The 60948-nt window shown below is 39.5% G+C and overlaps 1 protein-coding gene, 1 long non-coding RNA gene and 1 pseudogene across 10 annotated transcripts; 1 reads left to right on the top strand and 2 right to left on the bottom strand.

Moving 5' to 3' along the window:
* Positions 1-246: 246 nt before the first annotated feature.
* LOC105474066 (uncharacterized) lies at positions 247-5285 on the bottom strand. 4 transcript variants are annotated; one of them, XR_011609094.1, is made up of 4 exons: positions 4591-5285; positions 4054-4313; positions 1261-1369; positions 247-488 (listed from the first exon to the last, which is right to left on the bottom strand). It is a non-coding gene; the product is annotated as an uncharacterized lncRNA (long non-coding RNA). The 4 variants fall into 4 exon arrangements; XR_011609093.1 differs by having other exon boundaries at positions 247-460; XR_011609092.1 differs by lacking the exon at positions 1261-1369 and having other exon boundaries at positions 247-460.
* Positions 5286-5421: 136 nt separating this feature from the next.
* Positions 5422-24172, top strand: LOC105474068 (ATP23 metallopeptidase and ATP synthase assembly factor homolog). 6 transcript variants are annotated; one of them, XM_024790453.2, is made up of 7 exons: positions 10179-10314; positions 10406-10514; positions 14611-14656; positions 15675-15756; positions 18827-18964; positions 20640-20723; positions 23721-24172. In XM_024790453.2, exons 3-7 carry the CDS (start codon positions 14640-14642, stop codon positions 23922-23924), a joined length of 525 nt encoding a protein of 174 aa, XP_024646221.1. In that variant the 5' UTR covers positions 10179-10314; positions 10406-10514; positions 14611-14639; the 3' UTR covers positions 23925-24172. The 6 variants fall into 6 exon arrangements, with proteins under 6 accessions (XP_070927634.1, XP_011726677.1, XP_024646221.1 ...); XM_071071533.1 differs by lacking the exons at positions 10179-10314; positions 10406-10514 and adding an exon at positions 5422-5439; XM_011728375.2 differs by having other exon boundaries at positions 10168-10514.
* A 29300-nt stretch (positions 24173-53472) lies between these two features.
* Positions 53473-60948, bottom strand: part of LOC105474373 (hsc70-interacting protein pseudogene) — a 15599-nt pseudogene continuing 8123 nt past the window's right edge.

The raw sequence follows: 60948 nt of genomic DNA, 5'->3' as shown, positions 1-60948 counted from the left end.
GTTTAGTCCCAAACAAGCAAACAAACAACAAAAACAGGCTCTTAAAATACTTTTGGGATTAATATTGGAATTTTACCAAATTTGTGAATTAACTTAGTGAGGCTGTAGAATGCTTTTAGAGTACATTACAGAGTTACATTTAAAATAAGACAGAGAAAAAAAGAAATAATGTTGATTTAATGATGTATACTTCTATATTAGAATACTTTGAGCTGTAAATGACAAAAATCCAGGTAAAACCCAAGGTTAAGTATAAAAGAGAGTTTATTGGCTCATTTAACAGATAAGTCCAGTGGTAAAACTAGTCTTCAGGCATGTCCGGATCTCTGGGTTCAAACAATGTCATCAGGATTTGGTCTCTCTGTCTTCCAGCTCAGCTTCTTTAGCCTCAATATTAGACAAACCTCCATGTGGTAGCAAAGGTGGCCTGTCTGCTCTGTGTCTGTATGGTCTTTAGCACCTGCAGTATAACATCAGAGGGAGAGAAGCTTTTTTTTTTTTAAAATAGTGTCAGCGGGCCGGGTGCGGTGGCTCACTCCTGTAATCCCAGCACTTTGGGAGGCTGAGGTGGGTGGATCACCTGAGGTCGGGAGTTCCAGACCAGCCTGACCAACATGGATTAACCCCGTCTTTACTAAAAATAAAAAACTAGCTGGGTGTGGTGGCACATGCCTATAATCTCAGCTACTTGGGAGGCTGAGGCAGGAGAATCACTTGAACCTGGGAGGCGGAGGTTGCAGTGACCTGAGATTGCGGTGAGCCGAGATTGCGCCATTGCACTCCAGCCTCGGCAACAAGAGTGAAACTCCGTCTCAAACAAAACAAAACAAAACAAAACAAAAATTAAATAAATAGTGCCAGCAAAAGTACCAATGATGTTTCTCATTGGTCAGGTCTGAATCAAGTGTAGGAATGGGGGCAGGGTGGGTAGTTGGGAATCAGTCCCACTTGAACCAGCTAAGGTTGGTGAGTGGTGGTTTCCTGAAAGGGACATGGAGCAACCAAAAAATCAGGAATTATACACCATAATACCTATTTATTTATTTATTATACATCATAATACCTATTTATTTATTTATTAGATGGAGTCTCGCTCTGTCGCCCAGGCTGGAGTACAGAGGTGCGATCTTGGCTTACTGCAACCTCTGCCTCCTGGGTTCAAGCAATTCTCCTGCCTCAGCCTCCTGAGTAGCTGAGATTACAGGCGCCCATCATCACACTCAGCTAATTTTTGTATTTTTAGTAGAGACAGGGTTTTACCATGTTGGCCAGGCTGGTCTTGAACTCCTGACCTAAGCTGATCTGCCTGCCTTGGCCTCCCAAAGTGCTGGGATTACAGGTGTGAGCCACCACGCCCTGCTGATAATACCTGTTTAGAAAAAGAGGATTTAAAAGCAACATTAGGAAATATTACTAAGTTGAAGTTCTAATACTATTTTTTAGATTATGAATTTATTTTAGGGCTAAAGGTGAAAAGAAACCAGGCCACTGGGCAGGAAAACATGATGATAGACATTAAAAAGTTACTTGTAATTGAACAATATTTGTTAGAATTATAATGCTTATTCTTGATGTTACTCTTCCTTCATTTCTTGATCTCATTACTACTTAGATTTTCCAAAACCTTGCTTCATAAATTTGTCCTGTTTTGCAGCTTAATCTTGCCTATTTTTTCCCCCTGCTCCTAAGGAACCCAGTTCCCTACCTCCCTAAACAAATCAACAAGCCTCTCAATTCTGCTGCTTTTTAAAGCTCCTCTTCTTATATTCATTGGCCAGTTGTTTAAAGTCATCAGTGATTTCCTTAATCATCAAATCCAATGGCCTTTACCCTCCTTGATGGCTTGCTGTCTCTGTAGTATTTGACAATATTGACTGAACGTTCCTTCTTGAAACCTGGAATCTTAGTTCCTGTGAAACCCACTCTCCTGATGTTTCTCTTAGCTTTCTGATGACTTTTTCTCTGTTTACTTTGTTGGTTTTTCTTCCTCACCTTCTTTATAAGTGGGTGATTCTCAAGGTTCTGGCTTCAAACTGTTTCACTATTCACTCTTTTTTTTTTGGCAGTTTCAAATACTTACTTTCAAAAGAAGGGTATACATCTTCTTCTTCTTCTTTTTTTTTTTTTTTTTTTTTTAGATGGAGTCTTACTCTGCCCCCCAGGCTGGAGGGCAGTGGCTGCTTCCCCTGCTCAAGTGATTCTCTTGCCTCAGCCTCCCATGTAGCTGGGATTACAGGTGTGCACCACCACACCCGGCTAATTTTTGTATTTTTGGTACAGACGGAGTTTTGTCATGTTGGCCAGGCTGGTCTCGAATTCCTGACCTCAAGTGATCCATGTACCTCAGCCTCCCAAAGTGCTGGGATTACAGGTGTGAGCCACCGCACCCGGCCTACATCTTCTATTTAACTGCTTCTGACCAGTTCCTCTCCTAACACCTGTGTGATCTAATCTTAACTTGCCACTATCTAGAAAGATGGAGCTTAACTTCTTAACTTCCTCTAAAAAGATCTTTCCCTTCTGAATCCCATGGTACTTTTTTGTTTTTAAATGGCACTACTTTAAAACTTGCATTAGCTGCTTATGTGTAAGACTTGTCTTACTTTCTGACCTATAAACTCGCTTTTTCTTTTCTTTTTTTTTTTAAGGAGATGGGGCCCCTGCTCTATAAACTTCTTTAAGAAGATTTTCTTCTTTTAAAACTTTTATTTTAGGTTTGGGGGTACGCATGAAGGTTTGTTGTAAAGATTATTTCATCACCCACGTATTAAGCCTAGTACCCCATATTTTTTCTGCTCCTCTCCATGCTCCCACCCTCCACCCTCAAGTAGACCCCAGTGTTTCTTGTTCCCTTAAGATTTTCTAATTCAACTCTGCATCTTCTATACTGTAAAGCATTGTGTTTTGTATTTTTTCATTTGTTTATTCAACATACATAAGCACTGACTCTGTATTGTGCTAGGAGCTGGGTAAGTGGTTAAAAAAAACCGTGGTTTCTGCCCTCAGACAGTTTAGAGTCTCATGAAAATACATATTGTGATATATAATTAATAAAACTTTATTGAAAGAATGAATCTTACATCTTAAACTCCTTTTTCATCTTCTTTCCCCAAACTCCTGACCTACATTCCTGCACCCTTTTCCCTGATAAATCCCACAGATTTCTCAAACCCAACAGCTGAACTGGATTCATGTGCTATGGATACATATGAATAAGTTTGCCCCATGTTCAAGAAACTCACAATCAAGCACCTTCTCTCCCCAAACCTTCTGCTGATTTTAGTATCAATGTTACTACCTCCTCCTTATTACCAAGGGGAAATCTTGGTATTCTTTTTGACTTCTTCCTCTTTTTTCATACTTAATTCTTTAATTCAAACAATTATCCCTCTTGTTGAGGTCCTTTCACCTATAGCAGAGGTTGAAAATTAGTGACTCATGAATTGTATCTAGCCAGTAGAGGTGTTTTGTTTTGTATAATATTATCGCAAATATGATTTTTCTGTTTCTCCTGAAAAATCAGAATATCTGGCAACACTGAATCCTTATTCTTGCAAGAACTGGCTGGAGTTTTAGATGGGACAGCTCAATCAAGTCTACCATTCTAATCTCTATCACTCCTTGCTTTTGTCACATTCAGTCCATTTCCTCACTTATGAAACTTTCTTAGTCCCTAATTTAGGCATTTGAGTTTGCCATCTCTGGCCTGTGTGATCATAGACTGTCAGTGGTGGAAGAGATATTAAAATATCAACTCGTCTAACGGTCTTCTTCTTCCTCTCCCCACTCTTTAAGAGATGGAGAAAAGAGGTCTAAAGAGCTTACATTACCCAATCAATTTCATACAGCTAATGTGTAACAGGATTCTATAATATGCCATTAGACCCCCCCCATATGGATCATGTGAAAGTTATAACTATATTTTCCCTTTGGTTTAGTTGCTAGGAACCTCAGAGCCCAATCTGTGGCACCCCTCTAGTAATTACATGGACCTTTTGGTATGAAGTTTTGGGGTATTAACATACTCCTGGCTTTATTTTGTTTTCCATTTACCTTTGCCTCAGTTTCTCTTCCAATCATTTTCTCCTATGATAGTGTGTAGTTTTTCCCCAAGCATACTCAATCTTTTGTGAAAAAGGTGGGACATCAATACAGGTGTAAACTGTCCGGCTGTATTGTCTGGCTCCCAATTTCTTTCTTTCGCCTGTCATTCTCCTTCGGCTACTCACATTCTCTATTTTCCTTGACAGCCAAACTTCTTGAAAGAATTGTCTTCACATGCTGTGTCCACTTCATCCTGTCTTCTCAATTCACTGTAAACAGATTTAAAGTCTTCAATGCCTTCTTTGTTGCTATGATATTGATACCAAAATTATATTGTATTCGCTCATATATGCAGGACACAAAATGGTTTCCCTAAATTATCTCAACTATGAAAAAATATGCAGAAAAAAATTAATAGGTAATGCATGAAAATTTTGTTACTTCTGATGACTGGTGAGATTTATTTTCTTTTAAAAAGTTTTCCACAATTTTAAAAACAAGCGCATTAGAACACATCTCGATGTAAATTAGAAATTCTCAACTTACATTTTCTAAAAGGAGGCAGAAAACTAGAGAAGCGACAATGAGGAGCCACTGGGCCACACTTCATTTCACCTTAAGACAGACTCAGAGAAAAACAAAGAGGGTGCGACTCAGATCCCCGGGGCCAGCGGCTGGGCCAAGGGGCACGACTGGATAACCTATTGTGAGGAAAATCTTGAGAGAGCCCTCACGACCCTTTAGCACATCCTAAAAGACCTCTGAACTTCTCTGCCTCTCCCGCTAACGGCTGCAAACCGCAGATAACGGTCAATCACCTCCGGTTGTCCTGGTAACAGCCAGCAACGACAATCCCGCCTCCCTAACTCCTCCCAGAATACTGTGCGTCTTCTGCTTCACTTCCAGGTTCGGAGGACCGACTTCTTCCGGAAGTATCTGCCTGCCAGTCACCTGGCGTGTTCTGGCTGGGTGGCTTTGGCAGACAGAGTGTGGCGTATCGTTGGGCAGGGTCCTGGGGACCCTTTTGTTCTTTTCGCCGTTTAACGGGACTGGAAAGCTAAGCAAAGGCTTTACTCTCAGGGAATTTATTGTTGGTCGTTGATAGATGAATTGGACGTTAGTTTTTAAAATGTTTTGGTGGGGTTGGCAAATTTTGATTGCTGAGTGACAGTGGTGGGTAAAATTCATCTTAGAATTGTAGCAGGCTGTCTTAGTAGCCTTTAGATTAAATTGGTTTTAAGTGTTAGCAGGCAGTTTCAGCAGCCAGGCCTGTAGAGAATTATATTTTTCAAGTGATATTTGTGACCTGAATGTTTTCTCCCTCTGGCCTCTCCACTTTTTAATAGGTATGACAAAAATGGCCCGATTTATATGATCAACTTTCACAGCTGAAAGGTGGTAAACTCTTTACAATTATATGTAATTTATTTTTTACTGTGATAGATTTATAAAATTGTAAATAATTTAGTTCCCATGAAAAAGCAATTATTTTTGCTTTAGAAAATGAAGGCTGAAAAAACCCCCAAAACACAAAACCTCCAAATCCTACCCATTTAAAGACAACCAGTGTGAATACTTTGTAGGAATCTTCCAGACCCTTTCTATGAATTATAGTAAGTACAAATTCAAAATGGAATCATACTGTATATGCTACTTTGGAACTTAAAAAACTTTTTTTTTTTTCCAGACAAAGTTTCACTGTGTTGCCCAGGCTGGAGTGTAGTGGCCTGATCTTGGCTTACAGCAGCCTCTCTGCCTCCTGGGCTCAAGCAATTCTCCTGCCTCACTCTCCTGAGTAGCTGGGATTATAGGCGGTGCCACCACACTCAGCTAATTTTTCTATTTTTAGTAGAGATGAGGTTTCACCATGTTGGTCAGGCTAGTCTCAAACTCCTGATCCCAAGTGATCTGCCCGCTTCAGTCTCCCAAAGTGCTGGGATTACAGGCATGAGCCACCTGTGCCCGGCCTGAAATTTTTTTTTTTTTTTTTTTTTTTTCCCCGAGCTGCTGTCTCGCTCTGTCGCCCAGGCTGGAGTGCAGTGGCACAATCCCAGCTCACTGAGGCAGGAGAATCACTTGAACCTGGGAGGCGGAGGTTGCAGTGAGCCGGGATGGCGCCACTGCACTCCAGCCTGGGCAACAGAGCAAGACTCCGGTTCCAAAAAACCCAAAAAATTTTAATGAACATATTTTGTTTAAAAGAGACACTTAACGTGGTCATATATGTTCCATTATACCTCTTGTTGGATATTTAAACAATTGATGTCTTCCCCCACTCCTTTTTTTTTTTTTTTTTTTGAGGAGGAGGAGGTGTCTTGCTGTATCACACAGGCTGGTCTTGAACTTCTGGGCTCAGGCAGTCCTCCTGCCTCAGCCTCCCAAATAGCTATGATTACATGCCACTGGCCTGGCCATTTTTGCTCTCAATTAGTGCTACAATGGAGAAATGAAAATCCTTATAGCTAAATCTTTGCCCTTGCTCTAATTTCTTTGTGGTAATTCTTTTTCTTTTTAAAACTCATTTGTATTTGCACTTCATTATCTCTTCCTTAATGCCTTTTTATTCCATACTTTATACTGTATACAGATGAAGTTACACATGACATCCAAAGCCCACTTTATTTTTTAAAGTTGATTTTTCTGATTATAAAGGTAATATATGCTTATTGAGGAACATTAGAAAATTTCAGAAGAATGTAACGAGAAAATTCCAATACCTAGACCGCCATTGATACTGTGATATGATTTTTTTCCCTCTGTTTCTTCAACAATCAGTATTGAAAGAGTGTTAGCTGATTTAGTAAGGAAATGTTGCAGCTTTTGGTTTGTACTTTTTTACTTATTCCTGTAGCTGAAGGGTGTTGCAAATAGTATCCAGAAATAAAGCCACATACCTACAACCAACTGATCTTAGACAATGACAACAAAAATAAATAATGAGAAAAAGACACTCTTTAATAAATGGTGCTAGACAAAGTGGATAGACATGCAGAGGAAGAAATTGGACCGCTTTCTTTCACCATATACCAAACTTAACTCAAAATGGATTAGAGTTAAATTTAAGACCTGAAACAATAAAAACCCTAGAAGGAAACCTAGGAAAAAGTCTTGTGGACACTGACCTAGGCAAAGAATTTATGAGCAAGTCTTCAAAAGCAATGCAACAAAAACAAAAACAGACAAATGAGTTTCATTGTGCTAAAAAGCTTCTGCATAGTAAGATAAATAAATAATCAAATAACCTACAGAATGGACGAACATATTTACAAACTATGCATTCAACAAAGGACTAATATCCAGAATCTACAAGGAACTCAACCAGAAAAAACCAAATAATCCTATTCAAAAGTAGGCAAAGGACAGGAATAGACATTTCTCAAAAGAAGACATACAAGTGGCTAATAAACATGATAAAATTCTCAGCATCACTAATCATCAGAGAAATGCAGATTAAAACCACGGTGAGATACCATCTCGCACCAGTCTGAATGACTATTATTAAAAAGTCAAAAAAACCTGATATTGATGAGAATTCAGAAAAAAGGGATTGCTTATACACTGTTGGTGGGAATGTAAATTAGTACAACCTCTGTGGAAACTCGTATGGAGATTTCTCAACTAAAAATAGAACTACCATTTGACCCACCCAGCAATCTCACTACTGACTACCCAAGGGAAAACAAATTATCACTGGGTGTGGTGGCTCGTGCTTGTAATCCTAGAGCTTTGGGAGGCTGAGGCAGGAGGATCACTTGATGACAGGAGTTTGAGACCAGCCTGAGCAATATAGCAAAAAACCTCCATCTCTGCAAAAAATTAAAAAGTTAACCAGACATGATGGTGCATGCCAGTGGTTCTAGCTACTCGAGAGACTGAGGTGGTAGGGTTGCTTGAGCCCAAGAGTTCAAGGCTGTGGTGAGCTATGATTACACCACTGCACACCAGCCTGGGTGACAGAGCAAGAACCTGTCTCTGAAAAAGAAAAAAAAAAAAAAAAAAAAAAAGAAATTGTATGACAAAAAGACAAAGACATAGAACCAACCATCAACCTAAGTGTCCACCAACAGATGGTTAAATAAAATGTGGTATGCATACACCGTGGAATACTATGCAGCCATAAAAATAATGAAATGTATTTTGCAGCAACATGGATGGAGCTGGGGGCCATTATCCTAAGTGAAATAACTCAGAAGCAGAAAATCAAATACCACATGTTCTCACTTATAAGTGGAAGCTAAAGATTGGGTGCACGTGGACATACAGAGGGGAATAATAGACACTGGGGATTCCAAAAGTGGGGAGAGTGGGAGGGAAAGGGTGAGGGTTGAAAAACTAACTATTGGTTACAATGTTGACTGTTTGGGTGATGGGTACACTAGAAGCCCAGACCTCACCACTACATAATATATCTGAATAATAAACCTACACATAAACCACCTGAATCTATGTATAAAAAAAGAAACCATGAAAAAAAAATCCAAATAGTATTTCAAATGTGTGTAGGCTATGGTCCATTTCTAGGCATATCTAGCCTTCCTTCAGTATTCCACACTAATCACACTGAATTGTAATGGCTTAGTTTTCCATATGTGTATGTTTTAGTTCTATAACTGGATTGAAAGCTAGTTGTGTGGTCCTAGATAAATTATTGAATTTTGCTGAGCCCACTTTCTTTATCTGCAAATTAGAGATAATACTTTGCAGGGTTGTAGTGAGGATTAGAAATAATGTATCCAAGGTGAGTTTAATTAAAAAGTAGTTACTTTGTTTTTGACTTCTGGCTTTAGCAGTCTATGTACATAGGAGGTGTTTGTATTTTTATAATATTCCAAATGAATGACTATACTAGCATCCCACCCAGTTTAGATATTTACTGAGCATATATGACACATAAAGCACTGTTCATAACTGTAAAGGCCTGGTGAGCCTATATTATTCAGATATGTTTCTTACATAAACCACATGCTGCTTTTCATCTTTAGCAATTTTCTTAGTCATCTGTTTCCTCAGTCTCTTAACACCTTGCCTGACCCATTAGTAGGTGCTGAATAAATGTGTGAGCTGAGTGGAATAATTTAGTAGGAAAAGAGAAACACAAATTGGATAAAACCTGGCAGGCCACGATGAAAATGATTAACAGGTATAAAGTACTTTGTACATTGGGAGATCAGGAGACATTAATTTTGATTAAGGTATCTGGGAATGCCCTGTGGAGTAGGCAGATTTGACCTGGGCCCCAATAATAGGGGCTGAGGCAAGGAGCTTAAAGATGGAAATAACAATGTGAGTTAAGGCTGAGAGGTAGAAGTAAACACGGTGCGCTTTGTTATCAGGGAGTTATTGGTCGGGGGGAGTGCAGAAGAGTAGGGTAAGTGAATGGGTACAGATGGGAAGAAAAAATGTCGTTGATCCTACATTTTGAGGATTTTGATGTGACTCGTCACTCTTTATAGTTTTAAAATGTTTCTGAAAAATACTGCTTTCAATATGGCCTGAGACATCCTTGGGCTGAGTGGATCTGAGGGATGGCAGGGGTCGGGAAAGTGGCGGGCCAGCGATGACAACTAGCCTGTCCCTGAAGAAGGCCGGGAGTGGCAGGATGGCCGAGACCTTCGGCGGCACAAGAGCACTTAGTGGCCAATGTTTGCCCCGAGGTGAGGAAGGAGTGTCTGCGAGGAGGCGGGACATCCTTAGCAGCTCAGCAGGCAGCAGGAAGCGGCAGAACAACGCTTGTAAAGGCCTGTCACCCACACTGGGTGGGCAGCAGCGAAATCCTCGGCAGCCCGGGTGTTGCCTTTGAGGGAAGTCGCAAGACGCAGCTCCGCCCAACAGCATCTGTCCCCGCGCCCCTCTCCCCGCCCCTCCCCCTACCCCCTCGCCCCGCCCCTCCCCCTCCCCCCTCTCCCCGCCCCTCCCCCTCCCCCCTCTCCCCGCCCCTCCCCCTCCCCCCTCTCCCCGCCCCCTCTCCCCGCCCCTCCCCCCACCCCCTCTCCCCGCCCCTCGCCCCTCTCCCCGCCCCTCGCCCCTCTCCCCGCCCCTCGCCCCTCTCCCCGCCCCTCGCCCCTCTCCCCGCCCCTCGCCACTCGCCACTCGCCCTGTGCCCCGTGCTCCCGGTCTGGTTCAAAGCTCTCTCCCGCCTAACGTCTTCAGCCCAGCCTGGCTGCCCTTCTTCCCTGCGGAGGGAGGGCCTGGGCGGTCGGGTTGGCGGGAGGGAGGTTACCTTTCCCGGTCTCGCTCCGGCCGCCCGAGCCGCAGAGAAGCAGCGGCGAGGTCTGCGGGCAGCATGGCGGGAGCTCCGTACGAGCGCGGGAGGGGCCCCGCGGCAGGGGAGCAGCTGCAGCAGCAACACGTCTCTTGCCAGGTCTTCCCCGAGCGTGTGGCCCAGGGGAATCCCCAGCAAGGGTTCTTCTCCAGCTTCTTCACCAGCAACCAGAAGTGCCAGCTTAGGCTCCTGAAGACGCTGGAGACAAGTAGGAGCCATGACCTGGAGGCTGGGGTTCGGCCGAATGGGTCTGAGACCGGGTGGGCGAGGAAGGGCCTGGGCAACACCTGGCCAGCGGCTGCAGTTTCAGCCTCGGGGCTGAGTGAACCAGATTCAGCACAGAGTGTAGGCAGACAGGGCATCATGGGGGCTGGGTTGGGCGCCTGGGGCTCAGTTTTCCCACCAGAGGAGGCGCTGAGACCCTTTTCGTCGCTGTTTTTGGCTTGGGGAATGAGTTTGTCTGCCCTTTTTTGTCACTCACTGTTGTGACACATCCTCCGATTTCTTACATAAGTTATGCAGCCACATTGTGACTTCAGTGTAAGGGTGAGGCCGAGTTTTAAAGAGCCAACGAGGTTAATTAAGGCATACAAAGTCTGTAAAAATGTAATTAAAACATACAAAGGCTGTAAAAATGTAAAAATAGTTTTGCAAACCTATCCTTCCTTGGAAGGGGTTCTTAGCCTTCATGCATGAATGGGCTTCAGAGCGTAGAAATCCCTGAAATGGTCTGTGAAATCGTGCGTGTGTGTGTGTGTGTGTGTATGTGCCTAAGTGCATTTCTTTTTCTTTCTTTTTTTTTTTCGAGACGGAGTCTTGCTCTGTCGCCCAGGCTGGAGTGCAGTGGCGCGATCTCGGCTCACTGCAAGCTCCGCCTCCCAGGTTCACGCCATTCTCCTGCCTCAGCCTCCTGAGTAGCTGGGACTACAGGAGCTCGCCACCACGCCCTGCTAATTTTTTGTATTTTTAGTAGAGCCGGGGTTTCACCGTGTTAGCCAAGATGATCTCGATCTCCTGACCTCGTGATCCATCCGCCTTGGCCTCCCAAAGTGCGGGATTACAGGCGTGAGTCACTGCGACCAGCCCTAAGTACATTTTTTTTTGTGGGAGAGAGAGTTTATAGCTTCATTATATTCTCAAAGAGGCCAACGACCACACAGAGGTTAAGAACTGCTGTGGGTTAAACAGGAACACAACTGCCCATTGACAAATTTCTCTCCAGTAGCAGAGACATTGCACTAGAGAAGATTTCTTAATTCCTTTACATTGACATAGACTTAGTGTACTTTCAGATACATTTGGAAAATTAGTCTTAAACGTACTTGTCCCAAAGCAAGGTTACTATTTTATAGTTGGTCAGTCACAGTTCAAAAGTCAACCACGGAAAGATTTTCCAACCTTCTTGGGATTACCTGCTTGTAGAGACTCAGGGAGGTAGGAGGGGGAAGGGGAGGCCAGGGTAAAAGGGGAGAGAATGATGATATTGTATTTACTATACAAATATGTATTGAGTGCCTCCCAGGTTTTGGTGGGGGAAGTAGAAAGATAGCACCTTGCCTGGAAGGTGCTTCAAAGTGGAATAGAGTGGAAGGAGTGTGGGTTGCAGAGTTAGATGTGGGTTCAAATGCGGATCCCTTTCCTCAGATGTGGAAGAGTGACTTCTCTGATCCTCATTATTCTTATTGTAAAAAAAGAGAAGGGGAAAAATACCTCTTTTAGGGTTGTTGTGAAAAATAGATTTTATGGGGCTGGGTACGGTGGCTCATGCCTGTAATCTCAGCACTTTGGGGAGCCAAGGCAGGGGGATCGCTTGAACTCAGATGTTTAAGACCAGCCTGGGCAATATAGGGAGACCCTGTCTCTACAACAAATAAAAAAATTAGCTGATGTGGTGGCTCGTGCCTGTAGTCCCAGCTATTTAGGAGGCTGAGGCAGGAGATTTGCTTGAACCCAGGAGGCTGAGGCTGCAGTGAGCTATGATTGCATCACTGCACTCCAACCTGGGCAACAGAGCAAGACCCTGTCTAAAAAAAAAAAGTATTGATTTTATGAATGTAAAGTACCAGCATATCAGGAGCTGAGCTGAATAAATGGTAGCTGTTTTTATAGTGGAAGGGCCACACAGTGGAGGAAGAGTAGAAATAGATAGGATGTGAGGAAGGTGGGGTGCTGAACATGAGCCCCAGTAGGAATCAATGGACCTCAATCTTCCAAGGGCAGGGTGGCTGGGAGGGCCTGTTGGTGGTATTAAAGTGTCAACCTGCAGCTTTAAAATCCTGTCCCTGCGTGGGGCATGGTGGCGGAAACCAGTCCTCATGGGAGACTTTTTTTTTTTTTTTCACCAAAACAATTTTATTCTAAATATTGCTGCAGGTCCTTTTTGAAGTACTAAACCAAGGTGCTGCCTGCATTTGTTTTTTTTTTTTTTTTTAAGTATGAGGACTATAGACTTTTGAAATTGTTTTAACTTTGTAAAATTCTCCTAGTTGCATGAATAATAATGTGCTTAATATGGTACCTGCTACCTGGTATTCACTCAATTAATAATACTTATTGTTAACAATAATTATTCTACTGTGAACACTCTTGCAAGGGGCAGGTTGGTAAAGCAGTAACCTATACCTGACTTTCTCATCTCACATTTCTTTCGCCTATTTTTGTCTTCAACCTTTTTTTTAAACATTAGTTTCTTTTTCACTTTTTTTTGGGTTACGTCATATAATTGGCTGTGCATTTATACTCTCAGACAAGATGCCTATGGGAAAAGTTAATATCAGAGGCATTTGGGTTCCTTGTACTTTCCTGTAGTAGTCACGGGCCCATAGAGTCTTAGATGTGGAAGGGCCCTGAGGAATCGTCTAGGCCTCCCTGTCCCCTTACAAGGAAACCTCTGTGCCATTGCTGGCCAGATACTCCACAGACCTCTACTGGAACACAGTTACCTGTTCCCTGAGGCTCTTTCAATCTACTGTCTATTGTTTCACCAGCTTTAATTGTTGGAGAAAAATCCTTTCTCTTACTGAGCTGGAATCTGCTGCGTGTAACTTCCATACTTTGGTCCTTGTTCTGCCCTTTGAAGAAATATTAACTGAATCTAGTCCCACATGGCACCCCTTCAATACTTGAAGCTACTGTGGTCCTAGTTAAGTCTTCTGTCTCCTTTCCAATCCCCTAAATCCTTTCTTGCTTCTTACTGGGAAGTAGTCCTGTAGTACCCTAGTCACTATCCCCTGTGGAAGAGCTTCAGTGGCAGGTCCCGTTTAGAACGTGGTAGTACTCAGCATGGGACATGGTGTTGCCAGTATGGTCTGACCAGGACAGAACAGTGTGGCTACTGGCTTCCCCAAATCTAGGTACTGTGCTGTTGTTCACTTTTTTTTTTTTTTTTTTTTTGAGACGGAGTCTTGCTCTGTCGCCCAGGCTGGAGTGCAGTGGTGTGATCTGGGCTCACCGCAAGCTCCATCTCCCGGGTTCACACCATTCTTCTGCCTCAGCCTCCTGAGTAGCTGGGACTACAGGCGCCCGCCACCACGCCCGGCTAATTTTTTGTATTTTGGTAGAGACAGGGTTTCACTGTGTTAGCCAGGATGGTCTCAATCTCCTGACCTCGTGATCCGCCTGCCTCGGCCTTGCAAAGTGCTGGGATTACAGGCGTGAGCCACCGCGCCCAGCACTGTTGTTCACTTCTAAGGAATGTGGCCGTAGATTCCCTCAGTCTTTTGGTATATATCGTAATACAACGTGTTTGATCATTTAACTAAACATGAACTTTAAAAGCATAGTTGATACTGTCTAAGATGCTTAGTAGTACCATCTTTGTATTTGTGTTAGTGTTTTTTTTCAGTACAAACTTGCTTTGATGTTAATTTAAACTTGGCCTCTCATGTCAATTTTTACCAATTTTAAGATAAGATTACTTTTTTTTGAGACAGTCACTCTATCTTCCAGGCAGGAGTGCAGTGGTGTGATCTCAGCTCACTGTAACGTCTGTCTCCCTGGTTCAAGCGATTCTCATGCCTCAGCTTCCCAAGTAGCTGAGACTACAGGCATGTGCCACCATGCCCAGCTAATTTTTGTATTTTTAGTAGAGATGGGGTTTTGCCATGTTGGTCAGGCTGGGCTTGAACTCCTGGCCTCAAATGATCCACCTGCCTCAACCTCCTAAAGTGCTGGGATTACAGGCATGAGCCACTGCATCTGGCCTGTGAGTTACTTTTTGATAATATCTTACACTGCTATTTGGGTAGTTTAATTGGTGCTACTTTTCCAGTTAGCTTACTTAATTAAATCAATATCTTTTTTAGATCCGTATGTCAAACTTCTGCTTGATGCTATGAAACACTCAGGTTGGTAAGTAACTCTTTTTGAACTGCCGCTCTGAGATCTGGCTGCTGAAAACAAAAACCAAGTTCTCTTCTTAAGAGAACTGCTTAGGATTTCTCTGAGGTCACGAAGTCTTTTCCATAGGGTAAATAGAGGTAATTGGCTGCATTGTTTCCAGGCAGGCCTTGTTCTCTTTGGACATCTTCTGCCCTAACTAATGTTCTTTTTTTTTTTTTGAGACAGAGTCTCGCTCTTGTTGTCCAGGCGGGAGTGGGCAGTGGCGCTGTCTTGGCTCACTGCAACCTCCCTCTCCCAGGTTCAAGCAATTCTTCTGCCTCAGCCTCCCGAGTGGCTGGGTTTACAGGCGCACATCACCATGCCCGGCTAATTTTTGTATTTTTAGTAGAAATGGGGTCTCACCACATTGACCAGACTGGTCTCAAGCTCCTGTCCGCAAGTGATCCACCAACCTTGGCCTCCCAAAGTGCTGGGATTACAGGCGTGAGCCACTGCTCCAGCCCAGCTCATTTTCTAGCTCTTACCATTCACCTTGGGTGATTAGTAAAGACAGTACTCAAATTTTTCTTGTAAGTAATTACCAATCCTGGCCTTTCTGCTACACCAGCCTGAGCATTGTTTTTAATGGAAAAGAACTCTCAGCTTGTTATCTAGGAACCTTGCAGATGTTGTATAACTTTGAGGGGTTTAAAGGAAGTGACTTCTGACATCTAGTTCTTAACATTCTGGCCCAAGGGCAGGAACTCCAGCATACTGGCAATATGGCCATAATCAGTTGAACAAATGTTTTGTGGAATTATATCTATAGAATTTGAACTAGGATGCATTTTGCGTACAACCTCCTTATTTTACAGGTGAGATAACTGAGTCTTGAAGATGTTAAGTTTCTTTCCCAAGGTTTCCTATGTGTTAGTAGTAGAGGGGATTTACTGTATGGTGGAGGGTCTCTTGAGTCCTGGCCCAGAGCTGTTTGCCACATACACACTGTTTCTGGACATTGTCTCTTTAATCTGTTCTTGCCTTTTAGTGCTGTTAACAAAGATAGACACTTTTCTTGCGAAGACTGTAATGGAAATGTCAGTGGAGGTTTTGATGCTTCAACATCTCAGGTAGGCATTATTGCCAAATTGTTTCCTTCCCTTTAATCCTCTCTCTTGATATTTTTTGAGCATCTTCCACATGCTTGGCATTCTGTTTGGTAGACTTTGTGTAGGACTAAAAAAGTGAATTAGTTATCCTTACTCTAAGGAGTTTACTCTTAAAATCTCTTAAGGAGTTTATAACCTTACAGGAAAGATAAGACATGAACACAGATAATTATAAAATGAGGCAGGCTAAACCATTTTAGATGGGCTTGGTTACCACAGTGGGACAGTGATGTGATTGATTGAAAGATGCCAGCAGATTCAACTAGAGGATATAAAGCCTCCTTAGGGGCAGAGCAGGGGCAGCATGAGCAAAAGTGCATGCTAGGAAACTGCATGGCATGTGTAGGGAATGGCATATTGTCTAGTTTATCTCGAGGGGAGGAACACGTGGGGAATAAGGGAAAATAGGATTGGAAAGAAATGTAAGCCATATTTTGGGAGGCCTTGAATGCTAAACAAAAGGGTTTTACCTTTACATGGTGAGAAGTGATACTGCCTGTGAAAATCTTTCATTAGGGGAGTTTTCTTATCTGTACAGTATGGACAATGATTTTATGAAATGATTATTTTATGGAATGATTATGAGAATTAAATGAGATATTTCTTATAGAGTTGCTTATCTTAGTACCTGGCCCATAGTAAGCATGCAATAAATTTTATTATTAGTTTTAAGTCATCAGAGGGTTTCGACAGAGTCTTGGAGGTGGTAGATAATGTCATGTGATGAGGGTAAATGATGGTGTTATAAGTAACTGTTTCCCACCTGAATGTATAATTCATATTTAACTACACTTAACTGTTTCCTGCTGGATAATTTTATATGTATTTAGGTTATTTATAGCATTTTTACAGTAATCATGGGAAGTGGCAATATAGAACAAGGGTAAGAAGTTTAGATTTTGGAGTCAGACTTGAGTTCAAATCTTAGTTTCCCTGCTTATTATCCGTGGGGCTTGGGCAAGTATTTTTCTTCTTCTCAGTTTCCTCATTTGTAAACTGGTAGTCACAATACCTATAGCTCTCAAAATGGCTCTGCATAAGTTCACCCCCTTCCCGGTCCCCCCAGGGTTAAATAGAGTGCACATCTTGAACTTTCATCCTAATTCTCAGCAGTGTTGAACACAGTTGGGCACCGTCTCCTTTTATTTTGTTATTATTATTATTTTTAATTATTATTATTTTTGAGACAGAGTCTCACTCTGTCGCCCAGGCTGGAATGCAGTGACGCAATATGGGCTCACTGCAACCTCCGCCTCCTGGGTTCAAGTGATTCTCCTGCCTCAGCCTCCTGAGTAGCTGGGATTGCAGGCATGTGCCACCACGCCCAGCTAATTTTTGTATTTTTGGTAGAGACAGGGTTTCGCCATATTGGCCAGCCTGGTCTTGAACCCCTAACCTCAGGTGATTCCCCCACCTTGGCCTCCCAAACTGCTAGGATTATAGGTGTGAGCCACCATGCCTGGCCTTTTTTTTTAAGTGAAAATTTTTATTATGAAGTATCTCATTCATACAGAAGAGTAAAAAACCTGTATGTCCGCTTTCAGTAATAATAAAGTGCACACCTACGTAACCGCCACCCAGACTAAAGAAAAAGAACATTACTAGGACTTCAGAAACCTGTGTGGTCCTCTTGAATCAGGTCCTTTTCCCTTCCTTAACCTGATTTTTGTAGTAACCATTCCCTGCTTTTCTGAATGACTTTACCATCTACATATACAGTCCAACAGTGTGTTATTTAGTTGACTGCTTTTGAGCTTCATACATGATATACTTTGAGTTTTATGTAGTATTTTGTAGTATTATGAAATTGTGTAGTAGATAGTCTCCAACTTACTTCCCACGTTCAACATTAGTGAGATTCTTTCTTGTCATTGTGTGTACCTCTCTGGTTTATTCAGTTTCCCTGTTATATAGTATTTATGCTGTTGTGTGTTTGTACTACAGTTTACTTTAATATTGATTGTTTCCAACTTTATTATTATGAACAATGCTGCTATAAATATTCTTGACCTTCACTAGTGGTACACATTGCAAGAGTTTCTCTAAGTATATGCTCAAGAGCAGAATTACTGGGTCTTATAGTTTGTGTACACTTGACTTCAGCTGTTAATGCCAAACACTTTCTTTGGTTTCTAGTATGCAGCATTCTTCTGGTTGCTCCTTTGCTAGCTTACTTTCCTCTGCCAGCATTTAAATGTTGAAGTCCCTCAATCCTTGGTCATAGAGCCCCTTCTTTTCTTACTCTGTACTCTGCCAAGGAGGTCTCATCAGTTTTCTGGGGTCAAAGTTCATTTTTAAGAACTCCACATTCCATATATGCAAGTGCCCATTTAACATCTCTACTTGAGCATCTTTTTATTTATTTATTTATTTATTTTTATTTTTAGTGAAAATAAATTTTTTTGGGGACAGGGTCTTGCTCTGTTGCCTAGGCTGGAGTGCAGTGGCGCAATCATGGCTTACTACAGCCTTGAACTCCTGGGCTCAAGCGATCCTCCCATCTCAGCCTCCTGAGTAGTTGGGACTACAGGTATGCATCACTGGATCCAGCTAACTTTTAAAATTTTTTGTAGAGATGAGGCCTCATTATGTTGCCCAGGCTGGTCTTAAACTCCTGGCCTCAAATGATCCTTCTGCCTTAGCCTCCCAAAGTGCTGGGATTACAAGCGAGAGCCACGGTTCCCCGCCTACTTAAGTGTCTTGAAGACACTTTAGACTTGAAATGTGTGAGTCCAAATTCATGATTCCCCAGTGAGGATGGTGCATGAATACATCCTTAATCTACGTACTGCTATAGTCCAGAGAGAAGAGAAGGGAGAAGTTAGTCACTGGGCGAGGCAATTGGAGCATGTACACTTAGGACTGGGACTTGTCCCATGGGTAGATGTGCGGCCAGTGGAGAAGAGTGGGTAGAGATATTCCAGGCAGGTGAGCTTGTCGGGGAGAGGTGAGGTCATGTGGGAGAGAAGATCGAGTCTATGAAAGGAAATTTTAGAAATCACTGAACTTCTTTTATTTTGGTGTCTCCTAGATAGTTTTGTGCCAGAATAACATCCATAATCAGGCCCATATGAACAGAGTGGTCACCCACGAGCTCATTCATGCATTTGATCATTGTCGTGCCCATGTCGACTGGTTCACCAACATCAGACATTTGGCGTGCTCAGAGGTGAGTTTTATTGTATTTTTCTCCAGAACACTCTATGCTTGAATATTTTATTCAAGTGTAATTTATTTAAATGTATTCCTTTTCCTACTGTCATAGCTCTACCTTAGTCTTGAATTTCTGTTTTTAACTAACATTGAATACCATTTTTGATATACAGCTAGAGAAATTTAAACTATATTTTTAGAAGTCTGTTAACTATATCCTGTAAGTCCTAATAATAGTGATGACTGACTTTAATAAGCTATTAGTTTTTTCCTGTGGGATACATTTTATAATGTGAAAAAATAATAATTAACATTTACTGAGGGCTATATTCCAAACACTGTTCTGTTTGCACAGATTCTTATTTAATCTTCACAATAACCCACTGAGGTAGATATACTATTATTGTCCCTGTTTTATGTATGTGGAAAGTGAGACAGTTGTTTAGATTCCAAAGTTAGTAAGTGGCAGAGGCAGGATTACAACCAGTATTTTTAACTAGCTTGCCCAGCTGCCTTCCATAGAGTTCCTTGCTTGCTCTAGAGTAAAACATGCTCGTTTCAAAAATACAACATGAAAAGATATTTATTACTAAGCACGTTGGATTGCTCGGAATATGCTCCTAGAGAGAGCGTATTCTGCATATGCATATACTTGGGTGTCATTAATTGAAGAGTTGATTAAAATAATCTAAATCTCAAGCCTATACTTCATAACTTAGATTATTTTCCCTTTCTCTTGAAATTAATATGTAGCCCCCCTGCATCTAATTAGAATTCCAATTATTTGGAGAATAGACTGAAACCTGAGTTTTTAAATAGGTCTCTCTCTTGGGTGCTGTGAGAATTAATGCCTTGTAGCTAAAGTGTGTTAAGTACTTTGAGCTCCTCAGAGGAATGAGGCCATAATATTGTAGAAGGAACACGAAGTGGACCATTCTGTTAGCAATGAATTAGCAAAAATGTGGTCAGGCTGCCTGTAGAATCTATGTGGGTTGTTCTAAGACTTTTTCGTTCATTAAAGTATAGTAAATCTGAAAATATGTCCTAATTTCAGGCTGTCATGCTCATAGCATGACCGGTTTGGAATGTTCTTGATTCTTTGTATTTTGTATGGCTTCATTTTTCATAGGACAATCAAGTCCCTAGAGGAAGGTCCTGAACTTATACAGGTTTGAGGGAAGCTGCAAGAGAGATTCGGGCTAGGGTTGGGAGGGTCATATCCTCAAAGTGTCTCAGATATTAATGCATTCCATTTTAAGCTCACTTTGAAACTCAGTTTATTTCAAGAATGCTTTCTTGAAGTACTTTTTAGTAATTTCTACAAGTATTTGTATCTTATAGAGTGTGTAATTTAACTCTGAGGTCTAGCTCTCTGACCTTTGGTTCCAAAAAGAAATTAGTTCTGTCAGTAAAGCTACAGCATAAAGTTTAGAAAATTTCCTTTGGTAGGCGACTGAACTTTTCCCCATCTCTCCAGTGTATTTGGCATTGTCTAGCATAGCTCATAGATACTTGCTTTTGTCGTCAATAGAGTTTAAAAAGTCCTTTAAGAAGAAGTAGTACAAATACTCTTTTCTCAGACAAAGATGCTAATTTTATATTCTTTTCTAATTTTAAAAAATTGGTTGATATCATAAAGATATATAGAGCATGAGCGTTTATTTTCTTTTTGTCTGTCTTCTGTGTGATAGGTTCGAGCTGCTAACCTTAGTGGAGACTGCTCACTTGTCAATGAAATATTCAGGTTACATTTTGGATTGAAACAACACCACCAGGTAAAAGCTAACATGCAATCACTTCCCCTCCAGAGTGTTATGAGTGGAAATAATGAATAAAGAAATGAAAAGTACATTCAGTATTTGAAATTTGAAAGAACTTCCTATGTGAAAAGAATACAAAGTATGTGCCATTTAAACAAAGTAGATGGAATTTAGTTCTACTTTATAATTATGGGCAAGCTATGTGACTCAATGAGTGTGTGAGATATTTTAATAATGAAAGGAGGCCTGGCACAGTGGCTTGTGCCTCCCAGCACTTTGGGAGGCTGAGGCGGGCAGATCACAAGGTCAGGAGATCGAGACCAGAGTGGCCAACATGGTGAAACCCTGTGTCTACTAAACATACAAAAAAATTAGCTGGGCGTGGTGGCGCATGTCTATAGTCCCAGCTACTCTGGAGGCTGAGGCAGGAGAATCGCTTGAACCTGGGAGATGGAAGTTGCAGTGAGCCGAGGTCGTGCCACTGCACTCCAGCCTGGGCCACAGAGTGAGACTCCTTCTGAAAAAAAGAAAGAAAGGAGCTAAGATCTTGCACCTGGGATACTTTTCGATGAGGGTGGATAAGGAATGGAAGTGAAATCACAGCATGTCTTACTGTTATTCTAACAATTCTTGACTTCTGTTTTGAATCTACCATAGCATTCTGGAAACAAAAAATGTAATCCCTTTCAGAACAGAGAGTGCGTTGCTCCACAAGTTATGGCTATGTCTCAGTGTACCTGTAAAGGCTGTATAATGTGATAGAAAACCTTTGGCTTAGCACAGACTTGAGTATGATGAGCTTAGCTGAGAGGGATTTGTGTTAACAAAACAAAAAGAAAAAACAAAAGAGATAGCTATAAGGCAAGATTATCCTGCTGGAAAGGCTTTGAGATCTGTATTAGATGGATGTGGGGAAAGGAAGTATAGAACTCATGGATTGATAATGAATGTGAGCAGTTCTGCTCACAGCCACCCCGGGCCTCTGTCCACATTTAGGAGAAAGGGTGGTCAGTCATTTTCTACAGTAAAAGCCTGCTGAGCCAGTTTGTGAAGTATGTGAGCATCAGGATATCAGTTCCAACTAGATGAAAAAAGATACGCTAAGGACAACAGGAAGCCCTTGGTTTTCTGGAGAAGAGAGTAACTCAGCTCTGGGGTGGAGGGTGGAGTCACAGTGAGCTACTCAGAGAAACTGTGAACTGAGTGAATCGGAGCGAGAAGAAAAGCCTGCTGCCTGGAAAGGGTGATTACTTTGGACAGTGAGGTGTTCAGCCTGTGCCAGGTCAGCTTATTGATATGCCACTGACTTGTCTTGTGCTGCATGTTTTCTGTGCCCTTGAGTCCCTGCTTCTCTGGTGAATTCTGTGTGTTCTGACTGTCAGTGGAGAGGGGTGGAAGCAGGGTCCACATCAGCACACCCCTAGGGAAGAGGATAATGTGGTTAAAGCATGTGCTGGCATAGCTCATGGATATCTGCTCTTGTCAATAGAGTTTGAAAAATTCCTTAAAAAAAAAACTGTTACATATACTCTGTTTTTAGAAAAAGATGCTAATTTTTATATTCTTTTCCAATTAAAAAAATAAGTTGATATAATAAAGGAGTAGAGCGTGATTTTTTTTTTTTTATTCACCTTGTATCTTTGTGATAAGTTTGTGATGCACTCAGTCTTTGAAAGAGAAGTTTTCCTCTTTTTACCACTGGGTAGCAGCAGCAGAAAACAAATAGAAATAGCAATAGGACAGAAAATATGTGGAGGTAGTAGGAATGTGGCTGAGGGAGAAGAGTCTTAGAGAATGGAGTTCCTGCTTTTGTACAGCATGTGCCCAGGGAATAGAAACAGCAAGTACAGTTGCTGATTGTAAAATTACATAGTCATACCTTTATTTTAACAGAAATTTATTATGTCTAAAAAGAAGTAAATCTGTGGTCTACACTTGTGTCTCCTAACCCTGTAGCTTCAGGAGACAAATTTTTGTACCTTTTTTTCCCTGCAGGGGAGAAATTTCCTCTCTTTTTTAGCAATTGTTGTTTTGGCTTCATATGGTTCTTTTCTTCTTCCTTTATGCCTGGGGTTTATTTTTTAAAATCAGTGTTTGGTAAAATTCAGGTTGAGAAACACTAGATTCCAATGTGAGTATCTCCAGCTTGAGCACACTGACCAGGCCAAATGAAAAACTGGGAACATGCAGAGAAAACAGATGGTTGTCAGGATGCACAGCCATCCAAACCAGTGTTTGATTATTTTTAGGAAAAGGTCAAGTGCCATTCTTTTGAGTTTTAATTTGGGCCTGGGGAGAAATAAATGGATTAAAAGCTCTCCAAGAATTGGAATGGCAGGGCCTTATATTTCTTAAATATTTAAATTAGAGTATTGAGAAATTCTAGCCTATTACTATGAAACATTAGGTAAATTATTATCTTAGAAGTTTAATATCTGTGTAAAGAACAATCAGGAAAAAAAGTTGTTTAATTTCCACCCCCCTTAAAAAATTAAGGTACTTTCCAAGTTTGGGTGGATATGTGTATGGTTTTCTGTTGCCTCCAGAGAGGACTTACCCTTCTCAAAGGAAAAGTTATGTAGCATTGGTCAACTGAAAAGAAAGAGAGGTACAGAAGTGAAGTGTATTTTAAAGTTAATTAAATTTTATAAAAAAGTCACTCAGGACCTTATAGACTTTTTTTTTTTTTTTTTTTTTTTTTGGTGATTTTGCAAATTGGGAGATACTGTTTGGTAGACACTGCATAGAATTTCTGAGAATGACATCTGCTTATATTAGTGGGAAAGATGAGAAAATAGAGGTCTTACTTATGCCTAAATAATTTTAGGTTGAGCTAAAAATACTCCTTAAGTGTTAGGTATCTTTGTTCATTTTGTTTTCTTCTTTGGAATGATAGAAATTAGTAAAATAATGTGAGGAAATTAATTTTAATTCAGACATTAGATAAAATGTATTATTTTATGATTAAGTGTTTACATAAAATTAGAGCCTCATACTTTTCCTTCTTTTTAGACTTGTGTGCGAGACAGAGCCACTCTTTCTATCCTGGCTGTTAGGAATATCAGCAAAGAAGTAGCTAAAAAGGCTGTTGATGAAGTTTTTGAATCTTGTTTCAATGACCATGAACCTTTTGGAAGGATCCCACATAACAAGACTTATGCAAGATATGCTCATAGAGACTTTCAAAACCGTGATCGGTATTATTCAAATATATGAGCACAATGACATTTTATATTACGGAGCTTCCATCATCATGCAGAAAAAAAAAATTTGTTCTCAAGTGAACAAACATATAAAATGTAAACAATCCATTCAATCCAGATAAAACAGAAGATTGTGATTCTAGCATATTATCAGAAAAAGTAACTATGGCAAAAAATGAAACTGCTTTAAACTCCAAGGCAAAAATTGTATCTTTATAGCTAACCATTTAGTAAATAAATAAATTACATTTTTGTATTTTAGTGATTTGTTTTTATTACATGTGATTATTTTAAAATTTGATTAAGAAACCTGTGAAGTGTGCCCTTCCATGATGTTGATAGGTGACCACTATTGGTATTTATGTTAAATGTAAAGAAATGTGTACCGATCTCATTGTAGGACTCTTACCGAGCTGTTGTTATGATGAAAATTGGAAATAATTCATTCAGTGGTCGATGCTATCCTTTCCCTATTCCTCTTTTATCATATATGTAGGACCCGTATGGCCTAATTTTCTGGGGACAGTCCTGGTTAGATCTTTTTCTTTTTAATAAAGGCAGTGGTCAAATTTTAGCTCCAGATCGACTGCAAGAACAAACCAGCAATACCAAGAGGACCCACAGACCCTCTGAAGGAAGCAACGGCTCCTGCAGTACCCAGGAGACACCTCAAATACTGTGAATGCCCCAATTGCAGAAGTGGGAAAGGGAGACCCTCCTCTCCCAAGCACACCCCCCCCAGTGGAGAAACTGAAGGTCTGTTTGTGGGAGAAGTTTCCAACCTTACCTGGAGCTGAGTTAATTTAGAGAGCCGAGCGAAATACAGGGGGTAGAGGAAGCAGCAGAAAGGCCCAGGGAGCTCGCTGGGTCCCCAAGCAGCCCATTCCTGCCTGTCACCACAGGAATCCATTGTGGGGGCAGCCAGAGAAGCAGAGGGTAAAACTCCACACACAGAAGGAAATCTCTAGCTGGATTTTGTAACAATTTCAATGGGGCGAGAAGCCTCCTGGCCAGAACTTGGGAGAGGGCACAAATCCCGTGTGCAGAATCCACAGAGGGTAAGAACCAAGCTCGTTTCTTTCACAGCTGGGAAGCAGGTAGCCTGGGGCAAGTTTTCAAGCCTGTCTCACCCACCACCTGGAAACAGACTTGGGGCTGTGGTGGGGGGCATGGTGGGAGTGAGACTGGCCCTTCGGTTTGTGTGGGAGCTGGGTGATACTTGTGACTGCCAGCTTTCCCTCACTTCCCTGACAACCTGCATGACTCAGCAGAGGCAGCCATAATCCTCCTAGGTACATAACTCCAGTGACCTGGGAATCTCACTCTCATCCCCCACGACAGTCACAGCAAGACCTGCCCAAGAAGAGTCTGAGCTCAGACATATCTGTCCCTGCCCCGACCTGATGTTCCTTTCCTACCCACCCTGGTATCTGAACAAAAAGGGGATATAATCTTGGGAGTTCTAGGGCCCCGCTCACCACAAGTTCTTTTCCATACTACCACAACTGATGCTCTCTGGAAAGCTCCACCTCCTGGCAGGAGGCCAACCAGCAAAAAAATAGAGCATTCAACCACCAAAGCTAAGAAGCCTCACAGAGTCCATTGCACCCCCCTCCCACCTCCACTGCAACAGGTGCTGGTATCCACAGCCGAGAGACCCATAGACGGTTCACATCACAGGATTCTGTGCAGACAACCCCCAGTACCAGATTGGAGCTGGGTAGACTCACTGGGTGGCTAGACCCAGAAGAGAGAAAACAATCACAGCAGTTTGGCTCACAGGAAGCCACATCCATAGGAAAAGGGGGAGGGTACTACCTCAAGGGAATACCCTGTGGGACAAAAGAATCTGAACAACGGCCTTCAGCCCTAGACCTTCCCTTTGACAGAGCCTACCCAAATGAGAAGGAACCAGAAAACTAACCCTAGTAATATGAAAACAAAAGCTCTTTGACACCCACAAAAAAATCACACTAGTTCACCAGCAATGGATTCAAACCAAGAAGAAATCCCTGATTTACCTGAAAAAGAATTCAGGAGGTTAGTTATTAAGCTAATCAGGCAGGCACCAGGGAAAGGCAAAGCCCAATGCAAGGAAATCCAAAAAATGATACAAAAAGTGAAGGGAGAAATACTCGAGGAAATGGAGAGCTTAAAGAAAAAAAAAAAAAAATCAAGAAATTTTGGACACACTTTAAGAAATACAAAATGCTCTGGAAAGTCTCAGCAATAGAATTGAACAAATAGAAGGAAGAAATTCAGAGCTTGAAGACAAGGTCTTCAAATTAACCCAATCTAATAAAGACAAAGAAAAAAGAATAAGAAAATATGAACAAAGCTTCCAAGAAGTCTGGGATTATGTTGTGACCAAACCTAAGAATAATCAGTGTTCCTAAGAAGAGAGTTCAAAAAGCTTGGAAGACATATTTGGGGAAATAATCATGGAAAACTTCTCTGGCCTTGCGAGAGACCTAGACATCCAAATACAAGAAGCACAAAGAACACCTGGGAAATTCATCACAAAAAGATCATTGTTTAGGTACATTGTTGTTAGGTTATCCAAAGTTAAGATGAAGGAAAGAATCTTAAGAGCTGTGAGACAGAAGCACCGGGTAACCTATAAAGGAAAACCTATCAGATTAACAGCAGATTTCTCAGCAGAAACCCTACAAGCCAGAAGGGATTGGGGCCCTATCTTCAGCCTCCTCAAACAAAACAATTATCAGCCAAGGATTTCATATCCAGCGAAACTAAGCATCATATATGAAGGAAAGAGACAGTCTTTTTTCAGACAAACAAGTGCTGGGAGAATTCACCATTACCAAGCCACCACTACAAGAACGCTAAAAGGAGCTCTAAATCTTGAAACAAATCCTGGAAACACAACACATCAAAACAGAACCTCTTTAAAGCATAAATCACACAGGATCTATAAAATGAAAATACAAGTTAAAAAGCAAAAACAAAGAACAAAAAACCAAAATACACAGGCAACAAAGAGCATGATGAATGCAACGATACCTCACATTTCAATTATAATGTTGAATGTAAATGGCCTAAATGCTCCACCTAAAAGATATACAACCACAGAATTGATAAGAACTCACCAACCATCTACTGCCTTCAGGAGACTCACCTAACACGTAAAGACTCACATAAACTTAAAGTAAAGGGGTGGATAAAAGCATTTCATGCAAATAGACACCAAAAGTGAGCAGGATGGCTATTCTTACAACAGACAAAACAAACTTTAAAACAACAGCAGTTAAAAGAGACAAAGAGGGACATTTTATAATGGTAAAAGGCCTTGTCCAACAGGAAAATATTACTATCCTAAATATATATGCACCTAACACTGGAGCTTCCAAATTTCTAAAACAATTACTAATAGACCTAAGAAATAAGAGACAGCAACACAGTAAGAGTGGGGGACTTCAGTACTCCACTGACAGCACTAGACAGGTCATCAAGACAGAAAGTCAACAGAAGAAACAATGGATTTAAACTACAACTTGGAACAAATGGACTTAACAGATATGTACAGAACATTTCATGCAACAAACACAGAATACACTTTCTATTCAACAGTTCATGGAACTTTCTCCAAGGTAGACCTTAGGATAGGCCATAAAATGAGCCTCAATAAATTTAAGAAAATCAAAATTATATCAAGCACTCTTTCAGACCACAGTGGAATAAAAATGGAAATAAACTCCCGAAGGAACCATCGAAACCATGCAAATATCTGGAAATTAAATAACTTGCTCCAATGAGCATTGGGTCAAAAACAAAATCAAGATGGAAATTAAAAAATTCTATGAACTGAATGATAATAATGACACAACTTACCAAAACCTCTGGGATAAAGCAAAGGTGGTGCTAGGAGGAAGGTTCATAGCCCTAAATGCTGACATCAAAAAGACTAAAAGAGCACAAACTGACATTCTAAGGTCACACCTCAAGGAACTAGAGAAACAAGAACAAACCAAACCCAAACCCAGCAGAAGAAAGAAGTAACTAAGATCAGAGCAGAACCAAAGGAAATTGAAACAATAACAACAAAAATACAAAAGATAAATGAAACAAAAAGCTGGTTCTTTGATAAGGTAAGTAAAATTGATGGACCATTAGCAAGATTAACTGAGAAAATAAGAAAATCCAAATAATTTCACTAATAAAACAGGAGATATTACAACTGACCACTGAAATACAAAGGATCATTCAAAGCTACTATGAACACCTTTATGCACATAAACTGGAACACCTAGAAGAGATGGATACATTCTTGACAAAACACAACCCTCGTAGCTTAAACCAGGAAGAATTAGATACCCTGAACAATCCAATAACAAGCAGCGAGATTGAAATGGTAATTAAAAAATTACCAACAAAAAAAAGTCCAGGACCAGATGGATTCACAGCAGAATTCTACCAGACATTCAAAGAAGAATAGATACCAATCCTCTTGACACTATCCCACAAGATAGAGAAAGAAGGAACCCTCCCTAATTCATTCTATGAAGCCAGCATCACCCTAATACCAAAATCAGGGAAGGATATAACCGTAAATGAAAACTACAGACCAATATCCTTGATGAACATAGATGCTAAAATCATTAATAAAATACTAGCTAACTGAATCCAACAGCATATCAAAAGATAATCCACCATGATTAAGTGGGTTTCACACCAAGGATGCAGGGATGGTTTAACATACACAATTCAATAAATGTGATACACCACACAAACAGAATTAAAAACAGAAATCACGTGATCATCTCAATAGATGCAGAAAAAGCATTCAGCAATATCCAGCATTGCTTTATGATTAAAACTCTCAGCAAAATGGGCAGACAAGGGACATACTTCAATGTAATAAAAGCCATCTCTGACAGACCCACAGCTAACATAATACTGAGTAGGGAAAAGTTGAAAACATTCCCTCTGAGAACTGGAACAAGACAAGGATGCCCATTCTCACCACTCCTCTTCAATGTAGTACTGGAAGTCCTAGCCAGAGCAATCAGACAAGAGAAAGAAAGAAAGGGCATCCAAATCGGTAAAGAGAAAGTCAAACTGTCACTGTTTGCTGATGATATGATTGTTTACCTTGAAAACCCTAAAAACTCCTCCAGAAAGCTCTTAGAACTGATAAAAGAATTCAGCAAAGTTTCTGGATACAAGATTAATGTATACAAATCGGTAGCTCTTGTATATACCAATAGCAACCAAGCAGAGAATGAAATAAAGAACTCACCCCCTTTTACAATAGCTGGAAAAAAAAAAAAAAAAAGAAATATACCTAAGCAAGGAGTCGAAATACCTCTACAGCAAAACTACAAAACACTGCTGAGAGAAATCGTAGATGACACAAACAAATGGAAACATCCCACGCTCACGAATGGGTAGAATCAATATTGTGAACATGACTGTACTGCTAAAAGCAATCTACAAATTCAATGCAGTCCCCATCAAAATACCACCATCATTCTTCACAGAATTAGAAAAAGCAATTGTAAAATTCATATGGAACCAAAAAAGAGTCCTCATAGCCAAAGCAAGACTATGCAAAAAGAACAAATCTGGAAGCATCACACTACCTGATTTCAAACTATACTATAAGGCCATAGTCACCAAAACAGCATGGTACTGGTATAAAAATAGGCACATAGATCAATAGAATGGAATAGAGAACCTAGAAATAAACCCAAATACTTACAGCCAACTGATCTTTGACAAAGCAAACAACATAAAGTGGGGAAAGAACACCCTTTTCAACAAATGTTGCTGGGAGAATTGGATAGCCACATGTAGGAAAATGAAGCTGGATCCTCATCTCTCACCTTATACAAAAATCAAGTCAAGATGGATTAAGGACTTAAACCTAAGATCTGAAGCTTTTAAAATTCTAGAAGATAACATTGGAAAAATTCTAGACATTGGCTTAGGCAAGGATTTCATGACCAAGAAACCAAAAACAAATATGACAAAAACAAAGATAAATAGCTGGGACCTAATTAAACTAAAGAGCTTTTGCATGGCAAAAGGAACAGTGAGCAGACTAAACACAACCCACAGAGTAGGAGAAAATATTCACAATTTATACATCTGACAAAGTACTAATACCCATAATCTACAATGAACTCAAACAAATCAGTAAGAAAAAAACAATCGCATCAAAAAGTGGATTAAGGACATGAATAGAAAATTATCAAAAGAAGATATACAAATGGCCAACAAACACATGAAAAAATGCTTAACACCATTAATGATCAGGGAAATGCAAATCAAAACCACAATGCAGTACCACCATAGTCCTGCAAGAATGGCCATGATAAAAAAGTCAAATAACAGTAGATGTTGGCATGGATGTGGTGATCAGGGAACACTTCTACACTGCTGGTGGGAATGTAAAGTAGTATAGCCACTGTGGAAAATTGTGTGGATATTCCTTAAAGAACTAAAAGTAGAACTTCCATTTCATCCAGCAATCCCACTACTGGATATCTACCCAGAGGAAAAGAAGTCATTATTCAAAAAAGACACTTGCACACACATGTTTATAGGAGCACAATTCACAATTGCAAAATTGTGGAACCAACCCAAATGCCCATCAATCAACGAGTTGATAAAGAAACTGATACACACACACACACACACACACACACACACACACACACACACACACACACACACACATATGATGGAATACTTCTCAGCCATAAAAAGGAATGAATTAACAGCATTTGCAGTGACCTGGATGAGACTGGAGACTATTATTATTCTAAGCAAAGTAACTCGGGAATGGAAAACCAAACATCATATGGTCTCACTGATATGTGGGAGCTAAGCTATGAGGACACAAAGGCATAAGAATGATTCAGTTGATTTTGGGGACTTAGGGGGAAGAAGAGGAGTGGGGCTGAGGAATAAAAGACTAAAAATATGGTGCAGTGTATACTGCTCAGGTGATGGGTGCACCAAAATCTCACAAATCACCATTAAAAAACTCACTTATGTAACCAGATACCACCTGTACCCCAAGAACTTATGGAAAAAAAATAAAATTAAGCAAACTGAAACCATAACAAAAAAGTAAAGGCAGTGCATTAAATTCATAATACAATCCAATTTAATTTTTATATATTTATAATATTTTTCATATAATCATTCTCAAATTTTTTTTTAGGCACCATATTTGAATTTTGGATCCAGAAAGCATGGTCATTGTATCTATACCCCTTAACACAGGCTTTATCTGCATCTTCCACCTGCTACCTGATCCTAGCAGCTGCATCTTTAACCTGCTCCTAGCAAACATCATTTGGCCTATGTCTAGATTGATAGGTGATGATGCATATGTGTAGAGGTTTAAAGACCGAAGCTAGCAGGATTCATTCTTTTGAGTTAGAATTTTATTAAATATAAATTATAAAGTAAAACCTGAAGCCTTATCAAACATTTAAAACAAAATTTGAGGATTCTGGGAAGATAATGGAGAAGAAAACACCAGAAATCTGTCTCCCCACTTAGGTAAAAATTATAGTAGTAGAACCTCTCTGATGTAACTATTTTGGAACTCTGGGTCTATTGAAGGCTTGCAACAGCCAGCGAAAAGCTTGGATAGTAAATTGTGGTTCATTTTGGTCAATTTTAGCTCTTAGTACAGTAGCAGCTACCCATCCCCCATCCCCTATCCCTCTGGCAGGTGGGTGTGCACATGTTCCTGGAGCAGCTTGCATGCAGATTGTGGGAGCCAGGGTGAATAAAAAAAGACTGTGTCCTCCAAATAGTGGAGATCTGTGCTTTGATTGCTAATTGCTGCTTCTGATTACAGAGGTTCAGAGGTAGGTGGACATTGTGGTTGCACCTCCCTCCATTGTTGCAAGCCCCCCCCCCCCCGGCTGAAGTGACTTCTATTTAAAAGGCTGGTGCCTTTTTGTTTTTTTTGTGCCCTTCATTTTTCTCTTTTCCCCACTTTAGGAGCCAGACACTGAAGACTATGACGTTCAAAAGTAACCTCATATACAAGATAAATTAGAAAGTTACAGTGCATGTGTAGGGGAAGGTACAAGCTCTGAAAATACCCTAATTTTATACCTCAGACTGATCCTCAGCACAGGGACAGCTTACAACAAAAATAAAAACACAGAACAACAAAGCCTGGAGAGAGAGTATCTGACTTTTAGACTTACCAGATTATTAGATTAAAATGTCCAGTTTTCAACAAAAATCACAAGAGATAGAAAGAAACAGGAAATTATGGCCCATTCTATGGAAAAAAGCAAACAAACAGAAACTGTCCCTGAAAAAGACCTGTTGGCAGACAAAAACTTTAACACACTGTCTTAAAGATGCTCAAAGACCACATGATCCAGCAATCCTACTCCTAAGTATATACCCCAAAGAAAGGAAATTAGTATATGAAAGTGATATCTGCACTCTCACGTTTATTGTAGCACTATTTACAATAGCCAAGATTTGGAAGCAACCTACACAATGGAGTACATTCAGCCATATAAAAGAATGAGATCCTGTCATTTGCAACAACATGGGTGAAACTGGAGGTCATTATGTTAAGTGAAATAAGCCAAACTTTGCATGTTCTCACCCATGGGAGCTAAAAATTAAAACAATTGAACTCATGGAGATAGCAGAATGATAGTTACCAGAGGCTGGGAAGGGTAGTAGGGTGGGGGTGGGGGCATGGGGGTAAGGGAGGGGAAATTGGGTATGGCTAATGGGTACAAAAAAATAGAATGAACAAGACAGTATTTGCTAGCACGACAGGGTGACAGTAGTAAAAAGCAATTGTACATGTAAAAATAACAAAGTGTATAATTGGATTGTTCATATCACAAAGTGAGGGACTAAGTGGCTAAGTTGGCTGGAAATCCTGGGTCAATAGGGACATCCCTAAGGGGACTTTCCCCTAAGCCAAAATGAGTCACAGTTGCAAGCTAAGGGATTGAAACTTCAACCAATAATACAGGGAGTTTAAGCTCTAGCTGCAGCTTGATGTTTTTAACCAATCAGGCCCACCAACCCACAAGTGGATTGAAAAATAAGCTAATTCTATAGGAATTAGGAAAAAAGAAAAGAGGATGGGGTTATAAGGGGATATAAGCATAAGACACGCAAACCCAAAACGGCAACCCTTCCGGGTCCCATTCCACAGTGTGGAAGCTTTCCTTTTGCTTTCACTTTACTTTCACTTTCGCTTTAATAAATCTTGTGGTGGCTCATGGTGTAATCCCAGCACTTTGGGAGGCCGAGGTGGGTGGATCACCTGAGGTCAGGAGTTCGAGACCAGCCTGACCAACATGGTGAAACCCCCATCTCTACTAAAAATACAAAAATTAGCCAGGCATGGTGGCACATGCCTATAATCCCAGCTACTTGGGAAGCTGAGACAGGAGAATCACTTGAACCTGAGAGGCAGAGGTTGCAGTGAGTCAAGATTGCACCACTGCACTCCAGCTTGGGTGACAGATTGAGACTGTCTCAAAAAAAATAAAAAAATCTTGCTGCTGCACACGCTTTGGGTCTGTGCATTTCTGTAATCGAGCTGTAACACTTGCTGCAGTGGTCCACGGCTTCATTCCTTGAAGCCCATGAGACCATGAATGCTTCAATCGAAAAAAACCTGTATCAGAAGAAGACTTCTTATCTCAAAAGGATAAATGCTTGAGGTGGGGGATACCCCATTTGTGATTACTACAGATGTGATTACTATGCGTACCCCAGATGTGATTACTATGCATTGCATGCCTGTATCAAAATATCTCATGTATTCCATAAATACACCTAATGTGTCCCCACAAAAATTAAAAATAAAAATTTAATTAAAAAAGAACTAACTAAAGATGCTCAAAGAACTAAAGGAAGACATGGAGACAGTTAAGAAAACTATGTATAACAAAATAGGAATATTAAGAGAAAACCCAGGAAGGAAAAAGAAATTCTGAAGCTGAAAAGTTCAGTAATTGAAATAAGAAATTTACTAGAGGGATTCAAAGGCAGATTTGAGCAAGCAGAAGAAAATCAGCAAACTCAAAGATAGGACAATGGAAATTAGCAAGTCTGAGGAACAGAAAGGAAAAAGATTGAAGAAAAGTAAGCACAGCCTAGGAGTCCCATGGGACAATATCAAGCAGGCCAATATATACATTGTAGGAGTTCTAGCGGAAGAGAGAGAGAAAGGAGCAGAGAGAATATTTGGAAGAAACAATGGCTGAAAACTTTTCAAGTTTGATAAAATACATGAATATAAACATCCAAGGAGCTCAACAAACTCCAAGTATGATGAACTCAAAGATAGCCACATTGAGACATGTTATAATCAAACCGTCAAAAGACAAACACAGGCCTTTGTCTCTCACTGCAGCCAGAGCTCCCAGTCTTGTGTTCACTTCTCTGTTTCTTCTGCTTCTAGAGGCCCAGCCTCTGTTGCCCTGTGACCTGCAGGTATTGGGAGATCCACAGCTAAGACACCAGGACCCCCTGGAAACCTAGAAATGAGATCATTGACATTTAGGGATGTGGCCATAGAATTATCTCTGGAGGAGTGGCAATGTGTGGACACTGCACAGCAGAATTTATGTAGGAATGTGATGTTAGGGAACTGCAGAAGCCTGGTCTTCCTGGGTATATTGCTGTCTCTAAGCCAGACCTGATCACCTGTCTGGAGGAAAAAAGAAAAAAAAAAAAAAGAAAAAAAGCCCTGGATTATGAAGAGATAATCCAAACCAACCGGGGGTTGGTAGCCAAACCCCTGGTTATATGTTTTTATTTTGTCTAAGACCTTTGGCCAGAGTAGGACATGGAAGTTTTTTCCAAAAAGTTTTACTGAGAAGATATGGAAAATGTGAATATTAGAATTTACAGTTAAGAAAAGCTATAAAAGTTGGATGAGTGTGAGGTGCACAAAAAAGGTCATAACGAACTTAACCAGTGTTTGACAACTAACCAGAGCAAAATATTTAAATGTGATAAATGTGTGAAAGTTTTTTAAATAAAATTTCAAATTCAAATAGACATACTAGAAAGGAATTTTTCACATGTAAAGAGTGTGTCAAACATTTTGCCTGCTTTCACACCTAATTCAACATAAAATAATTTATACTAAAGACAATTCCTACAAATGTAAAGAATGTGGCAAAGCCTTTAACTGGTCCTCAGGCCTTACTAAACATAAGATAATTCATACTGGAGAGAAACCCTACAAATGTGAAGAATGTGGCAAAGCTTTTTAACCAATCCTTGCACCTTACTATTCATAAGATAATTCACATACTGGAGAGAAAACCTACAAATGTGAAGAATGTGGCCAATTTTTTAACTGGTCCCCACACCTTACTATACATAAGTAATTCGTATGGGAGAGAAACCCTACAAATGTGAAGAATATGGCAAAGCTCTTAACCAATTCTCAAACCTTACTAAACACAAGAAAATTTATACTAAAGAGTAACCCTCCAAGTGTGAAGAATGTGGCAAATCCTTCAGCAAATCCTTAATTCATAAGAGACACAAGATAATTCATACTGGAGAGAAATTCTACAAACCTGAAAGATGTGACAATGCTTTTGGCAACACTTCAAACTTTTCTAAACAAAATAAATCATACTGATGAGAAATTCTAGAAATGTGAAGAACGTGACAAGCCTTTAAATGGTTGTCACACTTGATTGTAGGTTGGATAATTCATAGTGGAGAAAACTATTACAAATGTGAAGAATGTGGCAAAACTTTTAACCAATCCTCACACCTTATTGCACAGAAAAGCATTTATACTTGAGAAAAATTTACAAACAAAAAGAATGTAAAAAAACCATGAATATCTGTTTACATCTTAATATCAGAGAGTTCATACTTAGTGAAAGCATTATAAGTGCAATTAGTGTAAAATTTTTTTTTCAGAAAATATAAGCTTTTATTTTTTTATTTTTATTTTTTTTTTTGAGACGGAGTCTCGCTGTGTCGCCCAGGCTGGAGTGCAGTGGCGCGATCTCGGCTCACTGCAAGCTCCGCCTCCTGGGTTCACGCCATTCTCCTGCCTCAGCCTCCTGAGTAGCTGGGACTACAGGAGTCCGCCACCGCGCCTGGCTAATTTTTTGTATTTTTAGTAGAAACGGGGTTTCCCCGTGGTCTCGATCTCCTGACCTGTGATCCGCCCGCCTCAGCCTCCCAAAGTGCTGGGATTACAGGTGTGAGCCACTGCGCCCGGCCCAATATAAGCTTTTAAAGTGAAGAAAAGTATGTATTTTGAAGGCAAACATTATAGATATAAAGAAGGTTGTAGCACCTTTACTTGTATCACAGATCTTATTGCACATATTTTTACTACAGGAAAAGCCTAAAGCAGTTGCTTAAACTTTGTTCAACATCAAATAATTTATATTGAAGAAGAACCCCACAAATGTAATAAATTTGGAAAAACATTTTTTCAATAACTACAGCTAAAAAAATACCAGAGAGTTTACATTAAAATATAATTTTGCAGATGCCGTAAACTATGTAAATATTGGAGAATTCACAGTAGAAATAACTAAGGCACCGACAGTTCAGACATTACACTAAATCAGAGTACTGAGTAAAGAAAATAATCCAAAACTAAAGTTGGTAGACAAATTATTTGTATATAACTTAAAAAGGAGTAGAATATTTTTTGAAGAGTTATGATTACATTTAAAGTATACTTTTTTGAAAAATCTGCAATTTTTTTAAAAAATTGAATAATGATATAATTCAACTCTAAAATTACTTCATGCTGTTTCTTCATTCCTATTGTGTTTACATGTGAAAGCATGCAATAAATTGTTTCTGCATTAAAGATATGACAGATTCTTTTTTATTAGGTGGGCATTATGACCTTTTCTATGGGGGAGTAATGACATTAAAATGTAAAATGCATGATGAATATCTTAAAAAGGCTCTTTGTGGTTATTTAGTGATACATTAGGTGGGTTTTCAGAGTAATATTCTTCTACATTATCATGAGAGAAAAACATTCTTAATTCTAGTTAAAATTATGTTAAAATTAATTAAATTAGTATATTACTAATTGTACTTTTATGTAATAAAATGCAGCACACACACAAATACAAAGAGAATTCTGAAAGCAGAAAGAGAAAGTTGACTTGTTGCATAAAAAGGCTAATCTTCAATAAGATTACTAGCATATTTCTCATCAGAAACTTTTGAGAACAGAACAGAATGGACTAATATATTTAAAGTGCTAAAAGGATAAAACTGGCAACCAAGAATCCTATATCTGGTAAAACTGCCCTTCAAAAGTGAGTAAGAAATTAAGACACTCCCAGATAAACAAAAGCAGAGGCAGTTCACTACCATTAGATCTGTCCTGCAAGAAATGCTAAAAGAGTCCTGCAGGTCGAAATCAGATGACTAGATAGTAACATGAAACCATATGAAGTAATAAAGATTTCAGTTAAGGTAAATACATGAGCAATTATAAAAGCCACTATTATTGTAACAATGATGTGTAATTTTACTTTTTGCTTTCTACATGATTTAAGAGACTAATACATTAAAAAACCAATGATTACTCTAAAAGTATTATTGTAATTTGGTTTGTAACTCCACATTTTGTTTCCTACATAATTTAAGAGATTTATTCATTAAAAATTTTTAATGTATGTTTTTGGGCCCACACTAATGAAGATGTAATTTTGCAACATCAACAATGGAAAGGGGGGCTGGGTGCGGTGGCTCAAGCCTGTAATCCCAGCACTTTGGGAGGCTGAGATGGGTGGATCACGAGGTCATGAGATCGAGACCATCCTGGCTAACACGGTGAAACCCCGTCTCTACTAAAAAATGCAAAAAACTAGCCGGGCGAGGTGGTGGGCGCCTGCAGTCCCAGCTACTCGGGAGGCTGAGGCCGGAGAATGGCGTGAACCCAGGAGGCAGAGCTTGCAGTGAGCTGAGATCTGGCCACTGCACTCCAGCCTGGGCAACAGAGCGAGACTCCGTCTCAAAAAAAAAACAAAAAAAACAATGGAAAGGGATGGGGATAGAGCTGTTACAGAAGTAGAGTTTCTGTATGTTATTAAAGTTAATCTAGTATAAATTCAAATTAGAGTGTTACAACTTTATGACGTTAAATGTGATTTGCATGGTAACCACAGAAAAAATAGCTAAAGAATATACACAAAAGGAAATGAGAAAGGAATTTAAAGATTTCACTACAAAAATGAACTGAACAGAAAAGAAGATAGTAATGCATGAAATGCATAAAAAAGCTATAAGGCATATAGAAAGCAAATAGCAAATTGACAGAAGTCCCTCCTTATGAGCAATTACTTTAAATGTAAATGAATTATCTTCAAGCCATAAGGATTTAACTATATACTGCTTACAAGAGACTCACCTTGGATCCAAAGACACAAAAAGATTGAAAGCAAAAGGACAGAAAAGGTTATTCCATGCAAATAGTAATTAAAAGAGAGCAGGGGTGGCTATACTAATATCAGACAAAATAGACTAAATAAAAAATGTTACTCGAGACAAGGACAGTGTATATCAATAAAAAGGTTCAATACAGCAAGAAGATATAACAATGATAAGCATTTATACAACTAATGACAAAGTATAAGAAGCAAAAATTGACAGACTCAAAGCGAGAAATAGTTCTACAATAATGGTTGGAAACGTCAATATTCCCCCTCTGAATAATGGATAGACCAGCCAGCCAAATGATAAGAGTGAGATAGATATACATATATATGGCACTGTACCTCAAAACAGGAGCATAAGCATTCTTCTCAAGGGACACTGGAAGGATAGACCATATGTTAGGCCACAAGTGAAGTCTCAGTAGGTTTAAAAAGATAGATGTCACACAAAGTGTCTTCTCTATCCATGATAGGGTAAAGCTAGAAAGCAACAACAGATGGAAAACTGGAAAATTTACAAATCTGTGGAAATCAAACAACCAATGGATCAAAGAAAAAATCACAAGGAAATTTGAAAATGCTCAGGGATGAATGAAAAAACACTATATACCGAAATCTTTGGGACACAGTAAAAACAGTGCTAAGGAGGAAAATTATAGTTGTAAATGCTTACAATAAAAAGCAAGGTAGGCCAGGTGTGGTGATTTATGCCTGTAATACAAAAATACTTTGGGAAGCTGAGGCAGGAGGGTTGCTTGAGGCCAGGAGTTTGAGACCAGCCTGGGCAACATAGCAAGAACCTATCTATACAAAAACAAAAACAAAACCATAAACCCCAAACCAAAAATTAGCCAGGTGTGGTCATCAATGCCAGTAGTCCTAGCTATCAGGAGGCTGAGATGGGAGAATCACTTGAGCCCAAGAGTTTGAGGCTGCAGTGAGCTTTGATCATGCCACTGCACTCCAGCCTAGGTGACAGACCCTGACTCAAAACAAAACAAACAAACAAAACAAAACAAACAAAAGAAAGCAAGGTAATCCTAAGTCAACAACCTAACTTTACCATTTAAGGAACTAGGAAAAGAAAAACCAATTAAACCCAAAGTCAGTTGAAGGAAGGAAATAATAAAGATTAGAGCAGAGAAAAATGAAAGAGAATAGAAAAATAATAGAAAAATTAATAAAGTCAGGCTGGACATGGTGGCTCATGTCTGTAATTCCAGCACATTGGGAGGCCGAGGCAGGTGGATCATTTGGACCCAGGAGTTCAAGACCAGCCTGGTCAACATGGTGAAACCCCGTCTCTACAAAAAATACAAAAATTAGTCAGGCATGGTGTTGTGTGCCTTTAGTCCCAGCTACTCAGGGGGCTGAGGTGGGAGGATGGCTTGAGCCTGGGATGTGGAGGTTGCAGTGAGTCAAGATCATGCCACTGCACTCCAGCTTGGTTGACAGAGATAGACTCTGTATCAAAAAACATACACACACACACACACACACACACACACACACACACACACACACACACATATATAATGAAATTAAAATCTGTTTCTTTGGAAAGATCAACAAAATTGATGAAACTTTACCTAGATGGACTAAGAAAAAAAGGAGTCAGATTACTAAAATCAGAAATGAAAGTGGGACATTACTACTGTTTCTACAGAAATAAAAATGATTATAAGAGAGTACTATGAACAATTGTATGCTAACAGATTTGATAACCTAGAAACACCAAAACCTACCAAGACTAAACCACAAAAATACAGAAAACCTGAATAGACCTGAAACTAATAGATTGGTATGTAATAATCAGCCCCCCAACCAAGAAAAGGCCTGGACCTATGGCTTCCCCTGCAAATTTTACCAAAAATTTAAAGAAAAACTAATATCAGTCCTTCTCAAACCCTTTCAGAAAATTGAAGAGAAAGGAACACTTCCTTACTTATTCAGTGAGGTCAGCATTACCCTGATACAAAAGTCAAAGACTCCACAGGAAAAGAAACTGTAGACCAATGTTCCTTATGAACATCGATGCAAAAAACCTCAACAAAATACTAGCAAACTAAACCCAGCAGCATAATAAATGGATTATACCATGACCAAGGGGGATACATTCTTGGAATGCAAGGATGCCTTAACAGATGAAAATTCACCACTGTAATACATAACATTAACAGAATGAAGGAAAAGAAACACATGATCATTTCAATTATTACAGAAAAGGCATATGACAAAATTCAACACACTTTCATGATAAAAACACTCAACATGCTAGGAATAGAGAGAAACTACCTTAACATAATAGAAGCCATATGAAAACTCATACAGAACATCATAATCAATGGTAAAAGACTGAAAGTGTTTCCTCTAAGATCAAAAAGAAGGTATGGACGCCCACTTTTACTACTTCTATTCAACATAGTGCTGGAAGTTTTAGCAAGAGCGATTAGGTAAGACAAAGGCATCTAACGAAAGGCATCCTAATTAGAAAGGAATAATTAAAATTGTTTATGCTCACAAATGATGTTTATCTTCTATTATATTTCTGCTCACAGATAATATGAAAAACTTAAAGATTCTACAAGGAAACTATTAGAACAAATAAATAAATTAAGCAAAATAGTAGGATACAAAATTAATAAAAACCAGCTGCACTTCTACACATTAATAATAAACTGTCTGGGCCGGGCGCGGTGGCTCAAGCCTGTAATCCCAGCACTTTGGGAGGCCGAGACGGGCGGATCACTAGGTCAGGAGATCGAGACCATCCTGGTTAACACGGTGAAACCCCGTCTCTACTAAAAAAAAAAAATACAAAACACTAGCCGGGCGAGGTGGCGGGCGCCTGTAGTCCCAGCTACTCAGGAGGCTGAGACAGGAGAATGGCCCGAACCCGGGAGGCGGAGCTTGCAGTGAGCTGAGATCCGGCCACTGCACTCCAGCCTGGGCGACAGAGCGAGACTCCGTCTCAAAAAAAAAAAAAAAAAAAAAAAAAAAAAAATAAACTGTCTGGGCTGGGCACTGTGGATCACACCTGTAATCCCAGCACTTTGGGAAGCTGAGGTAGGTGGATCACTTAATCTCAGGAGTTCAAGACCAGCCTCGGCAACATGGTGAAACCCTGTCTGTACAAAAAACTGCTAAAGTTAGCAGGATGTTGTGGTGTGTGCCTGTAATCCCAACTACCCGGGAAGATGAGGTGGGAAGATTGGTTGGGCTGCAGTAAGCCGTGATCATGTCATTGCACTCCAGCCTGGAAAACAGAGTGGGACTCTGTCTCAAAGAACCCCAAAAACCAGTCTGAAAAGGAGATTAAGTAAGTAATTCCGTTTAAAATAGTATCAACAAGAATAGATTATTTAGGAATTAACCAAGAAGGTAAAAGACACGTGAAAAAACAATAAAAACTAGAAAATATTTCTGAGAGAAATTAGAGAAGATGTAAACAAATGGAAAGACACCATGCTCATGGGTTGGCAGGCTTAATATCATCAAGATGTCAATACTGGCCCAAGTGTTCTATGTATTTAATGCAATCCCTGACAAAACTCCAATGAGTTTTTTTTGCAGAAATAGAAAAACCCATTCTAAAATTAATATGGCATGGTGGCTCATACCTGTAATCTCTACACTTTGGGAGGCTGAGACAGAAGGATCACTTGAGCTCAGGAGGTTGAGGCTGCCATGAGCCAAGATTGCATCACTGCACTGCAGCCTTGGCAACAGAGTCAGAGTTTGTCTAAAAAAAAAAAAATTAAAATAAAATGAACATGGAATATCAAGGGACCAAAATCACCAAAACAACCCTGTAAAAGAGCAAAACTGGAGGATTCACACTTACTGATTTTCAAAACTTGCCACAAAGCTACACTAATCAAAACAGTGTAGTGGTGGCATAAAGACATACATACAGACCAATGGGACAGACTAGGGAGTTCAGGAATATATCTTCACTTAAACGGTCAAATGATTTTCAACACTGGTGCTAAGACTCTTCAATTGAGGCAAAGACAGTCTTTTCAACAAGTGGTATTGGGAAAACTGGATGTCCACATCCAAAAGAATAAAGCTGGATCCTTAGCTAACACCATATACAAAATTAACTCCAAATTGGGTCTGCTACCTAAATACAAGAGCTAAAATTATGAAACTCTTAAGAGGAAAACATATGGAAAACACTTCACAAAATTGGATTTGCCAATGATTGCTTGGATATGACAACAAAAGCATAAGGAAACGAGAAAAAACAGACAAATTGGACTTCATGAAAAAGACAACACACAGAATGGGAGAAAATATTTGCTAATCATGTATCTGATACGGGATTAATGGCCAGAATATATAGGCAACTCTAAAGACTCAAGAATAAATGCCAAACAACCTGATTCAAAAATGGGCAAAGGACTTGAATAGACATTTCTCCAAAGAAGATATACAAATGGCCAATAAGCACATGAAAAGATGCTCAACATCACTAATCATTGGGGAAATGCAAGCAAATTAAAACTATGAGATACCACCTCATACTTACTAGAATGGCTACTACCAAAATAGTAGTACAAACAGAAAATAAGTGTTGAAAAGGACATGGAGAAATTGGAGCCCTTGTGGATGGTTGGTGGGAATGTAAAATGATACAACTGCTATAGAAAACAGCATAGTGGTTTCCCAGAGTTAAAAATAGTTTTATCTGAAAGTCTTAATAAAGAAAAAAAGAGAAAGAAAAGTTAAAAGTAGAATTACCATATGATCCTGAAATTCCACTTCTGGGTGTTACAAGAACTGAAAGTGGGATCTCAAAGACACATTTGTGCACCATATTCACAGCAGCACCATTCACAATAGCTAAACCACGGAGGCAACTCAAGTGTCCATTGATACATGCATGGATAAGCAAAATGTGGTATATCCACACAATGGAAAATTATTTTTGTATAAAAAGGAAGGAAATTCTGACATACACTATGACATGGATGAACCTTAAAGACTTTATACTGAGTAAAATAATCCAGACAAAAAAGGACAAATATTGTATGATTCCATTTATATGAGGTACTTATAGTAGTCAAAATATTAGAGACAGAAGGTGGTTCAGCGCTTCGGAGAGAACAGAATGGGGAGTTATTGTTTAATGGGTATAAGGTTTTAATTTTAAAAGATGAAAATAGTTCTGGAGATGGAGGGTGCTGGTGATTACATAAGAGTATGAATGTACTTAATACCACTGAACTGTACACTTAAAAATAGTTAAGATAGTAAGTTGACTTGCTATCTCCTCCTCGTACTCCAGGTTTCAGTTTAAATGTTACTTTTTCTGGACATTTTTTCTTGGCTTCCAACCTGGGTCTCAACACAGGTAATATAACCTCAAATACATGCTGTATTACACACCCCAGATCATCCTGCACTTCTTCCTTGATGAAGCTGTTCCCTATGGTGACAAAGACTCAGCCCTTGTTGGTCCTTCCTGTATCCCTGGTGCCTACATCAGCACATGACAGACAGTGAGTGTTTAATAAATACTTATTGAATGAGTACAGTGTCTATTTTTTTTCTTCACATTGAGTCCCTTTTCATGCAGTGGTTGGGAGAATGAAGGTGTGTCCAGAATTGGTGGGTTCTTGGTCTCACTGACTTCAAGAATGAAGCCGTGGACCCTCACGGTGAGTGTTACCATTCTTAGAGATGGTGTGTCCGGAGTTTGTTCCTTCAGATGTTCAGATGTGTCCGGAGTTTCTTCCTTCTGGTGGGTTCGTGGTCTTGGTGACTTCACAAGTGAAGCTGCAGACTTGTGCGGTGAGTGTTACAGCTCTTAAAGGCGGTGTGTCTGAAGTTGTTCGTTCCTTCTGGTGGGTTCGTGGTCTTGCTGGCTTTAGGAGTGAAGCTGCAGACCTTCGCTGTGTTACAGTTCATAAAGGTGGCCCGTCCGGAGTTGTTCGTCCCTCCCGGTGGGCTTGTGGTCTCGCTGGCTTCAGGAGTGAAGCTGCAGACCTTTGTGGTGAGTGTTACAGCTCATAGAGGTGGCGCCCACCCAAAGGGTGAGCAGCAGCAAGATTTATTGCAAAAAGCGAAAGAACAGGCGTTCCACAGCCCAGGCCGGGAAAGCGCCAAGAGCCAGCGAGGGCTGCTGGCATGTTGTCACCTCTCAAAGGGGAGCTGTAGTTTCCTAGTGAGCTCTGAGTCCAGCCACCTTGACTCTTCTGAGGCTCCTCAGGTCTTCCTACTAATAGGTGGCCCAGTTAGTAGGCTGCTTGGTCTGGCTTTGACCCTACAGATCCAGATTTGGAGTGTGCATATCACTTTGACCTTTGCTCTGGGACTCTGAATCGTTATGTTAGGAGAGTTTTTTTGGCTCATTGTAATTTTTCCCCCTCTCGTATTTGACCACTTTGGTTGTGAGGTAGCATGAATGCGATTAGCACTCAGAGAAGCTGCCACTTGCCACTTAGGGCATCACACAATTTTTGTTTTCCTTCTAACTTAACATTGGTACCTGTTGAATAAACAGTGTCGTTCAATAAAACTGCAGATATTCTACTTGGTAATTTCTGTGGAACCAAATTCAGCTCTTGGGGACCGTAATGCTTGCATTGCAAAAGTTAGAAGTAGAAATCAGCAGGGAAGAGAAAGAAGAAAGAGAATAATGAAAGAAAAATGCAGGCTTATTAGCAGAATGCTTGACTCTTGCTTCTCGAATATTTTAAATTGAGAAAAAAGTTAAAAAATTCACGTGCAACATTATCATTAACATAAATTAACATTTATTAATTATACACTTAGGGCATTGCTCTGAAGTGAGTTTAATGAACAAATAACTAGGTTTGGTAATATCTTGGCTGAATATCACTATCCTCTTGAGAAGGTGAATAGTCGAAATAGCATGGTCTGATTGCTGCAGACTAACATTATTCTGTTTCATTCTTCACCCTGCTCTTCCTTCTCCCAAGGGCATAAATGAACAAAACAATGGTTTCTTAATTGTTTAGCACTCAATTTTCTGCCTAGCAAAAACTGTGTGGTTATGCCAGTTCTCACAGTTTTAGTTAAAATAGAAGATTATTGCAATTAGAATTCAGTGCATATTAACCTTTAATTCATTTCTACCAGTTTAAACAAACTCTATTGTAGAAAATTTCAAACATTTACAAAGCAAACCAAGTATAATAAATATCCTTGCACCCATGACTCAGGTTTGACAATTATCAACATTCTGCCATTTTGTTTAATCTATACTTTCAGCCACTACCCACATCACACTCATTTTTAAAAGGTAACTTTCACCTCTAGTGAGATACCCAAATAATAACTATATAATTTGGACAATATGTACATTTGTGTAACCCACATCATAAAATTTAGAACACTCCCATCACCTCAGAAAGTTCCCTCCTCTTTTTTCTCAGTTTCCCTCTTTCCCACCATCCAGCTAATCACTTTTCTAAACTTTTTCACCACGGATTGGTTTTGTCTGTTCTAGAATTTCATACACATGGAATCATTAAATATATTTTCTTTTGTATCAGGTTTCTTTTGCCCAGCATGTCTGTGAGTTTCATTGATGTTATTGCATTTATTAGTAATTCATTCTCTTTTTCTTGCAGAGACATGTCCCATGGTATGAATATATAACAATTTGCTTATTCATCCTTCTGTTTATAGATAATGGATTGTTTTTAGTTTTAGGTGTTGTAAATAAGGCTGTTAAGAACATTCTTGCACAAGTCTTTTTGTGGGTATGTTTTCCTTTCTACAAATAGTAAAATACCTAGGATAGAATAGCAGAGTCAAAGGATATATGTGTATTTAACTTTAAATGAAACAGAAACCTTTTCCTAAAGTGGTTGTGTTATTTCAGATTCCTACCAGTAGTGTATATGAGTTCTATTTGCTTCACATTCTAACAAATATTGTCAGTTGTCTTTTTAATTTTAGTCATTCTAGTAGGTGTGTAGTGGTTTCTTATTGTAGTTTCAATTTCTACTTCTTTGATGACTAATGATATTAAACAATTTTCTTGTGTTTATCAGACAATTTTAAATTTTAAAATAAATTTCGTTTGTAAAAGTGTCTGTTCAAATATTTTGCCCATTTTTTCTTGGATTGTTTTTCTTTTTACTGTTGAGTTACAAAAAACCTTTCTATTTTCACTTAAAAGTTTTTTTGTATCAGATAAATGTTTCATGAATATTTTCTTCCAATCTGTGGCTTGCCTATTCATATTCTTAACATTTTCAATGAGCAGAGGTCTTTAATTTTTAAGTCTAATTTACCAATTAAAACCATTTTATCGTTATTGATTTCTGTGTCCTAACAAATTTTTGTCTACTCCTAGTTGTGAAAATAGTCTTTTACATTTTATTCTAAGAGCTTTATAGTTTTAGCTTTTATATTTAAGTTTGTAATATATATATGAAATTCATTTTTGTGTACGGTGTGAAGAGTTCAGGTTTACTCTTTTTCTTATAGCTGTCCAGATGTTCTAGAACCATTTGTTGAAAATACTTTCCTCATTGAATTGCTTTGGGGTCTGTTGCAAATCAATGGACTATGTATGTGTGGGTCTATATCCAGATTTTATATTTGGTTCTACTGATCTATTTATTTATGCTTAAGCCAGTAATACATTGTCTTGATTACTTTATAGTAAGTCTTAAGGTCAGAATTGTAAGTCCTTCAGCTTTATTTTTCTTTTACAAGGTTGTTTTGACCAGTCTACGTCTTCTTTATTTCTATACACATTTTAGAATCAACTTGTCAATTTCTATGAAAAAGCCTGCTGGGATTTACGACTGGGATTGCACTGAAGCTATAGATCAATTAGGGGAAAATTCTTACCTTAACAACATCAAGTCTTCCAAATTATGAACATTCAAATTAATGAACAGAGAATATGTCTCCATTTATTTAAATCTTCCTTATTTTTTTTAGCAATTAAAAATTTTATTTTTCTTGTTTATTTATTTAAGACAGAGTCTTGCTCTGTTGCCCAGTTTGGAGTGTGGTGGTACAATCATAGCTTACTGTAACCGTGAACTCTGAGGCAAGAGGGCTCAAGTGATCCTCTTGCCTCAGCCTCCTGAGTGGGTGGGATACAGCTGTATGCCACCACATCTGGCTAGTTAAAAATTTTGTTTTGAGAACTGTTTGGAGGGTCTATCTAGCAAGGGAGTGCAGCTACTCCTATACCCTTGACCAAAGACCAGTCCTCCTCTATCCGGGATGGTCGTCCTCTTTGACTGAGTGCACAGCTTTGGGAGGGACATACATGGAGCAGTGAGGGAGGAAGGGGACACCCGCCTAGCCAGTCAGATCAGCTGAACCAAGCCTGGTGATCAATGGGGTGACAGATGCCATAGCCAGATCAAGTCGGCTTCACCCCTTGGATGTAAGTTTGATTCAACCTATGCAAATCAATAAATGTAATCAGATAAACAGAACATAAACAGAACCAATAGATAAACAGATAAACATGTAATCAGATAAACAGAACATAAACAGAACCCATCACATAAACAGAACCAATGACAAAAACCACATGATTGTCTCAATAGATACAGAAAAGGCTTACCTTTGAAAACATTCAGCACCCCTTCATGCTAAAAACTCTCAATAAAATAGGTATTGATGGAATGTATCTCAAAATAATAAGAGCTATTTATGACAAACCCACAACCAATATCACATCGAATGGGCAAAAGCTGGAAGCATTCCCTTTGAAAACCAGCACAAGACAAGGATGCTCTCTCTCACCACTCCTATTCAGCATAGAATTGGAAGTTCTAGCCAGAACAATCAGGCAAGAGAAAGAAATAAAGGGTATTCAAATAGGAAAAGATGAAGTCAAATTGTCTCTGTTTGCAGATGGCATGATTGTATATTTAGAAAACCCCATCGTCTCAGCCCCAAATCTCCTTAAGCTGATAAGCAACTTCAGCAAAGTCTCAGGATACAAAATCAATGTGCAAAAATCACAAGCATTCCTATACATGAATAATATACAAACAGAGAGCCAAGTCATGAGTGAACTCCCATTCACAATTGCTACAAAGAGAATAAAATACGTAGGAATACAACTTACAAGGGATGTGAAGGACCCTTTCAAGGAGAACTACAAACCATTGCTCCAGGAAATAAGAGTGGACACAAACAAATGGAAAAACATTCCATGCTCATGGATAGGAAGAATCAATATTGTGGAAATGGCCATACTGCCCAAAGTAATTTATAGATTCAATGCTATCTCCATCAAGCTACCATTGACTTTCTTCACAGAATTGGAAAAAACTACTTTAAATTTCATATGGAATCAAAAAAGAGCCCGTATAGCCAAGACAATCCTAAGCAAAAAGAACAAAGCTGGAGGCATCATGCTACATGAATTCAAACTATACTACAAGGCTACAGTAACCAACACAGCATGGTACTGGTACCAAAACAGATATATAGACCAATTAAACAGAACAGAGGCCTCGGAAATAACACCACACATCAACAACCATCTAATCTTTGACAAACCTGACAAAAACAAGCAATGGGGAAAGATTCCCTATTTAATAAATGGTGTTGGGAAAACTGGCTAGCCATATGCATAAAACTGAAACTGGACCTCTTCCTTACACCTTATACAAAAATTAACTCAAGATGGATTAAAGACTTAATTATAAGGCCTAAAACCATAAGAACCCTAGAAGAAAACCTACACAATACCATTCAAGACATAGACATGGGCAAAGACTTCATGACTAAAACACCAAAAGCAATAGCAACAAAAGCCAAAATTGACAAATGGGATCTAATTAAACTAAAGAGCTTCTGCACAGCAAAAGAAACTATCATCAGAGTGAACAGTCAACCTACAAAATGGGAGAAAATTTTTCAATCTATCCATATGACAAAGGGCTAATATCCAGAATCTACAAGGAACTTGTTTAAATTTACAAGAAAGAAACAACCCCATCAAAAAGTTGGAGAAAGATATGAACAGACACTTCTCAAAAGAAGATATTTATGTGGCTAACAAACATATGAAGAAAAGCTCATCATCCCTGGTCATTAGAGAAATGCAAATCAAAACCACAATCAGATATTATCTCATGCCAGTTAGAATTGTGATCATTAAAAAGTCAGGAAACAACAGATGCTGGCAAGGATGCAGAGAAATAGGAACATTTTTACACTGTTGGGAGTGTAAATTAGTTCAACCATTGTGGAAGACAGTGTGGCAATTCCTCAAGGATCTAGAAACAGAAATACCATTTGACCTAGCAATCCCATTACTGGGTATATACCCAAAGGATTATAAGTCATTCTACTATGAAGACACAAGCACACTTAAGTTTATCGCAGTACTATTCACAATAGCAAAGACTTGGAACCAATCCAAATGCCCATCAATGATAGGCTGGATAAAGAAAATGTGGCACATATACACCATGGAATACTATGCAGCCATAAAAAAGGATGAATTCATGTCCTTTGCAGGGACATGGATGAAGCTGTAAACCATCATTCTCAGCAGACTAACACAGGAACAGAAAACGAAACACTGCATGTTCTCACTCATAAGTGTGATTTAAACAATGAGAACACATGGACACAGGTAGGGGAACATCACACACTGGGGCCTGTTGGGGGGTAGGGGGCTAGGGGAGGGATAGCATTAGGAGAAATACCTAATGTATATGATGGGTTGATGGGTGCAGCAAACCACCATGGCACGTGTATACCTAGGTAACAAACCTACATGTTCTGCACATGTATCTCAGTCCTTAAATTTTTTATATATCCCACAAAAATTAGCTGGGTGTGGTGGCACATGCCTGTAGTCCCAGTTGCTTGGGGGGCTGAGGCAGGAGAATCACTTGAACCCAGGAGACGGAAGTTGCAGTAAGAAGAGATCACGTCACTGCACTCCAGACTGGGTAACAAAGTGAGACTGTGTCAAAAAAAAAAAAAAAAAAAAAAAAAAAAAAAAAAAAGGCATTGGCTTTGAGGTGAAATATGAGTGCTTAAGGCAGAATATTTCAATACTAATTTTTATTACTGATTCTGGAAAGATTTTGAAGACAATGTTATATGCACTGTTTTCTACAACGTGTTCCTATAAACCATTTTAGAAGGCATTGAAAGATTATGGTGGTTGTTTCCATATTAAAATGTTAATGTTTGAGTCAGGTTGGTGGTTTTTGAACCTGAAAGATCAAATAGTTCAATTTAATTGTATTAACCAAATTGATTTCAAACCAGCGGAATTATTTGCAGTGCTTAAAAAGTCATTATTTTCCATTCAAGCGAGATAAATGGGTCACCTTGGGATTTGCAGCTGGAGTTTTCCTTTATGATAACATACTGGGAGCCAAGTCATTTGTCCTAATGATACTCTCAGCAAAGGTTCACCAAACCTGCCTTGATTAATTTTTCAAAAGCACTTAAAAAGATTTACCAATTACACTTTCGGGGGTTGACTTGATCAGCTCCACATGGCTGCGCAATCTGCATCTTGCTACTTTAAGCTCCAACAGACCAAAATGGTTAAAATAGGTCTGATGGAAATAAACTATGAACTTAATTCTAATGTGGTCTCAACTTGTATGCTTTAAATATTTGGGATGCTGCATATAAAATGATCTAATGCAAATTCTCAAATTCTGAAAAAGTAGTGAGGGAGCAAATATTCTGTTTTGCCAGTGAGAGATACTGTAACAGAAAACGATAAAGGAACTGAAGATGGCACACTGAACACCACCGCAGGACTATTAAGATTCGTTTTCTTTCATCTCTGCTCCCGTCCTTCATTTCTATGGCAGTTATCATTACATTCTGGCAGTAATGTGGTGGTAAGTAATCTGCATTTTCAATTCACACAGACATGTAGTTCCATATTGAAACAAATTGTTTTTTCTTTTTTGGTCTCTCCTAAAATCTTTCTTCTCAAAGTATGGTCCTTGGTTTAGCAGCAATGGCATCAACTAGATGCTAATTAGAAATGCCCAGATTCTGCTAGATAAATTTGTTTCATTCATGTGTATATTAAAATCAAGAGGCACTCTCTGGCCAGGCACAGTAGCTCACACCTGTAATACCAGCAACTCTGGAGGCTGAGGCAGAAGGATCTCTTGAGGCCAGGAGTTTGAGACCAGCCTGGACAACATAGTGAGACTCTGTTTCCAAAATAAAATAAATAAATAAATAAAATTAGGCAGGCATGGTTGTGTACCTAGTCCCAGCTACTTAGGAAGCTGATGTGGGAGGATCGCTTGAGACCAAGAGTTCGGGGCTGCAGTGAACTGTGGTTGTGCCACTGTACTCCAGTCTGGGTGACAGAGTGAGAATCTGTCTCAAAAACAAACACACAAAACCCCAAAAAACTTCCACAAGTTGAGCCGTGCAAGCTTGAGAATCATTGCTTTAGGATAATGTTGCATCTGGGTGCCTTTACTTTCGAACTTACCATTCTTAAAACAAAACAAAACTTTTTTTTTTTTTTTGAGACGGAGTCTCGCTCTGTCGCCCAGGCTGGAGTGCAGTGGCGCGATCTCAGCTCACTGCAAGCTCCGCCTCCCGGGTTCACGCCATTCTCCTGCCTCAGCCTCCCGAGTAGCTGGGACTACAGGCGCCTGCCACCGCGCCCGGCTAAGTTTTTGTATTTTTAGTAGAGACGGGGTTTCACTGTGTTAGCCAGATGGTCTCGATCTCCTGACCTTGTGATCTGCCCGTCTCGGCCTCCCAAAGTGCTGGGATTACAGGCTTGAGCCACCGCGCCCGGCCTTATATGCTTTTTATATAGTGTGTTTGTTGCTCCATAAAGGAAGTTGAGGAATTCAGGATTGTTCTTACTTAATCCATCCGTTAACTAAATAACTCTTCCTTTAAGAACAAATGCTTTTAATCTCATGACTAACGAACTCTGCTAATTCAGTTTTGTGTATTAAGCATTGATACGTGAAGACCTACTCAGTACTCAGTGTTTCACAAAATGTGAGGAAAGAAATAGAAAATAAAGAAAGATATGTTTGGTTTTAGTCATTATTATGGTAGGATAAACTCTGATTATCATAAAAGGAAAGAATTTCAATGATGAAATTCAGCGCACACATGAGAATACATAAGGTCACTAGGTAAGATACAGGAAATCCAGTTAAATTTGAATTTCAGATCAACCATAAATACTTTTTTTAACCTAATGATTTAGCATTTTTTAGTATAAGTATTTAGTAGAAATAGGTTCCATGCAAGTACCTGGGACATAGTTTTATTTGCTAAATCTGGCAACCCTAAGAAATAAGCCATGCAAAATGAGGAGTAAATTATATTTTATAATCAATAAAAATTGGAATCTATATGATATGCTATCAGGCTAGCTACATAAATTCCTTTTTATAGAATATTTTACAATTAAAGAGCAATAATGTATGCTGTGTTCCATGATTGCAGCTCAATATGAAATCTCTAAGTAATTTTGATCAAGAAATTTCTTTGCATTGATGTCAAAACACAAGCAATAATAATTTAAAATAATGCCATGCATCCTGATTACCATTCTACTAATTTTATTAATTAATGTATAAAATGTTGAACCAAAACAATACACTGTAATGTTCTTAAAAGACAGAAAAGAAAAAAAAAAGGAGAAAAAGAAAAACCATACTGAAATTCTGAGCTGTTAGAAAACTCAACCAGCAGCAGAGGGCACTAATGTATCACTGATGAATTGTGCATCACAAGAGGCTTAAACATTTTTTTTTTTTTGCTTCGCACTAGTAAACTTTTATTTCACTCAAATTAGAGCAATAATCTTCCATACATAAGTATTTTTCCTGCCCGATAATTCAAATAAAAAATCCAAAATGATTAATAAAGAAAAATATAAGAATTAACAGACCCTTTAAATTTGTTTTAAATATTTTTAAGGTTTAAAAAGGGTTTAAAGTTTGTAATTCCTAGTAGGAAAACATTATCTGAATGAATACCCTAATGGCAAACCACTGTAAAATGCTTCAGCTGCATTCGGGGGAGAGGGGTAGGAATTATCCTCAAAGCACTCCAGCTGTCTTGATGAGAAGGTCAGAGGTACACTGGTTTGTATTACTGTAACATTCATCAGGTGATCTAGGTTGCCTTTCCTTAAGCAACGGCTTTATTTATCAGAAGGGCATTACGCTTGACCTCCAAATATGGCTGACAATTTACTGATAAGATTCATAACCTTTGGGTTGCTGCGGTATTTTGACATATTCGCTGGGTTCTGAGCCACAGCCTGGGAGACCACCATAACTTCTGGATCCTGTATGGCTGCAGGAACCTCTGGCTCACTGAGAATTTTATTGGGTCGAGGCCTTCTGGCCATCCCAGGTATGCCCCGTCCATTCCAGGCATTCCTCTGGGAAAAATATCAGGCATTTCCCTAGGAAAGCCACTTGGAAAAGAGCCAGACTGAGCTCCTGACTATTGTCTGGCTTGTCTGGCTTCTTCCTCCCTCTGGGCTCTCTCATGCTCTTCCGAGCCTTCTTAACTCTTTCTATTCTTTCTTTGGTCTCTTGCTCTTCACATTTTCGTTCATACTTTCTCTGATGTTCTGCAATTTCCTGTGTCCTAGGTTGAATCAGGATTTATTTCAATGGCTCTGTCACAGTCTCAGATGGCAGCATTTGGCTTCTGTAATTTGACGAAGACAGTGGCCCTCTTGGCATACAAAATGGCCAAGTGAGGATTCAGCTTGATGGAATCTGTGAATAAGTCAATGGCTTTCTGCAGTTCACCGTTATTTAGGGCTTCAATAGCAGCCACTTTCTTATCATTTGCCTGATCCATCATCTCCTCTGTTATCTCTGCATTTCATCTCCCATTTCTGGAGGGGCATCAGTGTCTGGTTCAATCACACTTTTATTATCAATTCCTAGATAACTTTCCTCACTTGATGGTTCATCTGCCTTTAAGTTTTCCTCCACCTTCTTACTACCAGATTTTTCTTCCTTGGTATTTTCTTCTGATTTCGCTTTCCGAGTAGCAGGTGATACTTTACCCCCCATGCTCTCCACCCTCTCCCTCAGGAAACACATTTCCTTGGTGTGCAGAACGCTTGGATCTTGTTTACACATTTTCACAAAGGCCCAAAGCACGTTCACTTTGTGGGGGTCTATGGTCGGAAGGCAGTGGGCGAAGCTACGGGGCTGTGGCTGGTTCTAGGCCCAGGTGCTGGCTCCGCATGACCTCGTAGAAGCAGGCAGCTGCTGGGAGACGGAACACACTAGAACCTTCCCGGCCACTGGCTCCTCCCACCCAAAGGTCTCATGACCCCAGGTCCTCTGCCTGCTCATTCCTATTCCCTCTGCACTGCTCCTGCTCTCTCCCTAGAACCTTCTAGAAGCATGGCTGTTTGTGCTATTGCCTGCCTTTCTGTGCACACATTCTCATATTCTTAACTAGGAACCGGCTCCCTGTATCGGGCAACCCCTGACATGGGTGCCTTCAAGGAGGCGGAGGATAGCAGCCCCTTAGGGAGCAATGTCCAAGAGCATATTCTGTGGCTGCATGCACTTGAGGCTTAAACATTTTTGTATTGCTTTGTTCAAATTAGATTTTATTTGAATATTTATTTTAATCAACTTTGCCATGCAGTGTTGTTAAAACAGATTAGAAACTAAAAGCAGTTCTAGTGTACTGTTCAGCACTTGTATGACCCTAAATAACATATATATACACACGCATATATACACACACACACACACACACACATATATATATATATACACATATATATGTGCTTAAGATCCTTCGCTAATAAAGTACTTAACCATTTTGGCAACCGGATGTACTACATTTCTGGTTTATGCTTGAATGCCTGGGTCTTTACAAGTGTGTTGACTGTGTGTGAGGAATCATAGGTCTAATTAAGGAAGGCAGTGGTGGATGGAGGTTTATGAAGTTAAGGAACTAAAATCCTAGTTGGGTGGGAGATGGCTTTAGCTGGACTGACTTAACTCCTGAGCCAGATAATGGAGTGTCATATGATACAATTCCATCCCCAGGCATACAAACCTATACAGAGGTGTGTATAAGTGCAAAAAAATTCAGTACAATTTCAGTTTCCTCACAGTACTGCCTTTATGGACAGAGGAGGAGAGTTCATTTTGGTCCTCTTTGTGCTAGACTTGGCATTGCATATATTTGATTTCATTCCAGTTTCATGACAACCCTGTGAGGTAGGTGTTATTATCATCTGTTTACAGATGAAAAAAATCCCCAGGGCTGAAAGAAAGGGTATATTTCAATGAACGCTATCCTTTTGTATAGTGGACACTCACTTAACATTCATCTAATGTAGCATTTCTTAAACTTTGGTCTGTAAGACACTAGTACCCTTCAAGGTTTCAAAAGTTTTCCTTATCAAACAATTATGGGAAATGTTGCAAACTTTAGCTGTCTTTTAGAGTTTCACAATGCATAAAAATGTTTTAAAATTTCTTAAGAAATTATGTGGTAATGCAACTTATTTAACTTTATGCTTAGGTTTCTCAATCTTACTTAGCTAAAGAATTTTTCTTTTTCTCCCATTTTTAGTAGAACAGCCATCCATGTTGCAAGGCATACATCTTTTGTGAAACATGTTTTGAGAAACATGGGTCTAATTATGTATGGAATATATTTCCTGGTAGGAATTAGAGGAGTTAATTCATTATCATCATAATTCTTAGAAAATATGTATTTGGGTGGTGATTCCTCAAGGATCTAGAAACAGAAATACCATTTTACCCAGCAATCCCATTACTGGGTATATACCCAAAGGATTATAAATCATTCTACTATAAAGATACATGCACATTTATGTTTATTGCAGCACTGCTCACAATAGCAAAGACTTGGAACCAACCCGAATGCCCATCAATGATAGACTGGATAAAGAAAATGTGGCACACGTACATCATGGAATACTATGCAGCCATAAAAAAGAATGAGTTCATGTCCTTTGCAGGGACATGGATGAAACTGGAAACCATCATTCTCAGCAAACTAACATAAGAATGGAAAACTAAACACTGCATGTTCTCACTCACAGTGTGATTTGCACAATGAGAACACATGGACACAGGAAGGGGAACATCACACACTGGGAACTGTTTGGGCTTGGGGGCAAGAGGAGGGAGAGCATTAGGACAAGTACCTAATGCATGCTGGGCTTAAAACTTAGATGATGGGTTAATGGGTGCAGCAAACCACTATGGCACATGTATATCTATGTAACAAACCTGCACATTGTGCACATGTATCTGAGAACTTAACGTATAATAATAATAAAAAAGAAAATAGGTATTTGGTACCTTCAATTTGTAGGGCATTGGGATAGAATCCAGACATATGATGTAAACCCTGTTAGAGAGAGAGAGAGGAGTTTACAGTTTATATGAAGAGGCAAAAATGTCTTTGGTTTGAGTGGGAATGTAACTTTAACTCCAGTGCTCTTCTTTCTTTAATTTTTAGAGTAGGATGGTGGTTATGGATAACAGGGTTTCCAATGATTTCTTTTTTCTTTTTTTTTTTTTTTTTGAGACGGAGTCTTGCTCTGTAGCCCGGGCTGGAGTGCAGTGGCCGGATCTCAGCTCACTGCAAGCTCCGCCTCCCGGGTTTACGCCATTCTCCTGCCTCAGCCTCCGGAGTAGCTGGGACTACAGGCGCCCGCCACCTCGCCCGGCTAGGTTTTTTTTTGTATTTTTAGTAGAGACGGGGTTTCATGGTGTTAGCCAGGATGGTCTCGATCTCCTGACCTCGTGATCCGCCCGTCTCGGCCTCCCAAAGTGCTGGGATTACAGGCTTGAGCCACCGCGCCCGGCCTCCAATGATTTCTTAATGTGACATTCTGTTTTGTTCCCTTAGTAAACAATTACCACTTTCTTCCATTAATTTAGTATGGCTTAGATGTTTGGAAGGAAGAAAAACTTAAACATTTGAATACAAGTAAATCCCAGATAGAAGTCATTAAGAACAGTACATCTTTGACACACCCTGGAAAATAGGTGTCTTCCTTTTCACACACATTCAAATGCACACACAGGTGTGTGCACACACACATTCAATTTCATCTCATCAGAGCATCACATCTTTATGTCATTTGTTGGATAAACAAAAGCAAATGAAGGTTGTAGATATCTATATCAGGGGATTGGTCAAAGGATTTGAAATTCATAGACTAAAAGTTTCAGTTGTTTTTCAGTAATTTTGAAGGCTGGTAAGTTACCACTATGCCAGAGATCTCTAGCCTTTTTTTCTTTAGGGATGTGATGATATTTTGTACTGTTCTGGCACCTTTTATTCTGATAATCTTTTAAAACCTTATCAAGCAATGTAACATATTACCAACAAGGAAATGAAATTAATTTGTAGTTGTAACATTAACAGGGGAGTTGGAAATGAAATATTCAGCTGTGGTTAGATAGGCAAGTGGAAATGTGAAGATGATGAACAATAAACCAATAACACAACCTTGAAATATTTTTTTCTTGAGGTATTCAGATGCTTATAACAAGAAAAGGTTTTCCTCCCTGCATTACCTTATTTAAGGCAGCCCCAGCACTTCACTGTATGTGTCCCTTTGAAGTAGGACTGCTTAGAAAGGCTCTGGGTGTGCAGCCTTGCTTTTTTGAAAGGATCATGACTTGCACCTCCATCTCATATTCTTGAGGAGGACAGAAAAGAGGGTTTATCTTTGCTTCTACGTATCTTAGCAGCATTCTTATCCTATTAAGCCATAGGCCTTATTTTTTCAGGTCACAAATAACTGAGAAGTGTAGAAATAATAGGCTACTGATGGCAAATTATATTTTTCCATATTATGACTGTAAATGTTACCTGAGACAATTTTTCAGAAGCCATTTTCACTATAGTGGTTTAAACCAAAACTCAGTGAAAGGAAGTCATTTTTTCCACATAATGCGGTAATGATAAAGAATGATTATTTTCTCTTTACATTGATAACACCTAATCCTTAATCCTCCTTATGAGATTTGCTTTAATATCTAAAAATAATGAACATTTCTAAAAAAGGTACCTCCAATGGAACTACAAACTCACCAGAAATTGCAGAGGATGTCCATGTGGAGATGTTTCATATGAAACCGCAAGTGGCTCATGACATTACTTATGGATAGTTCCCCCGTGGGAACATGACACACATCTGACAATATCAATGAGATAATTTGTATCTTGGCCTAAAGCAGGCTTTCTGCTTTGGTGTCTCTTCATTTCAAATAATAACACTGGGGGCCTGGAAGAAAGAGGCAGAGTTATCCTTTAAACTGTGTTTCCTACATTAAGAGATTGAAAATGCAAAACGAAGGAAGTTGAGCCCCAGAGTTATTGGTTGTTATCTCTTTCAGTACTACTAGTAACAGATCCATTGTAAACTTGTTGGGGCAACATGGGCAACCAGGGACTCTCTAGTCACTTGTTTATAACAGAAATCAATGCTTTTTAAACATCTTTAACTCCAGTTGTGGCATAAAGTCATCAGTGGACTCTGTTAAGCAAAAACCTTTCTTTAATCCTTATATTGAATTTCTTCAAAAATATTTATTAAGCACCTATTTTATGCCAGGCACTGTTCTAGGTACTGGGTCACTGGTGAACATGATGGGTGAAGTCCCAGCTATCTTAGAGTTTACTTTTCCTTGGGAATAAAGGCAATAAACAAGCTAACAAAGAGGCTATGAAGAAAATAAAATAGGTTAATGTAATAGAGAGTGACAGGTGTGGAGTGGAAAAGGCCTCCCTGAGGGGGTATTATTTAAGAAGATGGAATCAGCTAGAGAGGGGAAGGAAAAGAGCACCCCAGGCATTGGAAACAAGTGCAAAGGCCTGAGGCAGGAGCAAACTTGGCATGTTCAAGGTACTGGAAGGAGCTCTTATAGCCAGAGCCTGGTGAGCAAAGGAGGGGTAATGGAAGATAAGCACAGAGATGCAGGCAGGGATTGGGCCATCTGGGATCTTGTAAGATCTCGATGAAGAGTTTAGATTTTATTGTATGTGCAATTCTAGCTGCTGTGAGGAGAATGACTGTGCGGGCAAGAGTGGGTGCAGGAAGAGCACCAGGGCTATTTCAGATAAGCCAGGTAAGTCCAGGGTCTTGGTCTAAGGTGGAAATAGTAGAAATGGTGAGAAGTAGTTGATTCCAAAATATATTTTAGAGAGAGAAACAACACGATATATTGATGGATTAGATGTGGGGACTGAGGGAAAGAGGTCTTTGTCCTGAACAATTTCCTGAGATGGGAAAGAAGAGGTTTAGGGGGTGGAAATTAAGGGTTTGATTTGAATGTGCTTAGTTTCAGATGCCTACTGGACATGAAAACATTGATATCAGATAAGTCAGAGCTGAAGATACACACTTGGGTGTCATTTGCATATAGGTGGCATTGGAAGATCAGGGCCATGACCAGCTGATGTTGGGAGAGAGTATAGATCCAAGAAAAGGTGGTGCAGAACTGCGTCTCCAAGTCACAACATTGTTGAAGTTGGGAAGAGGAGGAGGAGCAGCAAAAAAGATGGAGAAGGACCAGCCAGTGTAACAGGCAGGAAGATGGAGAGGTGTAGCTATGGAAATCAATAGAAAAAGTGTTTTAGCAAGGAAGTGTATAGTGCCGCAGAGAGGTAAAGTAAGATGAGAACAGAGAGATAGCAATTAGATTTGTCTCTCAAAGGTCATGGGTGACCTTGAGAAGAGTGAGGATAACAAAGAGGATGAAACTCAACTTTCTCTTCAGAGAACTGAGAGTGTAGCCACAGAAACAAAAACCAGTCCAAAGTGGAACTTTGTTTTGTGGGTCTACTTAACTTCTTAGGGTAACTGTAACCATAGAAACCCACTGTGATTTAAGAATCCCTAGAGGTTGGATAGTCCAAAGTTTCACCTTGGGCCTTCCAGGACAGGCTGACAGATGTTAAAAATTTGCACAAACATTTCCAGGAATAGGGTTCATCTTATGATAGTTCACTTTGTGGCTGGATAGCTTTGTCTGTTAAAATAAAAGCCTTTGTCAATTTAAATTTAGCAGAGTTTATCTGAGCAAAAAATAATTCATGCATTGGCAGTACTTAGAACCAGCAAAAGTTCAGAGAGCTCACTAAGCACAGTTGGAAGTGAGTATGTTTACATAGGAAAGGAAAGTGCAGAAAGAGCTTGACTGGCTACAGCTTGATGTTTGCCCTATTTGAACATGATCTGAGCAGGGGGCAGCCTGTGATTGGCTGGAGCTCAGCTGCTGTGGTTGGCCAAGACTGACCATTTGTTATATTTCAAAGTTAGATTTTCAGTTTGTTTACTCACTAAAGTTGCAATTTGTTTGTAGGAACTCAAGGTATGGAGATGACCTCAGACCAATGGCCTGCTGCTTATTTAAGAGATTTCTTTCAGAGTATGGAGATTTCTCATGCCAGTATGTTTGTTTGTTATTATTAAATTAATTTTTATTATTACCATTTTGTTATTATTATTTTATTTAACCAATGGAGACTCACTGTATATTATTATTATTATTATTATTTTATTTATTTATTTATTTATTTATTTTGAGACGGAGTCTCGCTGTGTTGCCCAGGCTGGAGTGCAGTGGCCGGATCTCAGCT

This window comes from Macaca nemestrina, chromosome 10 (genome assembly GCF_043159975.1).
Source record: "Macaca nemestrina isolate mMacNem1 chromosome 10, mMacNem.hap1, whole genome shotgun sequence".
NCBI lineage: Eukaryota > Metazoa > Chordata > Mammalia > Primates > Cercopithecidae > Macaca > Macaca nemestrina.
This window is presented reverse-complemented; position numbering and strand designations above follow the sequence as displayed.

Excerpts from the sequence above, each read along its gene's own strand:
- LOC105474068 (XM_011728375.2), top strand. The coding sequence starts at position 10,328 with ATGGCGGGAGCTCCGTACGAGCGCGGGAGGGGCCCCGCGGCAGGGGAG. Across the intron at positions 10,515-14,610 it reads CCTGAAGACGCTGGAGACAA|ATCCGTATGTCAAACTTCTG; the intron begins GTAGGAGCCATG and ends TATCTTTTTTAG. Across the intron at positions 18,965-20,639 it reads GACATTTGGCGTGCTCAGAG|GTTCGAGCTGCTAACCTTAG; the intron begins GTGAGTTTTATT and ends TCTGTGTGATAG.